General features: G+C 30.5%; 5 protein-coding genes and 1 long non-coding RNA gene across 22 annotated transcripts in view; 4 read left to right on the plus strand and 2 right to left on the minus strand.

Annotated features, from left to right (window-relative positions):
* Positions 1-7,061: 7,061 nt before the first annotated feature.
* LOC137807677 (protein MIS12 homolog) lies at positions 7,062-9,211 on the plus strand. The gene is made up of 7 exons (XM_068608426.2): positions 7,062-7,229; positions 7,310-7,367; positions 7,472-7,591; positions 8,184-8,276; positions 8,361-8,490; positions 8,647-8,784; positions 8,884-9,211. The coding sequence occupies exons 1-7, from the start codon at positions 7,108-7,110 to the stop codon at positions 8,943-8,945; spliced, it is 723 nt and encodes a 240-aa protein (XP_068464527.1). The 5' UTR covers positions 7,062-7,107; the 3' UTR covers positions 8,946-9,211.
* Positions 9,212-10,964: 1,753 nt separating this feature from the next.
* LOC137807678 (tRNA synthetase beta subunit family protein) lies at positions 10,965-19,669 on the minus strand. The gene is made up of 20 exons (XM_068608427.2): positions 19,465-19,669; positions 19,311-19,366; positions 19,089-19,189; positions 18,433-18,562; positions 18,231-18,346; positions 17,725-17,791; positions 17,264-17,305; positions 17,113-17,154; positions 16,927-17,003; positions 15,575-15,701; positions 15,315-15,482; positions 14,528-14,656; positions 14,287-14,418; positions 13,940-14,074; positions 13,152-13,226; positions 12,299-12,406; positions 11,976-12,071; positions 11,786-11,869; positions 11,446-11,531; positions 10,965-11,320 (listed from the first exon to the last, which is right to left on the minus strand). The coding sequence occupies exons 1-19, from the start codon at positions 19,520-19,522 to the stop codon at positions 11,463-11,465; spliced, it is 1,812 nt and encodes a 603-aa protein (XP_068464528.1). The 5' UTR covers positions 19,523-19,669; the 3' UTR covers positions 10,965-11,320; positions 11,446-11,462.
* Positions 19,670-25,852: 6,183 nt separating this feature from the next.
* On the plus strand, positions 25,853-40,301 carry LOC137807679 (Phosphoribulokinase / Uridine kinase family). 12 transcript variants are annotated; one of them, XM_068608428.2, is made up of 12 exons: positions 25,853-26,209; positions 29,006-29,369; positions 31,010-31,124; positions 31,637-31,832; positions 31,943-32,056; positions 32,141-32,314; positions 33,256-33,450; positions 37,723-37,845; positions 37,925-38,037; positions 38,195-38,318; positions 38,622-38,894; positions 39,844-40,301. In XM_068608428.2, the coding sequence occupies exons 2-12, from the start codon at positions 29,036-29,038 to the stop codon at positions 40,060-40,062; spliced, it is 1,980 nt and encodes a 659-aa protein (XP_068464529.1). In that variant the 5' UTR covers positions 25,853-26,209; positions 29,006-29,035; the 3' UTR covers positions 40,063-40,301. The 12 variants fall into 12 exon arrangements, 10 of the variants coding, with proteins under 10 accessions (XP_068464529.1, XP_090155604.1, XP_090155608.1 ...); XM_068608432.2 differs by having other exon boundaries at positions 25,994-26,209; positions 31,054-31,124; XM_090299479.1 differs by having other exon boundaries at positions 26,016-26,209; positions 31,637-31,849.
* Positions 40,302-42,078: 1,777 nt separating this feature from the next.
* Positions 42,079-53,424, plus strand: EMB1873 (porphyromonas-type peptidyl-arginine deiminase family protein). 3 transcript variants are annotated; one of them, XM_068608434.2, is made up of 11 exons: positions 42,079-42,439; positions 46,641-46,752; positions 46,845-46,958; positions 47,044-47,133; positions 47,213-47,300; positions 47,458-47,513; positions 47,623-47,701; positions 48,653-48,787; positions 49,614-49,846; positions 52,162-52,320; positions 53,116-53,424. In XM_068608434.2, the coding sequence occupies exons 2-11, from the start codon at positions 46,666-46,668 to the stop codon at positions 53,197-53,199; spliced, it is 1,125 nt and encodes a 374-aa protein (XP_068464535.1). In that variant the 5' UTR covers positions 42,079-42,439; positions 46,641-46,665; the 3' UTR covers positions 53,200-53,424. The 3 variants fall into 3 exon arrangements, with proteins under 3 accessions (XP_068464535.1, XP_068464537.1, XP_068464536.1); XM_068608435.2 differs by lacking the exon at positions 42,079-42,439 and adding an exon at positions 46,193-46,368; XM_068608436.2 differs by lacking the exons at positions 52,162-52,320; positions 53,116-53,424 and adding an exon at positions 50,304-50,796.
* Positions 53,425-56,932: 3,508 nt separating this feature from the next.
* Positions 56,933-63,468, plus strand: PK3 (serine/threonine protein kinase 3). 2 transcript variants are annotated; one of them, XM_068608439.2, is made up of 6 exons: positions 56,933-57,475; positions 58,186-58,328; positions 60,231-60,374; positions 60,603-60,788; positions 62,198-62,322; positions 62,937-63,468. In XM_068608439.2, the coding sequence occupies exons 1-6, from the start codon at positions 57,271-57,273 to the stop codon at positions 63,160-63,162; spliced, it is 1,029 nt and encodes a 342-aa protein (XP_068464540.1). In that variant the 5' UTR covers positions 56,933-57,270; the 3' UTR covers positions 63,163-63,468. The 2 variants fall into 2 exon arrangements, with proteins under 2 accessions (XP_068464540.1, XP_068464538.1); XM_068608437.2 differs by having other exon boundaries at positions 57,010-57,475; positions 60,228-60,374.
* A 4,800-nt stretch (positions 63,469-68,268) lies between these two features.
* Positions 68,269-72,089, minus strand: part of LOC137807682 (uncharacterized) — a 14,138-nt gene continuing 10,317 nt past the window's right edge. The window contains exon 4 of one of the 3 annotated variants that reach the window (XR_016519110.1): positions 68,269-68,403. This is a non-coding gene — a long non-coding RNA (uncharacterized LOC137807682). Of the gene's footprint in view, positions 68,404-70,548; positions 71,121-72,089 lie in introns of those variants that run through there. The other 2 variants (XR_011080573.2, XR_016519109.1) reach the window with 2 other exon arrangements.

Consider the following 72,089-nt stretch of genomic DNA (forward strand, 5'->3'; position numbering starts at 1 on the left):
TATATATACATTTTAAATAAATATATAAATTAAAATTAATGTGAATATTAAATTTAACCAATTAAAATAAGATGTATAACAAAAAAATGCACTCAAATAGTCTAATAAAATTATCATCATCAGCACTGATAAAACATTAAATTACAAATATGATAAAATTAATAGCAAGATTTATTTTTCATTTTCAAATGTTAGTAAGATAATATTAATAAAATATTAAATTGGCAACTTAGATAAAAATAGATTCCATGATCATTTAATCATGTCCATGGTTAATAAACTAAAATTGTTTAAAAATTAAATGTTTAAATGTAATAAATATCCATTTATTATAATCAGACTGAGTCAATCATATAAATAAAATAAAAAAAAGTTAGTGACATATATTCAAATCCAATAGGTTATACCTGTAAATATAATAAAATATCTATCTATCGAATTCGAAGTCTGAAAAAATAATATTTATAAAATATTAAATTATTAAAAAAAGTAATCTGGTAAATAAAATTAAATATATAGGAAGATTTAATTAGAATATCCATAATTGATGATATTAGTGCATAAGATGGATAAATAAGATAAAATAGAATCATAATCTTGTTAAAAGTGAAAGAAATAGATTTATAATCTTGTTAAAAGTCAAAGAAATAGATTTATAAAAAGATTAAATTGGTTAAAAAGATTCTATTGATATAAAAAATATATATATATAAGTCTTTTAAAATATAAGATAGACTCTTCTATATAATACCCATACTTTATCATTCAATCCTTTAATCACATGCAAGGGTTCAAATTTGAATCTCAGTATCACATAAACATTACTACTTCAAAAATGGTGAAGAAAACACACTGCAACAAGAGACAACGCGATGAAAGTAATGAGTCTGGTTCTTTGATTCCAATGGAATCACTTTCAATAGACAACAAGAGGCAACACACCTACACTACGTCTTCTTTGATTCCAATAAAATCAATTCCCCAAGACTTTTTGCTCAATGTGGTTGCAAGGGTAAGCTCTAAGTCTTACATTGATCATTATAACATGAAATTATGTTGTAGAGATTTTTTTAATGCTTCAAAAGAAAACTAAACAAGTTTCTTTGGAAAAGTTCCCATTAATTCCATGGTCACATAAAGAAGCTTTTGATTCTTTTATGCAAAGTTGTAAGGAAGGTGGAAATATTGAAGCTTTGTACAGGGTAGGATTGCAAGAATTGAAGAGTTTTGTTGGAGATATAGAGAAGGACATGAAAGGCTTGAAGATGGCTGCAGAAAAGGGTCACTTGGAAGCAAAATATACATATGCTTTGATTTTGTTATGCTCCCACGATGATGACTTAAGAAAAGAAGGAGTTCAGTATTTGCAATTTTTGAGGAATGCGAAGTGTGTTGTAAATTGCAGAAACAAGGTAATAACATTATTGGAAGGACTATGGAGAAAACCTTATGGAACACTAGTGCGCAATCCAGCCTCTTTATGTTGCAAGAAGCCATGCAAAAGTTGGAGTCTAAAGAAAGGGACTTGGCAATTGGTAGATAATGAAGATGATGATGATAGTATTCAAAATTCATGTGAAAATTGTAGGTGGAACGTTGAGTTAGTTTTTTTTATGATGTCTTATTTTATCCTTCTTAGTTTTACCAATTTTCAAATGATAGGATTTCTTAGATTAGGAGTTTAATTCAAGATAGTTGTTGAGTTTATTTTACATTTTATAAATCCTTCTTCGAAATATAAACTTTGAATGAAAAATGTAAAAATTTAGCTTATGAAGTTAGTGTTGTTAAAGAGAAAAAAAAGAAGAAAAAATGATAAAAAAAATATTTTTCTTATTTTACTTGGAAACCTGATCAGTCTCCTATATTTATCTTTTATTTTTTATTGATTTTTATTTCGATTTATTTTCTCATTCATCCAAAAATAATATACAAGTAAAAGATTATTAGTGACACATTATGTAAAATAGAAGAAGAAAAAAATATTAATCTAATTAAATTTATTATTTTTCTTGAATTAACTAATCAAAATATAAATTTAATTATTTTTTGTGCGAAGGCTATTAATTTTTACCAACTAAAATTTGTAATTTTTATTCGTTAATAATTAATGACAATAAAAAAATATAAAATTGTATATTGTAATATTTACGGTTAATATCAGATTGATTAAATGATGAGTCCTTATTTTCTTGGCAATCACATTTCATATTTATTTATAATAATTATAGAGCAGCTCCTTTAGAAAGAAAAAAAAAACGCTGTTTACCAAATTTTGTAAATAAATTTGAAACACTAACTTTACAGTAATTATTTTCTTTCCTGTTTCTTACAAAAGCACAATATTTGTTTTCAAAATATTCTCTACCTAATTATTTACCATTATATAAAAAAAAATCATTTGAAGATTTGAAATGGGAAAATATGTTATTGATGGTCGATTGACCTTTAAAAAGAGTAACATTGATACTTAATTGAATTTGAATTTTTATTTTCTTGGTGAAAATCTTAAATCGGGAAATAAAGCAAGATTTATAAGGAATGTTTTTTATTCAAATCTCTAAAAAACAATTTCATTAATGCGGTGAAAACTGTTTTTTATTTCTCTGAAAAGAAATAGATGTTGTATTTATTACATTGTGTGATAATGACATAAAGATTTTGATAAAAAATAACAAACTATCTTTAGATTTCCAATAAGATAAAGTATATTTTCATCATACCAGAGTAAATAAAATACTATTAAAATTAAATTGGTAAAGAGTATAAAATACCTAGGAATATTTTATTTATTTTTCCGAGTCAATCAGACAATATTATTGATGAAATTATATTGATAAACAAGATACTGTAGAATGCGAGATATATTAATTACATTCAGATAAAAAAAACCAAAATATATAATTATTATATTTAGAAACAATAAAATATTAATTAGGTAAAGGGAAAAAAATACACACAAAAATCTATTGATCATACTCGCAATCAACAAGAAAATACCGATAAAGATAAAACTTTTAAATAAGTTAAATTATATAACGCAATCTATTATTATTTCCAAAAGCAATAAGATAATATCATTAAAAATTATTTTGATAAATAGATTAAATAGATAGGAAGATCTATTAATCATGTTCAGATAAACTCTGTATTTATCATGGTGTCAATATAAGATAGTATTACTAAAAGATTAAATTATTAATTAATATAAAAATACATAGAAATAATTATTTTTTATTTTAAGAGTCTGTAGAAAAATATTAATATAATTAAATTGGTATTTATAAGAATATATAATGAGAATTATCTCGTTGATCTACTCAATTTTTTATTTGTTTTGTACTTTATAATACTTTAACGTCACAATAAAAAGAATTGAAACGAAAAAAAAAACATTTAAAAAGGAACTATAATATAGTGGAATAAAAAATGAAAAAATAAAAAAAATTACAAAGTGGCAATAAAATAATTCCTTGGGAGATGGAAAAAAATAACCATCCCAATAGTAATTAGGCTAAAAATGTTTAGGGTGATTGATTCTATATAATTCAAACTTTCTTATTATAGCAAAAATTTATTAACACGTATAACGAATAAGTATTTAATATATTTATTTTATATAATAAATAGATATATAATAAAAAGTTATACATATATATATGTGTGTTTATTTAAAAGAAGTATACAATTAAAATTATAAAATGCGGATAAAACATCACTTTTATTTTTACCAGTATAAGATAAAATAGTTAGTGAGATATATTCAAATCCAATAAACTATGATAGGTGAAAATATTTATACCTGTAAATATAAAAATATTAAATTATTAAAAAAAGTAATCTGATAAATATAAAGAAAGATTTACTTAGAATATCCATAACTAATTAGATTAGTGCATAAGATAAATCAGTAAGATAAATCAATAAGATAAAATAGAATCAAAATCTTGTTTAAAGTTAAAAAATAGATTTGAAAAAAAGATTATATTGGTTAAAAAAATTATATTGATATAACAAAAATATAAGTATTCTAAAATATAAGATAAACACTTCTATATAATATCCACACTTTATCATCCAATTTTTTAATTACATGCAAATTTTTATTCGTTAAAAATTAATAATAATAAAAAATTATGAAATTGTATATTGTATATTGATTAAATGGTGAATCTTTATTTTCTTTTCTTGTTAATCACATTTTATTTTATGTTTATTTATAATATTTAGAAGAAGAAGAAAAAGGTTGTTCACCAAATTTTGTAAATAAATTTGAAAGAGTAACTTTACAGTAATCTTTTTCTTTCTTGTTTCTTACAAAAGCACAATATTTGTTTTTTCAAAATATTCTCTACCTAATTATGTATCATTATCTAAAAATAATAATTTGGGTTGATGATAATTTGAGATTTGAAATGGGAAAATATGTTATTGATGGTCGATTGACCTTTTAAAAGAATAACATTAAATGGTCCTTGATTGAATTTGAAATTTTAGTTTCTTGGTGAAAATAAAACAAAACAAGACTTTTAAAGAATGATTTTCAAATCTAAAAAAAAATCATTAAAGCGGTGAAAACTGTTTTTATTTTCTTGAAAAGAAATAAATATTGTATCTATTACATTTTGTGATAATGACTTAAAAGATTTTGATTAAAAATAACAAACTAACTTTAGATTTCCAATTTATATATGTAAATATTCTGAATAAGAATCATTACTAACAAGATTCAAGATTTGCAATTTATTATCATTGAAAAAAAATTAAACTAATTATATTTCTTTAAAACTAGAAAATGAATTAAAAGTTATATAACGAATAGATATATAATAAAAAGTTATACATATATGTGTGTGTGTTTATTTAAAAGAAGTATACAATTAAAATTAAAAAATGCGGATAAAACATCACTTTTATTTTTACCAGTATAAGATAAAATAGTTAGTGATATATATTCAAATCCAATCAACTAATGATAGGTGAAAATAATTATACCTGTAAATGTAATAAAATATCTATCTATCGAATTCTAAGTCTGAAAAAATAATATTTATAAAATAATAAATTATTAAAAAAAGTAATCTGGTAAATAAAATTAAATATAAAGAAATATTTAATTAGAATATCCATAATTAGTGAGATTAGTGCATAAGATAGATAAATAAGATAAAATATAATCATAATCTTGTTCAAAGTCAAAGAAATAGATTTGGAAAAAGATTATATTGGTTAAAAAGATTCTATTGATATAAAAAATATATATAAGCCTTCTAAAATATAAGATAGACACTTCTATATAATACCCACACTTTATCATTCAATCCTTTAATCATATTAAAATTTGTATTTTGAAGGTTCAAATTTGGATCTCAGTATCACAGAAATATTACTAGTTCAAAAATGGTGAAGAAAACACACTGCAACAAGAGACAAAGCGAAGAAAGTAATGAGTTTGCTTCTTCGATTCCAATGGAATCACTTCCAAGAGACAATAAGAGGCAACGCATCAACACTACATCTTCTTTGATCCCAATAAAATCAATTCCCCAAGACTTGTTGCTCAATGTGGTTGCAAGGGTAAGCTCTCAGTCTTACATTGATCATTATAACATGAAAGTATGTTGTAGAGATTTTTTTATTGCTTCAAAAGAAAACTACATGTGGCAACAAGTTTCTTTGGAAAAGTTCCCATTAATTCCATGGTCACATAAAGAAGCTTTTGATTCTTTTATGCAAAGTTGTAAGGAAAGTGGAAATATTGAAGCTTTGTATAGAGTGGGATTGCAAGAATTGAAGAGTTTTGGTGGAGATATAGAGAAGGGCATGAAAGGCTTGAAGATGGCTGCAGAAAAGGGTCACTTGGAAGCAAAATATACATATGCTTTGATTTTATTATGCTCCCACGATGATGATTTAAGAAAAGAAGGAGTTCAGTATTTGCAATTTTTGAGGAATGCGAAGTGTGCTGTAAATTGCAGAAACAAGGTAATAACATTATTGGAAGGACTATGGAGAAGACCTTATGGAACACTAGTGCGCAATCCAACTCCTTTATGTTGCAAGAAGCCATGCAAAGGTTGGAGTCTAAAGAAAGGGAGTTGGAAATTGGTAGACAATGAAGATGGTGATGATAGTATTCAAAACTCATGTGAAAATTGTAGGTGGGACGTTGAGTTAGATTTTTTTTATGATGTCTTGTTTTATCCTTCTTAGTTTTATCAATATTCAAATGATAGAATTTCTCCAATTAGGAGTTTAGTTCAAGATAGTTGTTTGAGTTTATGTTACATTCTATAAATCCTTCTTTAGAATATAAACTTTGAATGAAAATTGTAAAAATTTAGCTTATGAAGTTGGTGTTGTTAAATCATTATGTTTTTTTTTTTTTAAAAAAAAAAAAAGTGACAAGAAGATGATTTTCTTATTTTACTTGTAATTCTGATCAGTCTCCTATATTTATCTTTATTTTTTATGGATTTTCATTTTATTTTATTTTTTCATTCATCCAAAAATAATATACAAGTAAAAGATGATTAGTGGCACATTATGTAAAATAAAAGAAGAAAACTTTTTAATCTAATTAAATTTATTATTTTTCTTGAATTAACTAATCAATATATAAATTTAATTATTTTTTGTGGGAAGGCTACCAATATTTACCAACTAAAATTTGTAATGTTTATTCGTTAATAATTAATGACAATAAAAAATTATAAAATTGTATATTGTAGTATTTACTGTTAATTGATTAGACGGAGAATCTTTATTTTCTTTTCTTGTATTTCATTAATGCGGTGAAAACTGTTTTTTTTTTCTGAAAAGAAATAGATATTGTATTTATTACATTGTGCGATAATGACCAAAAGATTTTGATAACAAATAACAAACTATCTTTAGATTTCCAATTTACATATGTAAATATTCTGAATAAGAATCATTACTAACAAGATTCAAGATTTGCAATTTATTATCAATGAAAAAATATTAAACTAATTATATTTCTTTAAAAATAAAAAATGAATTTGGAATAAAAGTGGACTTATAAACATCACATTTGGCAAGAATTGGGAGTTTTGTTTTGAAAGGCAAATCGGGAATTTGGCGGGAATGGAAGAGAGTGAGAGTGAGGCGGTGTTCGATGCTCTTAATCTGAACCCACAACTCTTCTGTAACGAAGTTCTCAACAACGTCGACGATGTGCTCGATGAAGCTTTCTGTTTCTTCTACCAGTAACACCCTCTTTCCTTTCTTCAATTGCTTTTTTCAAACTTGGTTCTGGAAATTACGAGGATATGAACTTCAATTGCAGGGACGCATCCACAAAGTTGAACATCGAAGGCACCCAGAGGTCCCAAGATCTGAAAAAGGTCTCTCTATGTCTCTCTTATTGCGTTCGATACAAAAATTAGGGCAATTGATCTTAATTATGAATGAATTTTAATAGTTTGATGTTACTGGGGTGTTGTGAAAGGGTGTTGATTGCATTCGTCAGAGGGTTCAATCTGTTTTGGACAAACAGCTTGGTGCTTGGGAGAATTACGTCCTCCGTCACTGTTTTTCTCTTCCCCGAGGTTTTCGTTTGCCAAACACTGTATGTTTTTTTTTTCTGCTGCAGTTGCTTCCGTTATCTGTTACTGTTTTTACGCATTATTTATTAATTCAACTTCAGTTGTAATTGAATTTTTGTTTCTGCATGTTGGCCTTTTTAGCATTTGTCAGTTTTGGGTGCAAGAACTGTGTATTGGGTTAATTCTTGTTGAATATAGAGAGCTAGGACACCGGACCTCTTTGATTCTGTTGTATAGTATTTCGTTTTTAAGGTTATCTAGGATCGTATATGTCTTTTTTGACACTGATGAATGAAATATTCGCCATAGAAAATGCTGAGAAGTGTACATATGATGCGTTGAGTATGGTGGATGTCTCCTTTGAACTGCATACCAGAAAACCAGACATCTAAATCCTATACATAGAAAATATATCACAATTCATAAGAAGCTTTATTTGCATTATTGCATGCTGTTTTGACGTCTAGTTTTTTTTTTTTTTTTTTTCTCTCTCTTTCCGAGTATATATGCAATTTAAAATGACAAATATATGTGCTGGTTGAGAAATATTGCTTCCTTAGTTTGGATTTTCATTCTTGGCTGATTGTCTTACCATGGATGAATGCGTCCTTCCAGGATGAATCAACTGAGAGTGGCCCTGATCCAGGTGCTCCTTTTGATCCAGATATAGATGCTCAGTTAGATTCATTGAGAGAAAAACTAACTGAGGTAATACGAATGTTGATTGCTAAATTCTTTCTTTTTCAGAATTGATTCTTGTCTCATTTATCTTGGTAATGATTATGATGTCAGGTGGCGCAGGATTCTGAAATGCTGAATCAAGAAATTCAACTATTAGAAATAAAGTCTAGTATCAATGCTGGATATATCAATGAAGCAGTACAATTATATGAGCAAAACTCTATGCATGAGTTGTTTGAGGGTAATTAAAGAGCTCCTCTTCTTTTTGTTTATATCTTGGCCATCTGCATTTACAATTCTTTCAGGGTATTTTCTGGTTGAATTATTGTCAAATATGTTGATATCATATTAAGTGTATGAGTTGACAGATCTTTATATAAACCATTGATTGCTATAGAGATTGTGGCCACCGCCTCAGAACTTGAAATGAAGATGGGAAAGCTAAACTCCAGCATGATTGAAGAGACTGATCAAATGAAAACAAAAAGGATCTATAGCACAGAAATGGATCTGTCTGCTGTACGTTCTGCTAAAGGTAAGCAAAATTTCATTCATTGTAGTGCAACTTACATCAAAACTTTTGCCAGTTAAACTCATTAATTCTGATTCTTAATTGATGATTCCTGTTTTGCAGGCCTCTCAAATGAGAAGTTAGACAACATTGAAGAATTTGTTAGTATCATGAAGAGTACGTGAACTTGTCATTTTCATCAATCTAGTTGGACTGGCCTTTGTCTGTTTTACTTTACCCATTATAGAATTACTCCTGTATTTTTGTGTGTTTATTCGGCGGAATCTGTAAACGTATATTGGTCCAGTTCAACTACTAGTTGATTGCTTTGTTGATAAAGCTACTCAACAAGTGAATGGCATTAGTTGAAGTTGTTTGTAAGGGTGTGCAAAAATATTCAAATTTCAAAATTCAATCCATAATTATTTAAATGCATATTAATTTTAATTCATTTAAATGGATTTATCTCAAATCCAAATCCATATTTTTGGATTTTAAATCAAATCCATTTAATTAGATATAGATTGGATACATTTTTGGATTATCCAAATTGCATTTTGGGTTGGATTTTGACTTGACCCGATCCAGGTTGAGTCAAGACAATCCGGGTCCAGATTGAGCAAAGTTGGCTCAAGTCGAATCGGGTTGGTATGGGCCAAAGCCCAAGTCAAATTGGCACCCAAACCAGGTTGAGTTGGCACCAAGCCCATGTCCAGCAGAGTTGGTTTGAGTCCATGTCGAGACGAGTCAGTCCAAATCCATTTGGAGTCGAGTCGACTCGGGCCATGTCCAACTGAGTCGCCTGTTGATGTCAAGTCGAGTGGATGTTGGTCAATTTTGGGCCCAGTTGGTATGGGTCGTTATCGGCTTGAGTTGATGTGAAGTTGAGTCGGTCTAAGCCCATGTCAAGCCAAGTTTGTTCGGTTCGATATCGAACTAAGTATTCTCGAGTCGATGTTGAGTCAAGCGGGCCAAGGACGATATTGTACTGAGAGGGCCCGAGCCCATGTTGAGTCGGTCCAAGCCATGTTGAGACGAGTGGGCCCGGGTCGATGTTGGGACAAGCGGGCTTGGATCGATGTCGAGACGAATGGGCCCGAGTTGATGTCGGGACAAACGGGTCCGAGCCGATGTAGAGACGAACGAGCCCATACTAATGTAGGGACGAATGGGTCCGAGCCGATGTAGAGACAAACAAGCCCATACTAATGTAGGGACAAACGCGTCTGAGCTGATGTTAGGACGAATGTGCCTGGGCCGATGTCTAGGTCGATATTGAGCATAATCGACCTTAGCCCATGTCGAATCGGGCCAATGTCGAGTCGAGTCGGTCTGAGCCCATGTCGAGCCGTGTCAATTTGGGTCGATGTGGTGCTGAGTTGGCCCAGGCCGATTTCAAGCAGAGTGGTCAATTTCAAGCCGAGTTAGTTTGGGTCGTTATTGGGCCGAATTGGCTTGGGTAGATGTCGAGTTGAGTTGGCCTGGATCAATGTCGAGCGAAGTCGGCTCAGGTCCATGTTGAGCAAATTCGGCTCAGGTCCATGTCGAGCAAATACGATTTTGGTCAATGTCAAACTGAGTTGGTATGCGTCCAAGTGAGTCGGCTTAGGCTCAATTTGAATCAAGTTAATATATGAATTTAATATAATTGATAAAGTAGATTTAATTTAATTGACAAAGTGGATATAATATAGATTGAATTCACTTTAAACGGATTTAAATAAATTTGATAAGTTAAAATGGATATGAAATGCAATAAATTAGATTTTGAAAAATCCAATTCATAGTTGTTTGTACGAGGTCTTCATTAAAAAAGGTTAATATTTTAATATAAACCTCAAAATGAGTGATGATTGCTTATATATATATATTAAAAAGTGAAATTTGGTTAAAGTTAATTATTGTTTTTCGGTAAAGTGGTTTTTAATACCTTTTTCATCATCATGAAGTTATTCATAATGATGATTGAAATGATGTTTCCACATGAAACTTGTATTTTACCATTTGTTCCTTATAATAATAGAAAAACTCTAATTTTCAAATATTATTTTAAGCTATAATTTTTTATTGGTTTTCATTTATCTAACTATTTATTGTTAATAAAGAGTATTTATAACATTGAAAAATGATAACTATTTTAATCTTTTAGGGACACTAAATTTGGGCACGTCAAAATAGATAAGATCATACATAATTCAATAGTCTAAAAACAAAGAAAAACAGTCCCAGCCCAAGCAGCAGCTTTTGTATTGACAAAATTTTCGAAGGAATCAATATCCTTGCAGACTTGATTTTAAGACAATAATAAACCGTTTTAAAAAATAACTAATTGTGGTAGAGATTATACCTATTAACAAATTGGTAGCTTTAAATATTCTAAACATGTCATAACGAGAAAGTTGGCAAAAAAAGATACATCTATAATGAACAAAACACTCTAAGTTACATTCCGCTTCCCAGCAAGCAAGCGTAGTTCTAAATTCCAAACATTTATGGAGCAGATCAACATCGTGATTCCCAGTTTGATGAATATCTATATATTCAAAAGAGTGAATGGGACCTGCATAAAAACCAATATCAGCCAAGCCAAAATTACCAGAGAAAGGAGATGGTGTAGCAGTTCTGGTAAGAGGGGTGAATAATACAAACTGACAACAGGAAATAGTTTGGGATGGATACACTTACTTGATGCAAGTAATCTTTCATAGGAAACTTTCGACATTAAGTTCAACAAAGGAGCAGGGATCAGGAATGTCGAAGTTGTTTAGTACCTGAAAGTAGATAACAACCAGAATTAATAGTTGTATTATATATGTTCCAAAAACATTGTCTGGTGAACAGCTACATTTATTGCCAGTAAGACGCAATCAATCGACAAAAAAATTACGTAATCCCCTCTTCTGTAATCGTTTACGCATCCAAAAAGTACCCCCCATAATTATCAAAATAAAATAATAGGAATTGCCAGATTGTATACTAACAATTGGACATAATAAAACAAGATAATTTTAGCGATCGCAAGTACCTCGGGATGAACAATGCCAAAAGTGCCAGCATGCTTTCCCTTGTAAATGATTCTAGCTTGTCTACCAGCAAGAAACTCGGGTTCCTTCAATGGGCAAATGAGTAATACATATATTATCATAAGCAGAATAAATATCGCAAAAAAGGACAAAATAAAAAAAAGCAACTCCTATGCAGTGTTATGCACTTACATCTGACTGCTCAATGTAATAGCCCGACTTATCACCAGGTGGAACAAAGGAAACACCGTTCTTTTCCATTACTCTGTCGACCAAGCCGTGAATTATCTGCATATCATTGGAAAAATATTGAAATACAATCACCCAATTTATTTTTACCATGTCTAGAAATAATAGATTGTAACTAAAGAGTAGTGATTTATTTTAGATATCATTTTTTATTGAAAATATAGCCAATTTAAATTCAAAGCTCTGATCAATCAAGTAATAATAGGGGTAAATACTGCACATGTAATAACTTGTAAGAGCAAACAACCAAATAAAGCGCCATATACCTCAAATCCGGCATTAGCACCACAGTACAGAGCAGCAAGTTGGCGAATATTTTTTGCACCAACATCTCTATTATCATCCAAAAGTGATATATCACCCACTTCAAAAATCTGAACAAAAAATTAAGATAGAAACGTATACATCAGAGGAAGAGATAAACAGTTTAGAAAGTTTGAATCCTCGGAAGACGCTAGGCATTGAAATATTTTTGAATGACAATTACGAAAAGTTGCACAAGCAGATTAATTATTAACTCAACAATCTTGCGCCTAAAAGTCTTTAACAAAAGGGAATGCATGTTATAACATGATGGCAGGGTAGGTACGAACAACAATTTTACAGTTTTTGGAGGAGGAAATCATAGTCAAATGACTTAATAACGGCCCTATTACTCAATAATGCCAAAGGAAGACAGAGTAGGAAAAGGCTCATAAATTCAAGGGATGAGACTGTTTATTGGTTACACAGTAATTCTGCAGCTTCACATTCACACAAAGGCTTTAGAAGGCACCGAACATGTTTCCCGACACAGCAAACCATCTTTGTTCCAACTTCCAATTGTTTTTTACCTTTACTTTTCCTTTCATTTACAATTGTTTTCCGATTATTTAGATGCCATTTATTGTTGTTTTCTTTGAATTAATATCACAAATATAATACATTAATTTCTCTAAATACATTTACATTAACAGGGAATGCTCAATGTTATCAATGATTGGGACAATTTACAATACACAATAAAATGTAAGATTGAAAGTATAATACGTTTATGATAAAAAAAAAAGCAAAATGTGGTTCTTGTAAAGATTTATGATAAAAACATCAATCACCAAAAGGAAGAACTGAAAATAATACCTTGATTGGCTTTGGATGATCCTTGTTGTGAGCAACAGTTTTCAAAATGCCAGGCATAAGACTAGTTCGCACAGCCTGAATACAGGTAAGAGTTAAAAATTACACTACATGACTTCACGCAAAAATTAAAAACAAAAAAAATAAAGAGGTAAATATCAATACTGATGTTTCCAATTCAATATAGGGTATACAAAAAAGGAAAATAAAACAGTGATGTACTGAGAAAAGATAATCAAAGATAATCAGTAAGCTTTGCAAATTGATTTCTAAATGCCCAGCAGGATGCATCTGCACTGCTATCCTCTAGTATGCTTTTATTTTTCTAATTTCATTTTTTTTTAAAATTAGCATGATTAGTGTATCTATATATAGTTTCCTCTTCCGATTAAAAAAAAATAAGCATGTATATAAACAACAGTAACAACATAAAATAAAGAATGAATCAATAATATAACCACATAAGTAAAGGCAAAATTAGCATGATTAGTGTATCTATCTATAGTTTCCTCTTCCGATTAAAAAAATAAGCATGTACAAACAAAAGTAACAAGATCATAAAATAAAGAATGAATCAATAATATAACCACATAAGTAAAGGCTATAAGATCTCAGAACTGTTTGCTGACAGGAAACAATTAAAAACCACTAAAAAGAACTATACAAAACAATTAAAGAAAGAAACAACGTGAAGAGGGTCGTTTTAAGAGATCCTATTTTTTCATTGCAATTAAATAAATTGTTATATAAACCTTAGCATTGCCATAGAAAAGGAAGATAAATGTGTAAACCTCAAAGTCTGAAGATCTGGGGTTTCCAATGATAACTGCTTTAGATTTATCATCTTTGCGGTTAAGCATGGCAAAGTTTTCCTTTTTAGAACAAAGTATGAATGTCAAGACCTCTGTAAACCCAATCAATGCAACCTGAAAAGAAGTTAGGAATAGTAGATTCAGAAAATTAGGGACCTTAAATAAACTGTAACCTTCATAAATATGTTAGGCTATAGTAATTAATTCTACTGCATCAGCTTAATCAAAGATAACAAAATGATCTATACATTTTATTGAAATTTACGCATGAAACATTAACCTTATCCAGTCACAAAAATAATATGTTCTACTATTTTGTTTTATACCTCTTTTCGAATAAGATCACTAATCTCGTTCAGTGGAAGTAGAGTCAGGGAAGCAGCCAACCTCTTTGAGCCCTTATTATCAGCTACAGCCTTATCCTTAATAGTATTGAATCCATAAGCAATTGCCACATCCTATAGATAGAAAAAACCAAAAAAAAGGCATGAGTTGTCAGTAAAACATATACAGACACATTAAATCCAATATACATTCAGGAATGACAAAGCCTGTCATTATCAATACCTCCATAACATCACAAGGGTGAAGAACGTCACTTCTCGTAGGAGGTACAGATACTATAAAGTTAGACTGCTTTTTAGCAGATGTAGACTGCTTAGCATGCAATTGCATCCGATTTAAGAACTTAGTGACCTGAAGGAAGATGGGAAGATTATGAATCAGTGATTACAAGTTCAACAATATTTGTTTCACTTGATATTGTTAGTATGTGAGAGCAGTGAATCTTGCACTAGAGACAAGTATCAGCAACATAGAGACTAACAAGATAAAAATTAAGGAAATTTAACATGAACATACGAACAACTGAAAACTATTATGTAAAAAATGTTTTCATAAACATGTACAGAAAGTAAATCCTTGAGATATATTAATATGGGCAAATTTCTAATTACAAAAATTAAAAGACGAGAAAAAAAACAGGGCCAACAAGCTGTCTAGCTTGAGTTTTTATTTTATTTTAATGTGACATGAAACAGAAAAAGGATTAAGCTATCATTAGAACATAAAAATAAAATATGGAAACAAAATTACCTATAAAAGAAATTTATGACGTCAAAACCCATTGGAAGCTTCACCTTTAATTATACCTTATTTTTAACAAATTATTTAATTACTCATCTTCAATTTTCAAAGCACAAATTTACCAAATTTCACACCAAGATCAAGAATTAACCCAAATTGACCAAGATCAGCAACTAGAAGCATCCCAAGTAATTCTACATCATATAGTAAATATGTTAATAGCAAGTGCAGGAACATGTCACTCAATATGAAGCAACATTATAATTACCTCTTCTGCCTCCAGTGATACCCCAATCAATCCAGTAATGTAAGATAGAGAAACTTCCATATTGTAGACAGATAAATCAGGGTATATGTTGGACTTGCCATCAGAAGAAATCACTTCAACTGGTTCAATGACAAATTTGTTTGCACAATATTCTGAGAAGGCTGTTACCTAAGAAAATATGAAATAGTCTATCATCATCTAAAACAATTGTATTGCTTACAAAAACAAATAGAAAAACATAACAAAACTCACTACTCTACCATTGTATTTAAAACAATCTTCGCCTTTGTCAGATCAGTAGCAGTACATTCAATAAATACATTCTTTGTATCCAGAGTGATGGCTGAGTGAGCACCATTAATAATTGGGGGTAAAGATAACACAGTTCTGTCAAAACATTCCAGCATATTAATATAGTTAAGTCAACAACTGCAATTAAGTAGAATATTAGAGAAAATTGAAGATCAAGAGACAGTAGTTAGTAGTTCAGAAAATGCATAAACACAGAAATTTCACAAGGATTAATAATTAAAAGAATTCCAGCAAGTTAACCTGATCAAATTTTAATGGGAAACTAGGAATGCATCTCATTGAAGAAAGCATGAACGTTTTCAGTTTATGCATCCATATAATGATAAATATGCATCTATGTGTTTACATTGCACACAATATATGCATATTTTATGCTCAAAAACCTCAGTTAAATTTTTATAAACTATAATTTAAACCAATAAGATATTTAAATATAACTTTGAGACAGATGTCAAGTCACTCAAATAAAAATTTAGTTTTTTTCTCCTATCATGCCATAATTTTTATAGTTATCCTTAACATTCTCTAACTGAACTTTTTCCCACACATTTTTAACTTTTAGCCGAATTTATCCACAGATTGAGGGTGAGCATTGGCAGTAGGCAAAACAGTATAGTTACTGCTTACCACCCCAAGAAAAAGATATTTGGGGGTAACTACATACATCTACACTCTCCAAACTGTTTACATGGTGAGAGCCTCAGTGGTTTGCCATTCCCATCAAAATGTGATGTGAAACCAGAAATATAATATGTATATATGATTTTATTTATTTTAATTATAATTGTTAAGTTTAAATTTTAATAACTACCCAAAATACTCTGAGCAAGATATACTACCTATAGAGTTCTACAAAACTCTGCATAATGCAATGCAAATGAGAGATAAAAGATTTCAATTTTTTAAATGCTCAGTTAGTTCCTATAGTGGTCAAACGTTATCCATTGGTCCCTATCTTTAAAAATTATCTATTTTAGTCTCAACAAAAATACCATTTTAATCCCTTTTAGTCCCGCATATGCATGCCACTTTTAATCTCCTTTAGTTCCTACCGTCTAGAGACATAGAGACTAAAAAATATATGTTTAAGAACTAAATTGGATAATTTTGAGGTGTAGGGACTAAAAGGTAAAGTATGTTGAAGTATAGGGAGCAAATCAGTAATTTTACAGATATTTAAATACCAGGATAAATGAAACTAGCATCTTGGATGGCTCTTTTTCGTAGCCTAACACAGATGAGAGACAAGATTTCAGACCTTTGAAAATTTAAATATAAGGATACTATGAAAATTTAATACCTCTTACTGTCATATAATACAGGGAAAACAGGGGAATCCTCAATTATATGCAAGAATTTCTTCAGTTTCAAATCTGACTGTCAAACAAACCAACATGTATTTAGACATGTAATAACTTGTAAGCCTTCTTCTACTAGGTTCCTAATAAATGTTTATATAAACAAGGAAAATAACACAAAAACTCACTTTGTAGAACTCCATTAACTCATCAGCCCTGAAGCTCCTTTCCTATCATGCCAAGGCAAAAGGGAAAATAAGACAAAAGATAAGATTGGCAATTCACATAAAAAATTTGAAGTCCAGCATATGATGTTATCTGTAGTATAAAAATTGTTACCTGCTTTAGTGGTGTAAAAGTTATACTCGAAGGTGGCAAAGCCTGGAAATTACATGAGTAAAGTCACCGTTACTGATGATGTGCATACTTAGATATAATATAATTAAATTACACAAGAAAATGGTCATTAACTATTAACATTTCTCTTGTTAATCGGTTTTAGGAAAATTCCGATACAGTTTTTGATCATAAACAGCAGTAAAACACATCAAGATTCAGTGTGCTTCCTTTGATACCAATAAGTTCTGAGTCAGCACAATAATATGTCAGTGACGTAATCAATCAAAGTGGCCAGGCAGCAACTTCCTCTTTTAGTAGTGAGAACTAGGCTGTAAGATTCCCGCTTCTATAAACATAGTACCCAGATGTCTATCTCAATCCTAATTTTGTTAGTTATCTATCTATCCAAAGTTCACATTATTATAATTTACATGATCTACGATTTGATAAAAGAAATTAACCTCGTATGTGAAAGGACCCTCCAATTTGTCCAGATCATGGGTTCCTATGGCAACAAGTGTTCTTCGCCTGAAAAAATAGAAAAGAATGAAATTACTTGACGGAAAATTCATTCAGAAAATTTTAGTTTTCCGTGACATGAGATGACCAAAAGCAACATAAAGATAAGCTACAAGAGAAAAAATAATCATAATTAAGAAAGAACAACGTAGTGTGGAAATAAAAGTAAAGCAGTATCTACCAGCACAAGGGGATTTTTTCCTCTTTTTCTATGAAAATAGCAAAGTAAAAGATTCAAAATAAAATTTACAATATCATTAACTAAAATCCCCTGATAACATGACTTTTCTTTATATCCTAAAATCTATGGAAGCAGTTAATCACAAACTTGGCAACAAGAAACACATTACTTGGACTGCATTCAAATTTGAAAGCCTGTTCTAGTTAGAATTCAGAGACAAGTAGTATTCAGCTCAAAATGAATAAAGAAGAAATCAAAACACATTACCGACATATGTTTTGGTGAAGCTTGTCTTGGAGATCGATAAAGCTGTTGTATCTTGCCTTATCAAAAGTTACACCTCTTAATACAGCACATACAACAAATGGACGAACCACAGAAGTCTTCGATGATTCAAGAGAAAAGAAACATGTCAATTTTCAACTTAGGAAAGACCAAACTAACAAAAGAACAAGCATGACATGACTACCTCTGGCTTCACATGCATTTTCAGCATTGCATTCTTACTAATGTCAGACAATCTATAAGTGGGGATCTCCTGGATCTCACAGAAAACTCGGAGAGCTTGAGCAAGCCCTTCAAGGCACAGGAGGTCATATCTACGCAACAAGAAAGGAAATTATAACTATTTTTGCACGGGGGAAATATATCTGACAGAACAGACTATGAAAGGTGACAACCTGTAATACCATGCTTAGAATAGTTATACGCTTATGAACAAGCATATTATAAATTCAGTGATTTGAGAATTGCAATGAGACAATGGTGAGCCACATCACTCATTCTCACTTGTGTAACTTTCTTTATAAAACATACAATCCCGTTAGCATTAATTCCTACTGAAAAATCAACATGCTTTAATTTCCTCGTCAATCTCCCAGTAAAGTATAAAAATCCGATTTCACAATGCAATAGAGTGTGAATCCCGAATACAAGAAGATTACCAAGAAAATTCGATAAATTTATTAAATTACCAACACTGAACGCACAGTAAATAAAACCATACGAGTCACAGAACCGACAAAGTAAAACAAATGGATTGAAAACATAAAGTGTTAACAGAATTAAACAATTTCTTGAATCCCATGTGCAGCAAAAAAAAAAGCGAAGACATCACAATGGTACCTATTGGCGGGAACTTCGATCTTGTAAATAACTTCTTCGTCCTCATCAGCTTCTTCTTCATCCAGATGCTTCTCTTTCCTTACAATTGCCTTCTCCGTCGTCTGATATAATCACACTGAATTCATCAGATGATGCTGATAACAATTACTATTATTACTAATTTAAAAATGTAGTGATTGAAGCTCCGTGTTTAGACGATAACAATGACGGTGAAGGGCTTACGACGTCGTCGAGCTCGATCCCGAAACTGAAGCACAAGTCTTCGAATTCCTCTTGCGCTGAAAAAAAAACAACAACAACAAAATGGTCGATTGAGTAAGGTCGAAGTGAAAATTGGTAAAAATGTTAAGATAGCGATTGAGAAATGGAAGCTCACTGTAAGTTCTTCCTACAGCCGCAAAAAGGCGATCCCGCCCCACGCTGACGGTAGGCATGGCGCCGTTTTGATATCGGAGTGAGTGAGTGCAACCACGACGGAGAAAGAGATGTTCGGAATCCCAAAACCTTTTCTTAGGTATTTATATGGGCCGTTGCTTCTTTTCTGGTCCATTACACAGGGCCTATGAAGGATGGGTATGCTTAACTTTGGGCTTCTTTTGTTCACAGCAATTTGTTGAGTTCACACCCATTTTTTTAATGATAAAAATACTTTCAAGAAAATATATTTTTCAAAGTCTTCTCGCGGGTTTTTTCTCAAAGTAGTGCAATTTGATATCAAATTTTCGCACTCAGCAGATTATTTTTTTATTTTTTTATTTTTTAATTTGGAAAATCGTATATAGAAACTACAAATAAATTGTTATTAACATTTTTAAAATTTTAAAAAATTATATCTTGTAAATACGAGTTATGTTAAAGTCATCTGTGCGCATATTTTTTTAAAGAAATCATATGTGAGAAAATTAATTTTAATTAATTGATAATTATCCTGAAATCATATGTGTGAACAATGATTTTCGCAAAAATATTGTATAACTAAATTCATACTAACTTCAGTTATATCAAATTGTACTATACTCGTATTTGTCATGTATAATGATATTTTCTTTAAAAGAAACTTGTTTTTCTAAATGATGAAATAATTTTAAAAAATATTTAATTGTGTTATTTTTATTGAAAATAATGTTTGAAAAATATCACGTAAACCAATACAAGGGTAAACTACTAAAATGAATAATAAAAACCCACAAATTATGAATTATACAACTTAACACCAAAATACATCACATGCATACACATCACATATGGATCCACATATCGAGGATATCAATGGATATCTAATAATACCTCTAATAAGCATTATCCATAAGGAGATTTAATATCTGACCTATTTTAGCACCTTAAGTATGCACATCTCAAATGTATGATTACGCTGGATTTAGAATATATCTTTACACAAACTCTGACATGTGTTCTTATTTATTCTTCCAAACTTTAACGAGTGATTTGACGGTACAATAAACTTCCATTTAACTTATCACTACTTTAGGTCTTAGTGAATGTTTTAGTTTACATGGCTTATAGGCTAACAAAATATTTGTTACAAAATTGATTTTTACTTAATGCCCAAAATCAAACATGATTTATATATCATCCCATATTCGTGACCACAAAATAATACATCATACACAATTATGTTATGCACATTTTCATTCCACACACACTTAAATTTAAATATATCTATATGTTTCTCAAAATATATTCATATCTTAAGTTTTGAGACTTTTAATTTCAAAACTAAAGATGACCTCACATACATTTTAAGACTCATTAAGAATTGGAAACTCATATTTAAACAAACAAAAAACGAGAGACTTTAGTTTGACATGCAAAAAGAGATTTAAAACTTAACATGATCGTGAGGAATGATAGGTGCACACATAAATGACATTACTGAGATTTTACATGCTACTTAAAAAGATCATATGTATGGTGTTTTCAAGTTATAAATGCAATTAGAGAACATTCAACGCAAATACAACGCAAACACAACGTTACCGGAATTGACGTTCCTCAAATTTCACATGTTGTTGGAGAACATAAAATATAACCACGTCATATGTTGTTTAATTACCCGTTGTAGATCCTTACACTTACATGCAATCCTAGAACTTCAAAGACAATATAAAACCCAATAACTTCAAATTTAGCATGCAAAGAAAAATCACGCTACACAAATTTTCACAAGGAAAAAATGTATAAAGCACTAACTAAGATTTGTCTAAATTAGTTTTTCTTACAAAAAATTGATGTTCTCAATAATTATTAGATCAAGTGATAAAAATGTTTAACATGAATCTCTAAGGATAATTTTATTGAGTTTAGATTGATGAATGAGAGGATTGGGTCTTAAAATAACTTCAAATCAATTTTACCAATATATTATAACATCTCTATATGATTGTTGATAAAATTATTTATTTAAAATTTAAGTATACACCAATACTAAATTATTTTTGTTGATAAATATTACAACGTATTTTATATTTTCAAAAATACACTAATATTTTTTTTTTTTAAATAACACAGAAGATGAAGTGTACGACCAGTGATAATAATAAAATTTAAAATATTGATAACTTTTTTTGTTTTACATAATAATATTCAAGTTATTTAAAATATTTTATAAGTTTTAAATATTGTTCTTCTCGGTAAGATTGTTCTTCTTACTAAGATTTCAACATTTATAACGAGTTTTTAGTAGGATAAAATACTTGAGACGTTGATTTTTTTATAGAAAATATCCTTATTTTAACGAGACATGGAATATGAATTAAATGAATATTCACTTATAAACGGGACACTGAAGTAAGAGTGAGATCAATAAAACAAGAAGTATAATAAAGAATATTAAAGTTAATATTTGAGTATTCGTTGTTTTCGCTTCCTGAGAATAATCTCAAATGGTGGTGCTGTTTTGGAAGGCAACGAAAAAGGTGTCTCTCTTAAGATTTTGGACTCATTGCATAATAAATTGCTTATATTATTTGAGAAGTAACTTGTTTTTCATGCTATTTCAGAACATAATTTTTGTTTTGTCGAAGACATTTCTACTTTTTATTTTCTTATGTTTCATTATTTAATTTATTTAGAATAGTACATAGGTCCTTTCTATTTTTAATATATTTATTATTTATGTTTTTGTTGTTTAATTTAGTTCCAATGATACATTAGTCTATCTCCAAATATTTATATAAAATTATCATTTTAGTTCTTATTTCATTCGATTAATTTTGTATTATGTTAGGTAATGACAATTTTATTCTATCTTCCACGTACTAAAAAAAATCTGTCTATCACGGGCTTTTTGTCTTTCAATTTTTTTTATATAATTACCTTTTTTAATTATTCTCTTATAAATGAGAATGTTTTAATTAAAAATAAAGGTCATTATATGAATATTTGTGATACACTGGACCTTTTAGGTAGACTTGAAAGGTAGTTTATTTCTATAATTTTTCATTTTTAATAGGGATATTAAGAGGAAAGTATTAATTTATTAATGATTAAATTTTCATTTTTTTCTTTTAAAATTAACTTGTTAACTTTTTTATTAAATATATTTACTGTAATGAGATTAAAAAAAAAACTAACACTATGCAAAATGATTATTTTATGACAGTTTTTTAATAATTGTTAATCACCTGTCATAATAAATAATAATTATGAGAAAAATTATTATGTGAGTTTTAAAATAACCGATATAATTAATAATTATTATGATGAGTCATATTTTAATCATCATAGTAAATTTTATGTTAAATTAAAATAAAAAATCTTTATTAACATCGGTTCCATTATAGATTATGCTAATAACTTTTTTCTTTCTTTCAATTTACAAATCAGGATATTTTGTAAGTTCTGCAAGTTTTTATTCTATTCCCAAATTTCACTTTAATTAATATTTTTTCCTACAACTTGTCCCTGCTTTAAAATGTATTATACTCTTGATTTTAGTATTAATTAATTAATTAATTAATTTTACTGTTGATGGTCCGTTACCCAAATTTCCAAAGTTACATTTATTTAAAATATTAAAATACATAAATTTTAATTAATATAGTAACATTCTTTTACATAAATATCATTATAAAACTGAAAAAATATACAACTGTCAAATCCATTTTTATGTATTTTATTTGTCCCTCCTTTCTATTGCACAGGGAATCTTCAACTGTGGCTGAAGAAAAAAAGTGACATAAGGAATTAGTTGTAGGTATAATAATTATAAGTCTTTTGTCCACCATAATTTGATTACGAAAACGGCTGAGTCTTATCGAATTTGTGTACTACTTTATTGTATTGAATATTGGGAATGAGTTTGTCTATTAATTATATTATATAATAAAAAATAAATTATAAATAATAATAATAATAAAATTATAAAATAGTAATGATAATCAAAATAAATTTATAATGTGAGAACCTGTAGCTGTAAACAAATTTCTTAAGATCTTAAATATTTTCTTGATTGATGTTAGAAGTAGTGAAATATTTTGTATCAACTTCAACCTATTAATTTTTAAGTATTTATTATAAATGATGATTTTATAACTAGTTAATAATTTTGTATGAATTTTAATATGTTAATTTTTAATCAAATATATCATTATTTATATGCTAGATCATTAAAATTTTATTTTAAAAATATTTGCTTGAGAATTGTGATTATTGTGTAAGGTACATGCATATAAGAAAATGAATATATAAAAAAAAATATTTTTAAAAAATCACCTTCTATTATGGTTATTGTTAAATTTGTCATAAAATATATATTATATTTTATAATTGATTTATGTTTAATCATCCTAGAAAATAACGTATTTTATAACGTTAAAATATTATCTATTATAAAAAAATAACACATTTTATCATGATTAAAATAATATATATCATAAAAAGTAATATTTTTTATGACGGATATAATTTTAACCGTCATAAAATGTGTTATTTTCTATAATGGTTAAAGATAAATTTGTAATAGAAAGTAAATTTTCTATGATTTTTTTGGTATGATATTGAAAACACAGACTTTTTATAAAAAAATGTTTTTTTTTTATTAATGTAAGTTGAGTTGAAATTCAATATTTTTTGATAGTTTGGGTATACCTCAAAGTTTATAGAGGTACACCATTTATCAATAAAATTTCCACATTAACAATAAGAAAAATTAATATTAAAAAAAATGAAAAAAAAACAAGATTTATAGTTTGTATAAAAAAAATTAATTGATTGCCTTTTACAAATAATTATTGATGTTAATATTAAATAAGTAGAGAAATGCTGAAATTAAATTGATTAATTGAGTTAATGTTAAATTATATTTGGGTTAGAGGTTATAATTTCCTTCTGGGTGTTTCTTTCTGCAACTCCAACAAATTACTTTTTGCACCTCCAACAAATTTCTTCATGCACGTTATTTGGAAAATATTGTTTTAACCACTTTAAAAATGATTACCAGAATAATTTTTCTATAATGTTCTGAAATAATTATGGATTTATCATTTTTTAAGTCAAAAAATATGTTTTAAAAATGACATTCTGAAATAATTTTTTGTTTTTTGGATTTCCTATTTCAAAAACAACTTTTACTTACAAAACACTCCTTATTCCAAAATCATCAAAAACTATTAAAAATAATTTGGATATTTCGAAAAATATAGAGATGCAGAAAAATAAATTTAGGGGTGGACGAAGAAACACCATTTCCTTTCTCATAGCTTAGAAAAAGATGTTCCTTTTTATTTGGACAGTTTCTTCCTGTACCCCCACAAGTTATAAGACAAAATTGTTTCTACTATTTTTTAAAAAACCATAAAATGCACTTAAACATAAACAAATACTTTCTTCTTCGTTTGCCTCTCAACAATGTTGTTCATCCTCTTTCTCAGCAACGTTGTTCCATTCCTCTCTCAACTGATTCCATTGCCTCTCCACAGACTCCATTCCTCTCTCAGCGACACTGTTCCATCTCGCGTTTCTGTTGGTGGTTTAGGGTGGTGTCTCAGAAACTTGGTGGGAGAATGGTGGTTTCTCTTGAAGGTAAGTAAATTTATTTTTTTGGATCTACAGTTCCATTTTTTCTTCGGATTTCTCTTCCATAGTTCATACGTATTATTTTGGACATTAGAGACCGATAGTTTTATGGAATAAGGAATTCGTATTTATTTTCTGAAATTTTTTTGAATTGGTGCTTTTAGTAAAATTTTGAATCCACCAATCCGTAATTCAATATATGCATTATGGATTCAGAAGTTAATAATTCAAAAAAAGTATTATGGATCCACCAATTAGTAACAAAAGATAGACTTTCGGATTCAGGAATCCAGAAATCAACAATTTATGCAAAATTTGCGTTCGAAACATCCCTTCATTTGAAAAACAAAATGATTCAGTTTCGGATTGATGAATCCATAGCACACTCTTAGATCTTGATTTTCGGTAACCACAAAAATGCCATAACCATCAATGCTCCTAAAAAAACTTAATTCTTACCTCTAGAAGCTAAACAAAACTTCGATAACGCAACCCACTCCTCCACCTTGTTTCGCACAACTAAAATGACTCTCCACCAACCCCTGAGATAAATGAAGAGGATGAACAGTGACATATAAACTCAACCACAGTGCCTTTTTCAAATAAAAGGTCAAGGTCAGTTTTGGGATTTATTACATTGTGATGGTGAAGGAAGAAAAACATAGGGGTGAAGGAAGAAGAAGCCTTTTATTTGTTATTTTCTCCTTCAACGGGCCGAGTGTGGCTTTGAGCCCATGCATCCTCTCCTTTATCACTGGGCTAGAGGCCCACATATCCAGCAACTGTAAAATATTTGGAGAAATCGTAAGGCTGAGGAGGGTGAGCGAGTTTTGAGCCGTTAGATCACATTGAGTGGAAAAAAATATCTGACTCTTCTTCTTCCTCGTCAGTCAGAAGGAAGAGAGAGTCCACTGCGTCAAAATTCTTCGTCGTCTCTTTGCATATTTTCTCCTCCCAAAACCACTATTTCTCTTCGCATCTCAAATTTTCCTTCTCTACTTTCTTTTTTCATCTGCTAGTTACCGTGGCCCTGTCCGAAGCCTGAGAAGAGGAACGTGTTACATTTCAATTCCTGAAAATTCAAGGTACGGAAGAAGTCATTAACGCCTCGTTAATTTTGATGAAGTTGTGCTGGTAATAACATGCTGGATTGTTCTATTTTCGTTCTAATTGTTCGACTTGTTTGATTCTCTCCTCTCTGATTTTGTGAGTTTAGCTGCTTCGTTACTCTTTCTTGTTTATAGTTTGTGATAATCAAATTAAATTAGAATTAGTGGAAGAATTGGACCGAAAAGTTTATGACGAGGGAAATAAACACTGCAACCGTGAGTGTTGAATTTGTTGGAGCAGATATTATTCTAAGTTGAATTGTGTGAAACGTGTTGAATTTGTTGGAGCAGATATTACTCTAAGTTGAATTGTGTGAAACGTGTTGAATTAATGATACGTAAACATCTTGTGTGATGCTGGGGAATAACGTACAAGATTTGAGCAACGCGTAGAACCGTAAAATGGGGCTGCAGATTCGGAAGAGTATGGAATGCTCTGAAACGAAAGTGTTGAGCTGTTTCAATTTAGACCACTTATGCTGTTTGGAAGGAAAAAAAAGTGCCTTCTCCATCACCTGGGCAATGCGTACTAATTGTTTTTTTTTAACATAGGATTTAAATTTAACTAATATTAAAAAGAAATGGTAATTTCACAAGCACAAGTAAAATATATCTAGTATACAATATAGAATATTTATCATTATATTATTAAAATAGTTGTAAAAAAGGATATATTTTTTTTATGCGTTTCAAACTATACTTTTTCTATTAAAATAAACTATACTTACACCGAGTAATTTAGGGAATCTTTCAAATCTTGTCAAACCCAAAGGAACTTGACATATTTAAATCACTCTTCCTATAGAAGTTAACACATAATAATAATAATAATAATAATAATAATAATGTATTTTTAAATATATTTATAATCGTAACAAAATATTTATATGTTATTATATATATACACTAAACTGTAATTATTCAGTAATCAATTATATATATGTTATCTTTTTAGATTTTTTAATCTAAGCACAAAAATTTATAAATATATATGGATCTTATAAGGAATAACGATTCAATTTCAATACTCGTATTTTATAATTTTTATAATATTGTACAACTAGATATCTCCTTGTTCTTTCATCAAAAGGTTACTTAAAGAAACAACTCTGTCTTCAAAAAAACTTTATTCTTTCCACCTCGGAAGGAAGATTTGGTAAGAACAAATAATAATAATGATGGAATCATGTTTAAGATGATTAATTGATTTCTTAAACTGTTCCGTACATTTGTTTAATTAAGTCATAAGTATTGCTAGTAATAGCAAATATATAAAAGAATTGTGATAAAAAGGAGATTAGTAGTAAAGATAAGGATGATAATAATAGTAGAAAGAAGTGTCCGGTCAACTAAAACATGACTAGGATTATTATCCTTAAAAAAATGAGAGGGAGAGATATGTATGGAAGAAAGAAGGAAAAAGAAGAAACAGATTTAGAAGTCTAATGGGCCAGACACGTTGACTACCTTCAAGAAAAGTAGAACCCAAAGGGTGTAAAAAACTTGCCTTGGGACAAGAAACTGGTCTTTGGGCAAGACAAGAAACTGAAGGATTTTTAATAATTAAAGGTGCTGTTAACTGGGTTATTTTTTTCTCTTGAGATAAATTAATTGGGGGTATTAAAACCCTAATTTTTAACATTTTGGGTGATAAAAGCCCAGACTTGTGGGATTAAATATAACTTTACTTCTCATTTTATTTTAATCAAACAATTAATTTACCCTTATCCTTAACTGTTATATATATTCACTAGCGACTGCCCAGTCATCACTTTCATTAAAAAAATACTTTTTTAAAAGAAAACAAAAAGTTTCGACTATATCGTTGTTGGTATGGTATGCGCGAAGGACAGGCACTGTGGCTGTTGTTAGCATCCGCTGGTACAGTTAAAATATATTTTTAATTTTATGACATCAGAAGGATTTTACTGGTAAGTTAATTAGTTTTGAATATTGCAAGTTATTTTATTTCTCTGAAATTTCCTTCTCGTAAATTACATTCTATTACATGATTTTATTGGCATCAAACAAATGCCAGAAGGTTGTGAAAAAAATGCAAAAAGAAAGTCCTTTCATTCTTATTTAAAAGTCTTCAAAAAAAAGGAAGCTGGAAACTTGAATCTAAAAAGGTAACTGTTGAAATAATTTTTCTACATATGATAAACAACTTTAGTTGGCACTTGAATCCATAGTGTTAAAAAAACACTTTATGTTAACAAAGTTTGTAAATTCCTTCACTTTTCAAGAGGTTTGATTTCGCTGTTTCACTTTATCTACCGGTAGCTTCTTTTACAGGTGTTTGTCCTTAAATTTGTTCACCGTTTCGCTTCATCGTATTTATTTCAAATTTTAAGGTCCTATATAATACACTTTTTGGTTGAATATTTGAAGTCAATTCCTGTAATGTTTTTCAGTTTTTTTTTTTAAATCCATAACAAAAAAATTGTTCAATTTTTTTTATGATTTTTCAACCTTCTTAGACACTAAAGTTTGGGCCAAGAAAAAAGTTTAGGATCTTCTATCAGTATTCTTTTCTCATGCATTTTGTAGTTGTGTTGGTGGAAATATGCATTTCTCCCCCTGTTTGTTTGTAACGGGTAAAAACGTGTTATCAGAATGACAAATTGTTTTTGTTTTATGTGTTTTTGAAATGTCAAATTCCATCTCTTGATTCCATTTGCAATTTATGCAGTTCTTCTGAGTTATTATTTGTCCCTGTTTGACTTGTATTTTTCCGTGCAACTTTCATTGCCATTTTCGTTTTTTTTGCAGCATATGTCTTAAACATCTTTGGTTTCTGCAATGGCACAAGATACTGTTTTTGGTGCTGACTCACCTCGACGACGTCTATTGCGAGATCAGGTTCAAGTGGTTAAAAGAAAGGATTCTGATCGCTATGAAATTGTTCCTATCCAAGATTCCTTGTCATTTGAGAAAGGATTTTTCATATTCATTCGTGCGTGCCAATTGCTGGCTCAAAAGAATGATGGAATCATATTAGTAGGAGTTGCAGGTCCATCTGGAGCAGGGAAAACTGTTTTCACTGAGAAGATCCTCAATTTTATCCCAAGCATTGCTGTCATAACAATGGACAATTATAATGATTCTAGTAGAATTATTGATGGAAACTTTGATGGTAAGTTTTCCCTTCATTTGTTTACTTTTAAGTTAATGACTGTGTATATCTATATATCTTGTTTCACTTACGATTTTGCAGAGTTTTCTTATTTTACCAGAGTGTTACTCCCTTTTACTCGTGAGTATGACTGATAACTTTTATTAGCAAAGTTACTTCTGCTGCTGCACAATTGCCATGCAGTTAAGAAGAACACATAAAATAACATAAGAAATAGAGGGAAAAATTAGGGTTCAGAGTAGAAAACGAAGTGATATGTGCTTATTTCTCTTTATGTTCATTGTATGACTATTATGTGTATTAACTTGTACTTTCAGATTCATTAGATGTATTGTATTTTTTTAAAGCAAAGTTGGATTATCTATGCTTTTTTTTCATCTTCTCCAAGTCCACAAATGGTTTTATGCACATTTTGTTCTTTTTGCCAAGGCCAATCTCAAGCCAGGTTTTGTTCGGTGAGAACTAATAATAGCAAATTTTAAATATACAGCTTAGTATTCAGGTTCTCTATGGACGGTGATAGAAATTGTGTCAAGATTCTTTTTTTGCGGGTTAGGGGGCAACGGGATTGAATTGATGAAATTTTGCTGAGAAGATGTGGTGACAGTCCCTTGCTACTTTCTTCGCACACAGTAGATTGCACAACCTCCGTTCTATTACATGTTCAATGTATATTTGAGCTAGAAATTAACTAGCTATATGAACAAAGAAACAGCAACACAATAAAACATCGTTAGACACGCTATATATTTAGCAAATTTTTAAGTTGAACCAAATAATGAAGTGGATTATTGCTGAAAGCACGAACAAATCACCTCTACTGTCTATGGCTATCTCTATTATATTGCCTGGCTAATCATCCTAAAATCATTTTACCCCAGTTACAGTGTTCTTTGAAACACATTCAACACCTTAAAATCACATTCATGATGTCAAAAGCGCAAAAGCTAGTGCTAGTAGCATTCACTTTGATGTGAAAAATCATTCATGATCAATCTCTAAACTCATACTAAGACAAAAACAACTTTTTAATCTTGAAATTTATTGACAGCTGTGCACTCCAAATACATTGTCATAATTTTCATGAATGTGTTTTTAGGTGTTGAATGTTAGAATAAATATTAGAATACATTACACTAACAACCCTTGAGGTTTACTCAAATTACCTGGACACTACAGTTCTTTTAAAATTCTACACAAACCTCCTCATTGTTTTAAAAGACATTACATTGCCCCCCTTTCACATTAAACACTTATCCTTTTACGTTCTAAAAACATTACACATGTCTCTCCTTGTTACATTTACTGTCTCTCCCTGTTACATTACACATGTACCCTTTTAAGAGAAGTCATTGTAATGATAAAAAGGCAGATAGCGTAAGTGTAATTTGAGAAAACTTCATGGAATTTTACTCTAAATATTACTTAATTACTCATTCTTTTGCATCGTTACCCACAAACACACACATAGACAGACTTATCATCTAATATTGGCAATATGAACAAGTTTAGCATCTAATCTAATTTGTTATTTTAATTTCCAAGCAAGTTTTACTTGTTAATCATATCAGTCAATATTCAAGAAATAGGAAGGAATGTTATGCAACACTACATTCTAATGTCATTGTTATTTGAAACAGACCCTCGGTTGACGGATTATGATACCTTGCTTGAAAATATACAGGGTCTTAAAGCAGGGAAGCCTGTTCAAGTTCCAGTATATGATTTCAAGTCTAGTTCTCGCATAGGTTACAGGTTGTGTACTCTTTTAATTTTATCATTTTAGTAATGTGCAATAGCCTATTTTCTAGTTGTGCTATCTAGGTTTAGAACTATCAAAAAGGTATGTAAAACTATTTGTGTATTGGCGTGTAACTTGTTCTTTAATAGAGGCGATTGGGGAGGTGGGGGGTGACTTTGGTAAGTATGTTTAAGAGATACAGTACTATGAAAGATATACTAAAAATATAGTTTTTTTTTATAAAGAGTGTTTTTTCAGTATAAACGAGATCACTTAAAACTAAACATGTTGTAGTATCTCATGTGTAAATGCACACCTATGTCCACCTTTAGAAATCCACAGACACGCAAAGCACATATAAGCACATGAATGTCTATTGTGTACATAAAAGAGCAAGAGGTACAGGACAAAATATGTAAATGTGGAGACACATGAGCCCTAGAATTAACATCATAACATTCCAACCCAAGATGTTGTTACATTTATGTTTATTTTGTTGTTTACTTTTCTACTATTTTCCTTACAGGACTGTTGAAGTCCCAAGCTCTCGTATTGTAATCATAGAAGGCATCTACGCCTTAAGTGAAAGGTTAAGGCCTTTGCTTGATCTTCGTGTTTCTGTCACCGGTGGAGTTCATTTTGACCTTGTTAAGCGTGTATTACGGGACATTCACCGTGCTGGTCAAGAGCCTGAAGAAATAATTCATCAAATCTCTGAAACGGTTTTCACTGATCCCATGTTAGACTTTTTAGGAGTGTTGAAAACTTGCATAATGTAAGACCAAGTGGCACATGCTATAATTCTTACCTATTATTTTGTTTCCATTTGTAGGTATATCCTATGTATAAAGCTTATATTGAGCCAGATCTCCAAACAGCACATATAAAAGTCATTAACAAGTTTAATCCATTCTCTGGATTTCAGAATCCGACATACATATTGAAGGTGACCCCTGTCCTATGCCATCATAGTAAGGTTCTTTATATTTTTAAGTGTATTCTTGGTGATACATTCTGTTGGTTGTTTTAGTCAGCCAGAACTGTGACAGTTGAGCAAATCAAGGAAACTATTGCTGCCCAGCATACTGAAACCAAAGAGGAAACGTATGACATATTTCTTCTACCGCCTGGTGAAGACCCTGAAGCCTGTCAATCATATTTGAGAATGAGAAACCGTGATGGAAAGTACAATCTCATGTTTGAGGTTAAGTGATGGAAAACTATTCAGTTGTTATAGTTATATTAATTTTTAAGAGAATGTCTAGCAAACAAGGCATAATTTCGAGGGGGGAGTAAGAACTTATACAAAACTTAATTGAACTTGTGAAAGATGCTTATATTCCTTCAGGGAAAAGATGATCAAAATACATTCTGAGCTGAATTTAGTAAATTTCATATTGAAAGCTCATGAATAAGTTCTTGTTAAATATTTACCTATGTTTTTTAACCAAATGTGTACTTTGGACATTTATTTTATGCCAATGTTTCACTAATAATATTGTTTACTTAGTTACAAGTTTTTTAAAACCTATTATAATGGAAAGAAGCCTATTTAGCCTCTTGTATAGTTATAGACTATAACCACTTCATGGTATTGTGACACTTAATGAAATGAGATCTGAAGAAGAAAAAGAAAACCTTAGATAAATTTTCAAAAGCTGAAACTTTCAAACTTTTTTTGGTGTACATACCTTCCACAGATTCCTTGCAAATTGAGTTCTTGAAATTAAAGAAACATATACTCCCACTTATTTTTCTTCCTTTACTGTCTTCAGTATGTTGTTTGTCTCAAACCTGTTCTTTGATTGATGCCTTTCCAGTGTTTTGTGGAGTAATTTTCTTTTCTTTGTCTCGTTTTTGTTTTAGCTATGGTTTTTTGTGACACTATGCATATGCGTATGTGCTTCTAAAAAACAATGGATAAAAGGAGTATGATGTTTGCTTCAAGAAGTTTGACAATTATTTGAAAAACTTGTGGTTCACTATGGATGATAGTATTGACATTGAGGTTTTCAAACTCAGGGCTTTGAAGATCTTATCTTTCAACACCCTCCTTCCCTTTGAGCTTGAGAATTGTTGACAATTTTGCACTTATAAGCAAAATTACTGAAAAACCTCTATAATGGTAATGCATTCTTGTTTCAGGAATGGGTGACTGATAGTCCATTCATAATATCTCCTAGAATTACTTTCGAGGTCAGTGTGCGCCTTCTTGGAGGGCTGATGGCCTTAGGATACACAATTGCATCTATCCTGAAAAGAAGCAGCCATATCTTTCATGATGATAAAGTGACCATAAAAACTGATTGGTTAGAACAACTTAATCGCACATATGTTCAGGTATGCCAACATATTGTTTGTATCGTTCCTTACATACTTTTTATGCTTGTTGATTATTATGTGATAAGTAGTTTTAACTTTTGATCTTTCCTTACTCTTGTAAAAGGTAAGGGAAGAGATTAAAAATAGAGAAGCAATTGTTATTGTTATTCAAATTCTTAATGTAAACGGTATGAGAGGATTTATTATGTAAAACTCTACTACCCTACAAATAAATACTATAATGAAGAATAACTCATTCTATCCCTACAATGTCTCAATAGTCACAATAAATAACTAATAGTATCTCCTTGTAATCCAACACTCTTCCTCAAGTCGGTGAATGAATATCTGTAATTCATAGGTTGCATATAAGATCTTGGAACCGCTTTGTGGAATGTTCCTTCGTAAACAAACTTCGTAGCTAAAATTCTCATGGGGTGTAGGAAATAATAATAAGACTATTATCCAATTTGTCTTTGATGAGTGCTAGTCTATTCTTATGTGTTTGGTTCTATCATGTTGGATTGGATTGTGAACAATACTAATAGTCAATTAATTATCACAAAAGAGTCATAGATTCTTCTCATTTCACTTTAAGATCATTCAAAATAATTTTCAACCACTACAGTTCATGCACCCTTGTGTCAGAGCTCGAAATTTTGCCTTCGCATTGGACCTTGCTACCAAATTTTGCTTTTTATTTCTCCAAGATTGAAGAATTTGATTCACAACCTATAAATATCACTCCTTTGGATCGTGCATGAATTGACTAACCACACTCACAACATAAGTTATGTTTGGTTTGGTGTGGGCTATAAGTAAATGAGTTTTCCTACAAGCAATATTATGAAACTCGAGGATTTGTAAGAAGATCGGAAGGAAGATAAAGGATGGTAACTTGAGAATATATGAAAAACCAATTTATAGACCTATGCATGCTTAAAAATTAATATACGTAAGAGACATAACTCATAAAAAATAGTAAATATTGAGATCGAATACATAACACAAATGGAAATAAAAGGTTCACATGTCATAATTACTCACAATAACCAATAAATTTGTAATTGCTTAATACAAACAAATCATCCAAGGAGATAATTTATATTAAAATCAAAAAGAGCTTTTTGTTTTTTAACTTTTTATAATTGGGTCACAACAACTATCTTTGTCAGAGAAACTATCTTCATCACTCCTAAATTTAATTTGCCTATAAGTCTTTGATATTGGCCTTTATCTATCTACGACAAAACTATCTTCATCACTTCTAATTTTATGGTTCTTTTCTATAGGTTTAGTGGTTCTTCTATCAATTTCACTTGTTTCTCTGAGAATATCTAAAATATACTTCCTTTTGAAATAAAGATACCCTTTCTTGAGTAGGAAACTTTTATCTCAAAGAAGTACTTCATTTTTCCTAGTTTCTGTTTTGGGGAATGTTTGATGAACAAGATAAGGTTACATTGACTCTACTAGTACCAAGGAAATCATAGTTCAAGTAAGTCTCCCAAACCAAACACAGGGCGATTGCTTGAGTCTATGTAGGGCTCTCTTCAACCTGTACACCTTATTCCTTTTTTCAATAGATCCATAGCCTAGCGGGCTCCATGTAGACTTCTTCTAGTTGCCCATGCAAAAAAAAACATTTTTTACATCCAAACTATTATAGCTCCATCCAAAATGTATTGCCAATGAGAGAATGATCTTGATTGTATTTATCTTTGTCATGGGAGCAAATGTCTCCTCATAATCAATGTCATGGGAGCAAATGTTTCTGTTTTGGGGAATGTTTGATGAACAAGATAAGGTTACATTGACTCTACTAGTACCAAGGAAATTATAGTTCAAGTAAGTCTCCCAAACCAAACACAGGGCGATTGCTTGAGTCTATGTAGGGCTCTCTTCAACCTGTATACCTTATTCCTTTTTTCAATAGATCCATAGCCTAGCGGGCTTCATGTAGACTTCTTCTAGTTGCCCATGCAAAAAAACATTTTTTACATCCAAACTATTATAGCTCCATCCAAAATGTATTGCCAATGAGAGAATGATCTTGATTGTATTTATCTTTGTCATGGGAGCAAATGTCTCCTCATAATCAATGTTATAGGTCTAAGTATATCCTTTTGCAACTAATCACGCTTTGTACTAATCTAGTGTCATCAGACTAATAATTCATTGTATAGATCCACTTTCATTTTGCAACCTTTTTATCTTGTGGCCAATCAACAATCTTCGAAGTTTGATTATTTTCTAAGACACTCATCTCTTCATTTATGACCTGAACCTAATTTTTATCTTTGAATGCCTCTTGAACTGATATGGGATTCTAATTCTATCAATGATAGAGAGAAAACTTTGTGTTGTACAAAAAGGTGTTTAGTGGACATAAATTGAGAAATAGGATATTTAGTACAAAACCCACTTCCTTTTCTCAAGGCAATATGTAGGTATTTAAGGTTAGGCTCACAGTTATTACTCAAGAAACACAGCCTAGAACTTGTGTTATGTTTGTGCTTGAGTATATTTTTGAAAATAGTCATATAGTCATATTTTTGAGCAATAACAAATTGATGAAGATGACGTGCTTTGATTAGACGTTCAACACGTTTATACCAAGGGAGAGAGTTTTTCTCATCTAGTTTTCTAGGAATTGAATGTGAGAAGGTTACTAAGGAGAAGTAGCCATTAGCACATGCATTGAAGAAGATTTGTTCATCTAGGGATCGCAGACTGTTGATATCATCAGAGTTGCAAAGAATGCAGAAAGAAACTAAAATAGAACTTTTGTATTTGGATGAATGAAAAAACGAATCACTTACATTTGAGCAGTTACAGAATTTTTTTTAAACATGCTAACAAACTGGTGACAGCTGTCAATAGACAGCTACTCAATAACTAACTCCAATAGATGAGTGACACTTGTTTGTAGACACCTGGTACATTTACTAACTCTTAACTAACTAAAAACAATTATTTTACTATAGAGAGTAATATACTCCTCTATGACCTATTTTGTTAGTAAAATTTGGGCTTGTTAGAATGAATCAATGATCTTTTAAGAGTAGAGTAGACAATGCTATTAGAATTGGACCAGTCTCTAATTGAACTGCATGAACCAATTTATACTAAGTACTAAATTCTTATATAATAAAGCTAATGTATTTAGTGGTTGTTCTTCGCCTAAATGTCCTGGCTTCCTAGAAACTATCCTTACAACACCATAGATTTTTAAAATTCCTCATTTCTCTACAAAGCCCTTGAACATCATGACGTCTTGTGGCTGCAGAGAGCAAGCCATTTCGTGGGGTGTGCAAAGCAGTAAATGAATGCAAGTACAAAAATCTAGTATTTAAAGAAGAACTGGATCAATGGTTCATCAGGGTTGAGTCCGATTTTGAAGCAGTTCAATGACGCCAACATCGGTTGAATGCATAAGCGATCTTATACATGAACCAGACTAGTTATCACTCTGGACCGAACTGGTCCAAGTCTGCTAACAATTAGAAAAGGTAGATTTTTGGCTGCAAATCAGTTAATATACTTACAAATGTAACTCTATCAAACAGTCCATCCTAATCATAGCAGGACAGAAAACTGTCTTTCCTAGGGAAATTAGTTGTAGAATTTTTCAAATAAATTGCCATACTGTCAGGTGACAGGATCAGACTAACACACCAAAATTGTTCCCATTTAAGTGTAATATTTATTACCTAATAATAGTTTACTGATATTTCTGATTCTTTTTTTTTGCTTTCAATGGTAAACCTTGTCAAAAGGTACCACTTCAGCAGTCCAGTTCAATCGATTAGAGACCATAATAATTCCATTTACCATTTTTCCCCTCACCTATTTCTTATGTAATGCAAATGCACAAAATGTTTTAGAGTCAGTATCATTTCAATATAAAATGTTATCTTTGCAATAAGATTAATCATAACAAATGTATCTATCAAAATGAGCGTCTTGTTTGTTTACCGTTGGCAATGTTATTGTGTGTTTTATTATAAATATCCTTCATGTATCCTTATTATTTTATTTTCTAGTGTTTGTTTTGCTCCCATGTGTCCTTGGTAGATGATATTAGAGTGGTTCTGGACTAGGTTTAAATATAACATTAACACAGTAACATATCCAGTCCTTGGGCACTTATTTAAACCTAAGCACTTGAATGTTTTTGGCTAGGCCTGGGTGGTGCATGGAGCTCGGGGACATGCCCATACCTATTGCATGTTTATGTTTGTTTCTTTTGTTGTCAGTCACTAAATACTTATTTATGCTGTTTTCAAGGTGCAAGGGAAAGACAGGAACTATTGCAAGTTTGTAGCTGGGAAACTGGGGTTGGATGGTTCCTATGTTCCTCGCACTTATATTGAACAAATTCAGCTAGAAAAGCTTGTGAACGATGTGATGGTATTATGAGCCATCATTTAACCTTTTACCTGTGGTTTAAATGTTTATACTCTAAATCACTAATCTGATCAAACTACAGGCATTGCCAGACGATCTTAAGTCAAAACTCAGCTTAGATGATGACTTAGTTTCAAGCCCCAAAGAAGCCCTTTCCAGAGCTTCTGCAGATAGGAGAATGAAGTATCTTAATCGGTAATTATTAACTTCCATTACCTATGTGTCCTCTGTTAAAAAGAACAATGGTATTGCTTCTACTTGTTTTTAATATTTGGAATAAGAATTTCTGAATCTGGTTAAAAGTTTGTTAAAGTAAGGTTTTTTGTCATGTTCTTCTCATTTTGTTCTGTAGTGGTATTTCACACTCATATTCGACTCAAAGGGACAGGATTCTACCTAAGCTGACTAAACTTGCTATAAATAACAGAAGATTCGATGGAAGAGCTCTTGAATCACCTGCATCAATTGCTAACCATGTAATATATATATTTTCCTTAAGAAATCATTTAATTGCAATCATTTTGGCCTCTTCATTTATCAATGTATCATCTGTTGTGTCCATAGACACAAATTTTGAAAGATAATGATATACAATTGCACTGCATATTGGCAAGAAACTTCAGAGAAGATGTATATTAAAATTTTATGGAAATTATATCACAGAGTGTTTTGGCATAAAGGTGTTACAAGTAATAAATGTTTGCGTTTGTGCCTAAGAAGTTTAGTTTTCTACCCATCTAAACGATTCATCTACTGATATTTCCTTTTGAGTTGTCCAGGGAGTCATCACTCAACTTTCTGATCAAATTTCCACATTAAATGAAAGAATGGATGAATTCACCTCCCGTATTGAAGAATTGAATTCAAAGTTTACTAGCAAAACAGTTTCAGCCAGTCAACAAAACTTGGCTTCACAGGCTGAGGCCAGTAATGGCCCAGGCCCCACTTCCTTGTTTGCAACTGGATTAGGCAATGGTTCATTGACTGCATCATTGCTGCCTAATTCTTCATCATCTCCTCAATTGGCGAAAGAGTCTCCCCTGATGGACGAGGTTGGTCCCCTGATTTTTAATTCACCGTGACAGTAATAGTATATTGGTTTAGGGAAGAAAGAGAAAGGAAAGGGAAAGAGTAGAAAATGAGATTATCTTGTAGATTTTTTTGGTAGGAAAGAACATGGAAGGGAAGAAAAAAGTTAAATAATAAAATGAAACAAATGGCCCTAATAATAATGGTTGAGAACCTAAAGAAACGAAAAATTAGTCTTTAATTACAAAAGTTTCTTTTTCTCCAATTAGAAGGATAGACCATATAGATGGGTCAATTCTTTTCCCTCCTTTCTTTTTTAAGTGCTAATAAACAATGGAAGGAAAGAAAATTTTGGTTTTTTCCTTCTCTCTCTCTTTTCATTCCTTCCAATTTCATACCTTCCAATTTCATACCTTCCAAACACACCATGATAGTGCTATCGGCTACACATATGCGTACTGTGAATGTCTAGTGTAAAGATGCATACTATGTCTTTCCTGATATAGAACATGATATGAAGGAACTTCGTACGGATGGAAAAAGATAAAGATAAGTTTGTATAAGGTTTTGTTGAGATGTAGTCTCGCCCATGCTTAGGAATAAATTTAGATACTTTTAAATGAAAAAGACCACAATTTATAGTCTTAAAATCCAAAAGTCAACAAATATTATTTAAAGTAAATAAGAATAACTCAATGAAAATTAATAATGCCACTACCCATTTTGCATATTCTGTTGAAACACCATAAATGGCTCCTTATAAAATTATGTAAAATGTGGAGTAATTGTTTGTAGACTACAGTTGGATATATTTTGTTTAGATTTTAAGTGACCTTGTCAAACATTTTCATTCAGTACCTCCCATCTCCCTTCATTTCAGACAACATCGAGGACAATTTTCTACTTTGAAATTCTGCATGGAGCAATAAAACATATTGGCTATTTTATTTTAATTATTATTTTTTAAAATAGGTGTTAGTTATTGCACGGGGACAACGTCAAATCATGCATCAAGTAGACACTCTGAGCAATCTTTTGCATGAATACTTTGGAGAAAGGTCACGCCTTGGAAGACCAAATCAGACTGGTAGAATGCGTGAACCTGAATCTGTTGCCATCCCTATGGTTCTCACTCTGGTCACTGGTGTCGTTGGTGTGTTGTTGTTCAAGGGTGTGACATCCCAAAAGTAGGGTATAGTAATGTATATGTATTTTTTTTGTCTCTTGTTGATTATCCTTACTATTTATAAGAGAAACCTCTTAAATATAATTAAAGCTTAAGGGGTTTCTGAAAACAATTACATCTGCGAGGGGCTGCTTCACATGAAGTATTAGTACTAGTAGTTTTTCGCATAGTCGTGTTAACATTACTCAGTGTAGAAGCTTCTCTATATATTTTTCTGGTTAAATAATTCCTCCATTTAATGGAATACTGAACCTGCATATTTCTTCTTTTTTTTGTTAGTTTTTCCCGTTTGACATTTCAGTTTTATGCCTTCCCTGAGACTACGATAGATCTTAACTGCTTGACTGTTTCAGCGCTGACTTTACTCGGCGTTTGCCAGAAGGAAGAAAGTGTTCATCTATCCAAGATTGTCTAAGTGCGACATGGTTAGAATTTCGATCACTCCAAATCTAAAACAAGTATGATGCATGTAATTAAGTAATATGTAACTGTTATGTAATTGAATTATAAAATTTCAATTGAAAATTATAATTAATATTTACACGACATTCTTTTGGTTGATTCTAATCAAAATCATAATTATTTCTTAATTGTTAAAAATATAAAAGTACAAGTGTTCTCAATTTCATATTAAGTGGTGGTGTGGTTTCTTTGCGCTGTTTATTACTCGATTTCTCTTAATTTCAGCTAGATAAAATGTGTTGTTTGTCTTATTTCTCTTAATTTCATTTTCAATTTGTGAAAAATAAAACGTGCACAGAAAGTGAAAGAGAACGACGGATGTATCACAAATTAAAGATAACGATAGAATGGGATGGAAATGCACTTTAATGTTCATGCTCACATGAACACTTTGTACATGAAATGAAAATTGTGGTGTGACGTGTTTGTTTTTGTTTATTTTGTACAATTTGTGACGATAAAAGTATCTTTTTTGTCCAACTATAAGGCAGTTTTTTTTACATTCTTACATTTTTCTTCCTGCACCCCACCCTCACAATGTCACGCAAATTAATTTTTAAAAATCCTAAAATGCACTTGAACTGTACTTATTTTTTGTATTCTGGATTATAGAATTTGGAAAAAATTTAGATTGACATTTCCGGTAAAATTTTGGATTTACCATTCCGTAATTCAAAATATGCATTTCACATTCAAAATTTCATCATTCAAAAAAAAGCATTCTAGATCCACCAATTCATAATAGAAGTATGCATTCCAGATTTATAAATCCATAATTAAAAAAAAAACATTCCAAATTCACCAATCCGTCAGAATTAGGCTTTCGGATTCAACAATCCAGAAAGCAATAATATGTGCAAAATTTACTTCTGGACACCCCCTCATCCGAAAAAATAAATTATTCAGTTCCAGATTGATGAATTCGTAACACACTCCCAGAAAATGTTGTCAAACTCATAACTCGGAGGCGGATCAGAAAGAGTCCAAAAACTTGTAACTCGAGGATCGTAACTCGATTTAAAAGAGTTACTATTCGAGTTATTACTAGACATAAGATAATTAAAAATAGATTCATAATTTATGAAATATTCGAACTATTATTGATATTGGATAGTTACACGGTAAGGGGTTGGCAGAGATAAAAAAATATACTGTGAATTACAATAACTATAATGTTTTAAATGGACCAAGAATAGGTCCAACAAAACCTAATTTTAGGTAAGCTACAACATATTTAAATTTTATTTGAATAATTAGAGGTTGGCAGTTTCTTCCACCATCCCTACATTTTTCTTCCTGCACCCCCACATTGTTATGTAAAGACCAAACTGTCCCTATCATTTTTTAAAACCCTAAAATGTACTTGAACTGTATTTATTTTTTTGCATTCTAAATTATGAAATCCAGAAAAAATTTGGATTGACACTTGCAGTAAAATTTTAGATCCACCAATCCTTAATTCAAAATATGCATTTTATATTCAAAAATCCATCATTCAAAAAAAACATTCTGGATCCACCAATCCGTAACATAAATATGCATTTTAGAATTAAAAATCTATAATTAAAAGCATAACAGAATTTTGCTTCCGGATTGAAATATGTAGGGGTGCAAGAAGAATAGAGGTTTAGGGTTTTATTGGGCCAAAGGCTCAAACTTATTAGGTTTTTTCAAAATTAGGTTTAGGGTCTTCATCTTTTTCATGCGCTGTCCCTTCTTAATTTTCCGCAGCCGTGTGCAGTGGCAGAGGTAGCGCGAAGGCGGAGGCAGCGCGAGCAGCGTGTGCGGTGGTGCGCAGTGTCAGAGGCAGCGAATTACGCAAGCGACGGCGGCGAAACGCAGCTCTAGCGGAGGCGATACGTAGAGAGGCGGCGTAACGGCGAGCACAAGCGGCGAAAAAACGGCGCGACAGAGGCACAGGTTAGGGTTTCTGAGTTTTAAATTAGGGTTTTATTGGGTTTAGGGTTTCTTTTTGTTTTTGGGCCGCGTCATGAATTGCGGAGGCCCATGGATCGTCCGATCCAGCCCTTCGATCGCCGGATCGCTCCGATCCGGTGAGACTCCGATCCCACCTCCGATCCAGCTCGTTTTTGCCTAAAAAGATATCAAGATCTTGATTTAAATCATAATTAATGGTGGTTACGAGTATAATCCATTATGCTTAAAAAAAATAGATAATGGATTGTGTGATTTTTTTTTTTAAGCATAATATATGTTGAGACCAATACTTGTTCCAATATTGTCGTCACTGTAACTGATTACCATGATCCATGATATTGATTAATTGTAGAAACTGTACAGATGTAATATTTCGTTTGTTATTTAAATTAGATATAGTTGATATGGAAGTGAATCCAAATATTATTTTATAAGTTTATTTTATTTTTATAAGTTTATTTTATTTTTATAAGTTTATTTTATAGATTAAATTAAACTTAAATTTCATTTTTTAATATTTAAAATTTAAATTTAAATACATTTTAAAATCATTATAAGTAATCACGATAAATAAAAAATATATGTAAATGACTGTTAATAAAGTGTTGAATAAAATCACCTTTAGTTGTAAAATTTCCATCGTTAAATTCTTTTAGGAATATATTTAAAATTTTAAAGAGCCACAAAACACATCTTATTCTTAAAAGTATATTTTAAAGAGAAATAAAAACTATACAATAACAAAAAGTAAATGTAAATGACATAAGTTCTTAATTAAAAAATAATCATATAATTTTTCTGTTTTTTCTTTTATAAAATTGAAGAGAGAGTATAATTATATCAACATAAATCTTAAATTCTAAATTTTAAACTTTAAATCATAAACCTAATGATGAGTAAATCTCGTTACGTACAAGCCCTTTATACCTTCGATTGTAGGTTTTACAGAAGATGTGCGGGTGACGTTACGGTGTTCTATATTCGTGCATATCCACCTCTCAAACTGTGTTTTCTTTTTCGGAAACACGACAACAAAACGAGGTTATTAGGCATGGGTATTTTCCACGGATTTTCAAACGTGGATGATGCAATCCCAGCTTGCATCCATGTTTTTCTTTCATTTTGTTGATTTTGAACGGATTAATGGAGATAATTTGTGAATTCAATGGATGAAGATTTAAGTTTAGAGATAATGAATTCGGTGCATGGAAATAGAAGCTTAGAAAGAGTGAAGTCAATTTTTAAGAGTTTCTAAGCTAGACGACACTCACAAAGGTGGTGTTAACGAGAGAAGAAAATAAATGAGGCTGAGTTTTGATATTATTTTCTTATCAAATTCAAACTAATTTATAAGAGTATTAATACTTTTGATGTTAATAATTTATAATTAATTTTTCATTCATTAACAATTTCTAACTCTAGTCTAGATGGAATAGAGTTGCATTAAACCTTCTAACTATGTCTTAAAAAAATGGAATAGAGTTGCATTAAACCTTCTAACTATGTCTTAAAAAAAATTGAATTGTAATCGTAATTAGACTTTCTAATCTTATTTTCATTTTACTCTAGATACAAAATAAATGTACGCTATTTTTTTTTCATTTTAATCTCGCGCTGTATATCTGTATTTTTTTATTTTGTTTTGTTTATATATATTTATATTTAATATTAAAATTTGAATATATAATATTATTATTCGTATACTTATATTAACAATATAAATTTATAGTACATTATGAATAAAAAATATTATTATCAACATTATTATGTAAAATTATTGTACCTTGGTGTGAATTGATCATTTCTTGTACATTATGTTACCTTTAATATATAATAATAAATATTGTAATTAGAATATTCACATATACTTATTTTTATGTGTTTCACTTAAATAACACAAACAATACCTAATTTTGAGATAACAAAATATCTTTATAAATAACATTTTTGGTAAAATTTCCATCTTCTCCTTCAAGGTGTCATTTTTTAATAAGAATTTTTGTTGAAGCTTGAGAAACACCTCTTATAATGTAACCTATAATTGACTATGATTAAAAATGTATAGTGGAAGGTAAATTTCAACATTAAGTATAATTTGGCTATGTGATTTATTTATAGTAATGACAAGATTTAATTTTACATAAAATTGTTTTCTAATAAACACAATTGGGAGACATACACTTTTTGTTGTTTTATGATTAATTCTCGAATATGTTAAATTTATTATATTTTATTATGTCATAAATATTTAATTCTTGAATAATTTTATGAAAATAAAAAAAATAAAAATATTCATCATTACAATTTTGTTTTCATTTTTACGTTTTTATTCTAAATTTAAACAATTTCACTTTACTATTTTTTTACATGTTTCTTTTATTTATCCTTTTTGCGGATCCAACAATTAATCTATCTATAATTTTGAACAAATGAAGATTTAAAAGAAAATAAAAAAACTAAAAAAATACCCATTTTAAAAGAATAATTAATAATTTTAAATTTTATAAAGTGAAAATCTTATTTAGAAACACAAAGTATTCCTGGATTTCATAAAAATACCCATTGATACCTAGCTAAAAATAATCTTACTTATGTATCTATGAAAGTATAATTGAAAAATAAATATACATTTATGTATATGCTAAAATTACTTGTTTATACTTGTTTTGTTGAGTAATAAGAGGTGCTACCATCACTTTATCACTTTCGTCAACATCAAAAACACTGGGAATTGGTTTTGTTAGTAATCTTTGTAGGGAGATAAGGAAGAACAATTCTTCCTTCTCCATGACTATTTGGGTAAAGTGAATAAGAGAATGTGCACACCTAAATTGAGAAAATTACATGTTTAATGACGTTGCGGAGTGAGATTCTTGGATGACGTAAGTGATTTTTTTGAACCAAAGAAAAAAGAAAGAAAAATGAGGTTTGAAGGAAAATGTTTGGTTGAATAAGTGAAAAGAAGAGTGATCATAAATATATTACTCTTTCAAAACTATCCGTTTGGTAACTGCTTATTACAAAAGACACAAAATAATAGATTTTAAAAATAAAGAAGAAAAACAGTTTCCAATCAATTATAAAAATAATTGATTATTTAATAAATGCTAAAAAATATATGAAATGACTGTTAAAATTGAGAAGTAAATATTTAGTTTTAAATTTAAAAATAATTTTATTGTTTCGTTGGTTGGTGTCAATTAAAACTATTCACCACACTTATAAATTGGTTCACTTAAAGACACTTGTTTTTCAACAAAGAAAAACATGATTTACTGTGCTGCAAAAAAGTTGAAAAAAAAAACTTTTAAAAAACATGAAAATGAAAAAAATGTTGTCAGTATGCGAAAAAAAGTTGTATAGATGTATATTATTTTATTAATTAATTTTAATTTACTTTTTATTCTTTTATTTTAAACTCAAATTATTTTTATTTTTATTTAATATATAATTATAATTTAAATATAAAAAATATAATCAAAATTATAAAAAATAATAATTATTAAATAACATAATTAATCATATTTTATATATAATAAATTATAAATATAAATAATAATTTTTTTAATAATAAAAAATAAATTTATATAATAATTATATTAATTAAAAAAGGTAAAAATAAAAATAATAATGTTATTTAATATAAAAATAAAATTTTATCAAATATTTATTAGGTTTAGGGTATTGATTTACAAAACTAAAAAAATATAAAGAATAGCAAAAACTTAAATCTTTATAAAAGAAAAATATTCAAAATTCCTTCTTCTTCTTCTTTCGACCAGCCATGATTCTGGTTAAAGTTCCAATTTCACGTTTCAAAACCCCATTGTCGCGGTTAGGGTTGGACTTCGCACGGAGGGTTGCGGTTAGGGTTTATCTCGCGAATGATCTTCGTCTCTGTTTTGATTAGGGTAACTATTTATTCCAACCCTTCAAGTCATTTCATCATTTCATCATTTCGTTAGCAGTCTTACCCTGTAAACAACATTCTTATGTATGAGAACAGTCATTAAAAAATATAGCATCTTACGCCAAGCATTTAGAATCCATTAACTGTAATTATGAATACAAGGTCAATCGCTAGCCATTACCCAACCAAACTTGAGTCCGTCATGATCTAGTAAACAGGCTTGAACATTTGTGCTTCACTGTCTAAGTTTTTTGTTGCTCTGAATTATCACAGAACGAACAGAAGCTAGAATTTCGTGATGCAGCTCCAAGGAACACCATCTGCTCTTGGATTCCACATGCCTGCAGAGTGGGAAACCCACACTCAGTGTTGGATGGGTTGGCCTGTGAGCGCACTGCATCCAAACCCTATTATTATTTTAATTCCATTATTACTATTATCATTTGTTTTTTACTACAAGCTTGATGATTGTAACAGGAACGCCCCGATAACTGGCGAGAGGGCGCTGCACCCGCCCAACGTGTGTTTGCGAGGGTGGCATCTGCCATCTCGAAATTTGAGTCTGTTACTGTTTGTGCCAGTTCTGCGCAGGTAAGTTAATGGTGTTAAATGTTGGTTTTGATTAATGGACATTGTTGTTGTTGTTTTCTTTGATGTTGCTTGAATTGTTTAATAGTGGGAGAATGCACGAAGTCAGTTGCCTGAACATATCAGGGTGGTTGAGATGAGTATGAACGATTCTTGGTTTCGTGATTCTGGACCCACTGTGAGTTTCTCTTATTGTAGAAATCAACCTTGTCTGCGTGGATGTATAAGCATGTTGTGTGGTTTGTTTTGTTTGTTAGTTTGTTGTGAGAAGAAGCACCACGACACAATCTGGTGGTGCAGTTGACAGAATTGCAGGGATTGACTGGCAATTTAATAGTTGGGGGGGTAAGCACTAGGACTCTTGATATTCAGATATTTTTATTCTGAAGGGTTTGTTAGGATGGCTGATTCGAAGAATGGTTAGAGGATATAAATATGATTTTATTGTTATGTGTTGATTGTTGGTTCTTTCTTCACTAATGGAGTTTTATGAACTGTTTAGGTTTAGAAGATGGATGCTATAGTGATTGGAGTCTTGATTTGCTTGTGGCTAAGAAGGTTTGGAATGCTCCATTTTTCACTTATTTATATATATATATATATATATTTTTTTTTTCTGGCCATGTGAACTTCTTTACTGATTTTGTTTTCACTGTATGTTTGCTAGATTTTGGGAATTGAGAAGATTCCTAGATTTTCGCATTCAATGGTGCTTGAAGGTGGAAGCATCCATGTGGATGGAGAAGGTAAGAGTTATATAATGATTATTTTCCATGTTGAAGGTACATTTTTTCCATATAGATGTCTGAGCAAGTAAATCTATAATGGTGAAGTAGAAGTACTTGTTTTTATTAATTTCCTCAATGGACAACCTGCTGTTGCTGTTACTTTTTAGTCAATTATTGCAGAAAGTAATAATAGTTAGATGGAGAAAATTCTATATGATATGGTCAATGGAGGTCTTGTGAAATGATTAAACGAGGTGATCCTATTTATTTGACATTATATGTTCTTGTCCTATGTTTTGATAAATTTATTTTGATAATGTACCTAACCAGTGATTTATGTTTTGAGCCTTCCCTTGATTATCACTTATATTTGTTGTGTATTTGTACTCCTATTATGCTTTTTAGTATCTCTTTGGTGTTTCTTCCTGAATAGCTACTAAAACATTGGTTGGTTTTTGTTTTCATCTAAAGTTATAAGTCTATGTAGCTTATGAAATTCCTTGGATGTTGTTGGTGTTGGTTTCTATTGAGAACTGGAGTGACTCCTGTAATCTGCATAAAAAGACTTGCATTAAAGACCAGTGCAAATTACCAAGGTGGAAATCCAATTTTGATTGGAGAACAGAACCTCAGCAGCACCCGAAGAACTGCATACAAGTTTTGTATAAAAAGTAGAATTTGACTGGATACTATATGCCTGTTATCTGGCACATAATCATCTCTAAATAAATGCAGTTTTACTGCTGATTTACTCAAGAACGAGGATAACCGGAAGCTGTCAAGACAACATTTTGTTATTCTTGTTGTATTCATGAATGTGGTTTTGTTAATTTCATGTCTTTCATTTGAATTTTGTCAATCAGATCGTATATACTTAGATTTACTGCTCTATACCTGGATGCCTCAATGAATTGGTTGTAAATTGTTCTATTTTTTTCAGTTTACTTCAGCATTTTTTCCTTCCTTCAGGAACTTGTCTTACAACAGAAGAGTGCCTCTTGAACAAGAACAGGAACCCTCACTTGAGTAAGGACCAAATAGAGGATGAACTTAAGGCATATCTTGGAGTCAGGAAGGTTATATGGTTGCCTCGTGGATTATATGGTATGTAAACTTCATATCGCTACTGTAGATTACAAATCTTTCTATAATATAAGGTAGTTAATTCCCCTGCACCGTCAATCATGTGTTGTTTTGTTTCACAAGGTTTGATACAGAATTGCAGATTTGTTTGTCCCTCAACAAGAATAATTTGGTTCCGTATATGGTAAAACCTTGACTTTGTGTAAAACTAATAGAACAATGGATCTATACATGGTTCTACTTAGAATCCACAATAGCTAGATACTTCTATGATAAAGGAAATATAGCTGTTCTCTTGTGGTGAAATGCGCTTTGTGGCAGGAAATTATCTTCTCTGGATTTGACTAGCTTTCACCATTACATAAAAGGCTCCAGACTTTCACTATTGCTCAATTAGTGTATATTAATTATATCACCTAAGTATTTTTCTTTATTACAAAATGAGTCTTAAATTAAGGTAAAATTGACAAATTTCTTTCCGTCTTTTTTTCAGTGAAAGCTAATACAAAATATTGGGAGGACCCACCTGGGCATTAGTAATGAGAAATTTGGAGTTTTTTGCCTTAATCATGACAGTTAATTTTCTATAGAAAGGCAACAGCAATCTGGTAGATATTTTATTTTGTTACAGTGTTCTTATAACTGTCCTTGGGGATCCCTGTGTTGCTAACTTCATTAATTGTTTTTTTTTTTGCACTTGAACTCCTTTTGAGGTTGCAAATATTAAGAGCACATGTCTGTCCCTCCGTAGAGATGACTTTGAAGTATTAGAGTACATATCTTAGGTTCAAAGTGGTTTGTAGATGTTATGTATTCCTCAAATTATAATATATTGTTTTTTATGCAGGGGATGATGATACAAATGGTCACATTGATAACATGTGCTGTTTTGTGAGGCCCGGTGTGGTTATTCTGTCTTGGGTTGATGATGAAACTGATCCTCAGTATGAAAGATCTATAGAAGCTTACTCTTTGCTTTCAAGTGAAACAGATGCTAATGGTAGAAAATTTGAAATCATTAAAATCCATGTTCCCGGTCCACTCTATATGACAGAGAGCGAGTCTGCTGGGATTTCCCAGGTAAACATTTTTTTCCTTTTCATTTAGTTTTTCTGTTCTTGGTTGAAAATAATAATAATAAGAAACGAAATACCTTTTTATCATTATTATTTCATTTCATTAAAAATTTAAGGAATAATTATCATATTCACCCCCATCATCATCGAAGTATATCTTTAAATTTTACAATGCATAGTTTGTTGCTGTATGTTCATCAGTTATAGAATTTTATGATGTCATTTTGCAGCTCATTCCTTTTTTGTTTGTCTCTATGGTTTGCATTTTAATCATGTTGTTGCCCCTACTTTTTTCATATTAATTGTTAAACTATAGGAAAAAAGATACATTGAGCTTAAACCATATGTTTCTAAGACAACAAAATGCTTTATTAATTAGGGAAAAAATAATCAATACAATAAATTTGACTTAGTTGTACAATACCCTTCTTATCGTAGCCTATGGTAACAATGTCGTCCAGGTATACAATGAGACAAACACACCCTTGGGAAGAATGACGACAAAACAGAATAATCAGGTTCACTTCGTATCATTTCAAACTGATGGATGATAGTCTTAAAAAGCCAAAACCATGCACGAGGTAATTGCTAAAGGCCATGTAGACTTTGAACCTTCACCTTCATAGACTACATACCATATCAAATGACTCTTCCTTAGTGACAAAACTAGGAAGTTGCTCCGTATAGACTTCTTCATCAAGACCACCATGTAGAAATGCATTTTTTTAGCTCAAGCTGCAACATAGTACAATGGTGAATAGTTGTAATGGAAAAGAGAAGTTGAATAAATTTCATTTGGGCAACAAGATAGAAATTGTTAGTATAATCTTGGCCATAGATTTTTGTGCATCCTTTGACAACCAGTTGAGCTTTACAGCGATAAACGTTACCATCAAGTCCTGTTTGATGTGGTGTTTGATGACATTTTTTTTTCTTGAAATCCAAAAAGAAAAATATTAAAATAACCTAAGGAGAGGGAAAAGAATATCAAATCACCAAACAAACTTTGACGAAGTTGCCACAACTGGGGTGGAAGTGCATGGAAGAGGTGACCTGGGCGAAGGTTGGTCGGCCACCAAGTGTCGATGCACACACCAATTTGAGTTGTGTTGGAGCAGGAGAGAAGTCGCATGTTACGGTGGTTTGCATTGGCGTTCGACTGGTTGGATAGATCAATGTCACAAGATCCCAACCCTGTGTTTGCCGGAGAAAATGGTTGTAATTGGAAACTTTGCTTCAAAACTTGTCGGAGGAGATGTCGAAGCATTGAACTGAACTTAGGAGAAAGGTTCGCTAAAAAGATCCTTAAGAGACATCGGGTTTATTGGGCCAACATGGTTTTGAAAGACTCTAAATATCATGTTAAAGTACTGGAAGGAGAGAGACATTGAGCTGGAATCGTGTGTTTTTTTGACAACATAGATGTTTTATTTTATATTTGAGAAAAAATGAATCAATACAAGAAATAGAGGAAATTTGATATTCTCTAATAATAAAGATATGATATGAGAATAAATAAAAGCTTTCTTATAATACATATATAATCTAGAGATTCTTTATTATATTGTATTTGCTCTTTGTTTTTATAATTATAATAGTAATAAGTTTAAAGGCTGGTTAAAAATGCTGTGAAACATTTTTCATTGGATTTGGGACCACATGGAAAACTATATAAGTAAGCCTGTGATTACTTTTTAATCAACTTGAGCACTTGTTAGGATTTGTACGATGAGTCAATGAACATCTGTTTTGGTTGACTTGTATGATTGTATCTCTTGAATATTTGGTACAGTAACAACCTTATCACCTTTCTAACGTAAATCCCTAATTTGTGTATTAGGTCAACATGAATTCATTTGCATTAAGAAATGAATGATCAATTTTATTTTTAATGGATGAAATATCAGGAAGAGTAAAATACTAGAAACTGCTCTACTGCCTACACTATCAGGTGATTTATGATGCTGGGTACAACAATCTTAAGCAATTAGCAATTTCAGTTTCACTTTATTATAATAATTATACTTTCAAATAAGCAAAATGAGGTGCCATAAACTAGACAAATATTTCAAGCAACTTTTAGTAACAGTGGTTTGTAATTGTCGGTTGTATGCTTAATTGTGATATTCTAATAATGGCTATGGCGCTATGCTGCAACTTATCATGTGAAGATGAAGATACTGAGCTCAACGCAATATTGATACCAGATAATATGGTTAAAGATTGTAGTATTGCAATTGTTAGTGAGTGATGAATTGTGAACTAGATAGATTCAACTTCCATTTAATGCTTGTTATGTTATAATTTTATATTTTCTAGGACGGTGAGGCTAAGCCAAGACCTCCTGGTACTAGACTTGCTGCTTCCTATGTAAACTTCTACACTGCAAATAAAGGTATCATTGCACCACAATTTGGAGATAAAAAGTGGGATGACGAAGCTATCCGAGTCCTATCTAATACCTTCCCTCATCATGAAGTAAGTAAAACTGTTTGTTAACATGATCTTTTTTCGGTTAAAGAATCTGTTAGAGCACGTATAGTTGCAATAATTACTGCTGTTAGTGTAAATCAAGCAATATTTATGAATGGTTTATAGGAATTTAGGGTATATTTTATCCTGAACATCTTGAAGAATATCCATTAAAGATGAATAACAGACAACAGTCAAAATTAGAAGTGGGAACAACGTTCTGTGAGGGTTTCGAGATAGAAAAGATTCTAAATGATAAGATATAAGTTTTTTTAGCTCCCACTGCAACCCTTTGTTTAGAAATAGTGCTATCTCTTAAACTATAGGAAAGAGGAAAGAGATAGATTGAGCTGAAATTGTGTTTTTGAAACCACATGTATCCTTTCTTTAGATCGAGAAAACAGAATCAAAATAAATAGAGCTGAAATTGTGTTTTTTAGATAGTATATATAGATGCTTATTTATATTGGAAAAAAATTGATATCCTCCAATGATTAAAATATGATACAAAAATTAATAATTGCGGTTCTTAGAGTTACATATATAATTTAGATATGTTTATTATATAGGATTTTGTTTTTGTTTTTATAATTATAACACTAATTAAAAAATATGGATTTTTGCATTGACTACCATCATGAATTATTTAACAAATTTGAGTTGTGTATATAGCCATCGTTTGGCCGAGCTAGTAGTAACAGCAGCATAATATTAACTTTTATATTATACTCTTGTATTTATAAATTATATTTGCATGTTCTGATTACTGAATCACATTTTAAAATATTTGTTGGTTATTAGGTTGTGGGAGTTGAAGGTTGCAGGGAGATTGTTTTGGGCGGTGGAAATATACACTGTGTTACTCAGCAACAACCGGCACCTTAATTGGGGGCAATCTCAGTATTCCATGATAGGTGTTGTTGTTGTGTCAGTGATTTTAGGTTTTCAGAACGATTGTTTACTCCAAATAATCTCCAAATCCAATAGCTGCACCCTGGAAGGAAATGTATGCTATTTAGATGGAAACCCGTGGAAAATAAATCCTTATTTTTATTTTAAATAGGGATATCGTGGTTACTCTTTACAATAAAATTCATGCTCGTTTGCTTTGCTTGGCTTTCCAGAGTTTTACTTTTCATACACACGTGTGTATGTATATTTTATCTTACCGTCTTCACCTTGTTTCTTTCTTCTGCAGGGAAATTGAATGCACGTTTTTCAGTTCTTCATCCAACATTTATTTACGTATAATATAACACTAATATAGTTATCATAATGAATTTTATCTGACAGAACTGTTCATTTTCTTTTTGAAGAATATGAATTTAATCAGTACAACTTTACACCATATCAATAAACTGCTCTTCATGTTAATTTTCAATTTGGAAGAGTATTCATCTTATATGAAGAACTGCATGATAAGAAAAAATTGTTTTACTTAAGTTTATCAAACTAAGGATCTTGTCAATTGTCCCTGCATATTTCATTCTTAGTTGATCTGAACCTTGTAGGAAAGTTTTAAATCTCATACCTATGCTTAAAGTATTGACTTTATGAACTTTTTTCTTCTGCAACCTATCATTTTTTCTGAAAATTATATAACTGTTATATATCTTTTAAAAAGTATACTCGTAATCCAAATTTATAAAATCTGCTTATATCAGTCACTTAGATATTATAAATTGGTCATATAATCTATGTCAAGAATATGTTTAAGGGTGATATGATATGACAAACTTAATAAATTTGCAAATTTTGCTTGAATAAACTCTAATACTATTAAAAAGTTAACTTTAACTCAAAAATATGAAGTGAATTTTTGCTGTTTGTTCATGAATCTCCGATTTCTAAGCAGATTCATTTAACTTTTGTTACGTATATAGTTTTTCGAACTTGCTGTGTTATGGTATACAGTGGAAGCCTGCAAAGGGTGAAATAGATGAAGGGGAACAAAGAAACTAAAGTCTGATGATGATGAAGTGACTCTTTCTTCCTACACCTCCATACCTTCTTGTGCCACCCCATACTAAATATGAAAATACCATTTTATCCTTTTTTTTCACCCCCTTGGATTTGAAATAATAAGCCTATGGATTATGTAATCCGGATAAATTCTGGATTACATAATCCGGCAGTCAATTTCATATTTAGAAAAGACTTACAGATTATGTAATCCGGACCGGATTATGTAATCCGGACCGGATTATGTAATCCGGAAGCTAATAACACATTTGAAAAAAAGATTTCCGGATTACATAATCCGGAAGCTAAACTTAGACTTCCGGATTATGTAATCCGGAAGCTAATCACAAAAGACTTCTGGATTACATAATCCGGAAGCTAATTCTGAATCTAGAAAAAGACTTCCGGATTATGTAATCCAGAATATTGAAAAGGGTATTTTTGGAATAAGAAAAATTTATGGGGTAACACAAGAAGGTATGGAGGTGCAGGAAGAAGCAACCTGATGAAGTTGTATTGAAGTTACTGAGTTTACAACTTCACTTTTTCTAAAGAAACAGAAATTTCTTCCTGCACCCCTACATTTTTCTTCCTGCACCTCACAATGTTGTGCAAAGACAAAATGTCTTTATATAAAACTTTACATTTATTCTTTTGCATTTTGGATTATGAAATCCAGATTCACCAATCCATAATATAAATTAGGCTTCTGGATTCAATAATTTGGAAATCAACAATTTATGTAAACTTTGTTTCTAGAACACCCCTTCATTTGAAAAACAACATGATTTCAAATAAAAGGTGAAGATTTCAAATAAAAGGTGAAGATTAGTTTTGAAATTTAAAAAATTGTGTAGATACGGAAAGAAAAATTTAGGGTACCGGAAGAAACTGCCTTCTTCCCGCTCAATTCACATAGGCTGCAATCATATTTCTAATTTTTATTCAAAGAGCAAGTGAGGATCTTTATATAATATGCTATTTTTAGTATTATTATATTTTTTTATTAACTGTAATTTTTTTTACTAATATAAGTATGAACATTAATATTTAAATGTGAAATTTATTGTATATAATATTAAATTAGGATTTATTGAATAAAATCTCTATGATTATATTTATGTTTGATTTTAGCAAATTATTTATAAGTTTTTAGTGATTATAGTATTTGTCTTTCTTTATTAAAATTTATATAATAGAGGAAAATTTAAATAAGAGTAAAAACCATGTTGGTATTTTATTTGCATACAATATTCAAATTTATTGAATTTAAGTTTTTTAGATAAATTATTTCGATTTCAATTAGATATAAATTATTATCAAATGATATCAATTAAGTCAATAAAAAAGTTATTGTCGAAAAATAATTAGTACAAACTTCATTTAATAAAATTTGGTTATTATTTACTAAAAATAGCAACGGTTAAATAAATAGTTCTCTGAAAATTAATTTTATCAATGATGATTGAAAAATAATTTTAACTTCTCATTGATATTGTTGAAAAATAACCTTAAATGATATTAATTGAAAATTATTTCAATCCTTATCAACTCAAGAAATGATGTTTGATAACATTAATAGAAAAACACTATTCATGTTCACAAATACAACATTAACTAATGTTAATTATAATTTTTTATAATGGTAAAAAAACCAATTATAATCATAATTAACTTTAATTTTAAATAAATTACAATATATAAAATTGACGATTATCCATTCTTATTAAATTAACAACATTTCTCACCTTTTATCGAGTCAACGCTATTTTAACTAAAGTTGATCCAACAATATTTTAGCAAAGTTTGAGTAAAAAAATTATTTTCAACTAATCTTTTGACCAATTACTTTCATAAAAAATTTAAAATTTCTATCAAAATAACATATTTTATTATAAATTATTTTAAATTTTTATACAAATAAATTCCTATCTAAATATTCTTCATTTTGTCATAGTAAAAAGTTTTTATTAGGATTTAATTAAATATATCGTTGCATATATTATAAATATTATATTAGTAAGTATATTATAAATAGTATTTTTAGAGAGAGAGAGAGAGAGAGAGAGAGATTAAAAGTTTTATTTCTGGTCATAGTAAGATTGTAGGAGCTATGTAGTAAGAATTAAAATATTTTTAAGTGCTTTAATACAATTTATAATACAAGATAAAAAAAATATAATATAATTAATATTTAATTATTATATTGGATAATTTTTTTTGACTGAGATAAGTAATAGTGATACGTGTTTTTTAACCAAGTGGATAAAGGTTTGAATTTATTATATATTTTTAAACATATATTACATACTTTATTAATTACATATTTATCTTATTTAAAATATCATTTAAAAAATAAAATGCTAATGAAATTAAACCATATGATTAAATGATATATTTATTACATATATTTTATTTATTGCGCATGGAAAATAGTTAGAAAAATTAGACCTAGGACCAAAAATAGTGAAAACATTAAAACAAAATTGAAAATTAAACTCTCTTTCTCTATATAAAGAGAAATCAAGTTAAACTTTAAGATATTTGTTTATAATTAAAATTCTCAACTCTTACTATTTTTAATCCAATAATTTTGATAAATCTTTAGGATATGAGCATTTAGTGATATTAATTAAGAATGAATTAAGATTATTAAGGTGTAGAAAATGAAGTAAAAATGTAATTAGAAGAAAAATGAATGGATGAAAAGAGAAGGGAAGGAGTGCCTGAAATAAAGGAGACAGGCGTTGGGCTGAGAATGGAGCGATCCAAGGATGGTAAGAAAATCTGAAACCCGGAATAATTTATAGGAGGGGAGAGTTGACGCTTGCAAATTACGAATCTCATTGCTCTCAACTCAACTAACGTGAAATCAGGTATTCGAAAATCAAATTTTGGACACCTGATTTCAGTTCTTTTCTTAATAATTATTTCTGTTCTACACAAACACAACGCAAACCAAACACACAACACACCCACACAGAGGGAAACCAAATGGGGTGCTCATTCTCCGGTTTAAACGCGCTCTACGACTCCGTTAACAACGGAGGCGATGCCTGGATCAATGAGAATCGTTTCCGCATCGTGCGCCAGCTCGGAGAAGGTGGCTTCGCCTACGTCTACCTCGTCAAGGAGCTTATCAACGACTCTGCCGCCAGTGGCCTTGCCAACAAGCTCAAAGACTCTTCTCATGTCTCCGGTTCGCTTCATTCCTTAACGTCTTTCGTCTTTCGTATTTTTTTCTTCCTGAATTTAGCCTTTTCGTATCCTGATCTGTGTGATCTGTGTTTTTTTTTTGGAATTCTTACATGCGTTTTTCTTGATCAGTGATGCCATTTCCTCGGCCAAACGATGTACTCGTTAATTCGTGGAGATTTAATTTCGGATCTGTTTGAGTTAGTTTCTGATTCGAGTTTGTTGTTTAGGATTGTTTATCGAATCCTGGCGTTGGATGCCGTGGCTCTTTCGTGGATATTGTTATGCAATTCTGTTGATGTGTAGAGTTTGCTTAGTCTTGTTTTGTTGATATTGAGAATGTAATTTTAGTTTATGAATCGAGCTTGTTGTTTTTTAATACTTGTTGAATCCAGGGGTTGGAGCCTATGACTTATTCGTAGAGATTTTTTAACGCAATTTTGTTTTTGAAGCGACTGTGAATGTGATTTTGTTCTTTAGATAAGATGTGTTGGACGTCCTATTTCTCGTTGTGGTGGTAACTGATTAGGCGTTTAATTTAATTGCTCCTTTCAACAATTTGAAAATAGGAGATTCTGGGTTATTATTCAATGACGGTGGTGAGTTCAATTTCGATTATCAGTGGCGAAGAAAATGGAGCGTTATTGTACAAACTAAAATAATTCGGTGGTCTTTTTAAAGTAAAATATAAACTATACCATCTCTTTTCTGCAGAGGATGGGACTTATGCTATGAAAAAGGTCCTCATTCAGAACAATGAACAGCTGGAGTTGGTCAGGGAGGAGATCCGTGTTTCATCACTGTTCAGTCATCCCAATTTGCTCCCACTTCTTGATCATGCAATCATTTCTGTCAAGGTAAGTAGTTTTTGTAGCCAACACTTATTCCTCTCTTTGTTACATCACAGATCAGATTTTTTTTTCCGGCAAAAGAAGTTTGTTAACTAAGAGTGTTACTGGTTCAGCTAGGACACATGCCGTTTCTGTCAGGATTTTCACTAAAAAAATTGTTCCTGGACTCAACTGTGTAATTTGTCGTATTGTATCTTATCTCAAAATTGCCATGCTTGCATACACTTGGAGGTTTCTAAATCTTATTTTGAAAACTTAGAACTTGTTTTAGACGGTTTCTGAAAATTGAACAAAAAAAAATTTCAACAACAGTTTTTCTATCTGTCTTGCACACCACCCTCCGGCTTCTACCACCGATCTCTCGCACAACCACCACTCTTCTTCCTCTAATTGTTCCCGCCATCTTGTCCAACCACTTCGTTATGAAGGCCACCATTCCAACTGGCACACCTTCATCTGATCTCTCTACTTCCCCTGCTGTTGCTCCCTCCCCTCTGCCCCCACCGCTACGATCAAGGGACGTGATGCCAAGGCTGTGAAGTCCAGGCACCACCTTCTGAAAAACCTGGATCCCAGGGGTCCTGCCTTCTTTTAACATTGTTCATCCTGCTCCATGGTCTCAGACCACATACACGTACTCTTGGCCCCTGAAACCCACATGACAACCCTCCCAAACAGCCTCTGGAATGGTGACTGAGTCAAGCTCGAGTGCATGAACCATGATGATGATGGGTGTGTGCATCAGTGTAGGGTTGTGATTTGAAGTTGGAAAAGAGAAGCGCATGATCTTCAAGGGTGCAAAGAAGCACAGAAACATAACATCCTCAAGAAACTTCAATTTTTTTTCTGTTTTTTTTTTCTTGTTTTTAAAAGCATGTTTTCAGAACTTAAAATAAAAACGACTGGCATTAGACAGGTTTTTTGTTTTTCTGTTTTTAAAGCCAGAAAATTGTTTTTACTAGTTGTTTTGAAACCTGGCCTTTGTTTCTTAAATGAAGTTCCTGAATTCTAGGCTCTAGTACATTTGCTTCTAGGATTTTGTAATGTTGAGGGGAATAGTACTTTACTATCTTAAATTTTATGTTTATGATATCAGTTGTTTGTTTGTGGTTGAACATTTGAGCTTTATTAAAACATAGAAATTTGTAGCCAATAGAAGATGAGTACACATTAATTTCTGATATTCTCTTTGAATGCTAAATGTTATATCCATTGTATCTTGATTGGACTGAACACCCTTCTGGCCAAAATGGTTTTTCTTTCTCTGTTTTACTTGTATTTGTTGGCTACAATGATCTCATAATTTTCTTGGCGAGATTCAATGATAATATGTTATTGAGATACGTGGTATGTTATTGAGATACGTGGCTGTGAAGAGATTATAATGAGGCACCATTACAACTTATATGGTAGGTACATGGTGAATTTTTTCGGGTCATGGCCAAGTTTGTCCCAGTTTATTATCTACAATTTTTAATTTGATAAAGTCTGTAAGAGTAGTCACTGTGAATCTATTTGAATAGGAACTGGAACGATAAAGTCTTACATACATGCTGTCAATTTTAAAGTTTCTGTTGATATGCTAGGTTCCTGATGTGTCCAGTAATGGTACAATACAATGGTACTGTTTTACCCGACTTGTATCCAATGTTACCACACAAAATCTAGGTTTTCTTAACATGATTGTGAATTGTGGATGTTGTGTGATGTGGCATTGATTATGTAGTTCCTTAAGGGTTCCAACATGTTAAAATTTATAAATCAGTTGTAGTGGGAATAAAACTATTCTCAGTGAACGAATGTGTAGCTTTACTCATTTCCCTGGGAAGGATTTAGCTTAATACTATTCCTTAGCTGTCATTTCTTGGGCTTCTATATTTACACTGAAGATGTACTTTATTCTAGCAGCCTACCCAAGAAACGTCTTGGAACCATGAAGCATACTTGCTATTTCCAGTTCATATGGATGGAACATTGCTAGACAATGCCAAAGTAATGAAAACCAAGAAGGAATTCTATTCCACTGCAGATGTTCTTCAAATATTTCGTCAGGTATGAACCATCACTGTTGAAGCTCACGATTTTTAGCATTTGATCTCCTTTTTTACTAATATTATAGCGTATCTTGAATTCATATATACTTACACATAACTTATTTTCGTATTAAGCTAGCAATTCTTGTGACATGGCGCTATCTGTTGTAAAAATTATATTGTAGAAGAAGAAACCAGAATTTGTTTTGTTCTGAAACTCACTCTTTTAAACCTGTGAAATAAACAGCTTTGTGCAGGACTCAAGCACATGCACAGCTTTGATCCTCCTTATGCACATAATGATGTCAAACCTGGTAATGTTCTCATAACACACAGAAAAGGACAACCACCTCTTGCCATACTGATGGATTTTGGCAGTGCTCGTCCTGCTAGGAAGAAAATTACCAACAGATCAGAGGCACTCCAGTTACAGGTGCTTCTTTCTTTCTTCCCCTGTTTATTATAAATTGTTTCATAGATAATTCAAAGAGGAAAAAGTTAAGCTGTAAATGAAGTTTTTCATTTCATTTAACCCACAAAAAACAGAATACTGAGGGTACATTTATTAAGCGTCCCTTAGGGTACAGTTGCACAAAGCTAATAACAGAATGACAAACTGTTACAGCTGGAACAACAAATATTCTCGAATGAAAAAGTAATAGTTTCCATATATCATGTGTTATACTCTAATAACCCCCCAAAACTGAGGTTTGTCAGATAAACCCTTGAGTTTGTCTTCAAGAAAGTCAAATCTGGCTGTTGAGAGGGGGTTGTGGAGCACATCTGCCCATTGATCCAAGGCTGGAATGTTATAGATCAAAAGCTGCTTGTATAGAACATGCTCTCAGATAAAGAAGACATCACTTTCAATATGTTTAGGACGACTGTGAAAGACAGGATTGTGGGCAATAACTACTGCACTCTGTACTGTGATATTCAGCTTATGTGTTTGATCTGGTTGTAACCTGCTGTTTTCTTGACCATCAAGAAATCAAGTTATGGCCGTAGAAAGATAGCAGAACCAGAGAGGTGATTCTTCTCTCATCAATATCAGAAGCCCAATCGGCATCAACTAGGAAAATACTTTTTTAGCTTAGTTTTCTGCATCAGTCACTTTCCACTCTATACTTTCCCTTCAAACGAATGGACCCTATGAGTTTTCCCATGAATTGAAAGACTTTTTTAACTGCAAAGCTTATTTCAGGTCTTCTAAGATTAGCATACTGCAACGCACCAACTACAAATCTGTAAAGATTTGGATCTTGAAATAAATCACCACTCATTTTAGACAACTTGCATGTTGAGGTCATAGGGGACGAAATAGAATCAGTATCAGCCCTATTAGTCCTGTGTAAGCGATCTCTAAGTGCCTGCTTTGAGTCATAAGAAGGGATTTGTCAAGTAGGTGCTTGATCTAAATACCCAAAATATAGTCCAAATGACCCAGCTGTTTCATAGAAAATTGGAGCTCAGATGTTTAGTAATCTGCTGAATGAGTTGGGGATGAGTCAGCTGTTTCATTTTAATGTCTTGGCAGTCCCACTTCTTGCAATCCTGATAATTTCTTTAGCACATTTTAAAATTTTTGCTACATTTGAAGTTTGTGAATTGTACTACCTAATATGATAGGTGCATATACATGTTGCTGTACATTAACTGGTTCTACGTTTCATTTAAAAAAAATCAATTGCTGAGCTTATGATTCCATTTTGGCAATATTAAATTCCTTTAGCAGTTTTTATGTTTTGAAATAGTTTTACAAATTTGAAGGATCATAGTTTCATACCGGTCACCTGGCTAGGATTTTTGTAACCTGCTAATTGCTCTTATCTTTCTATGTAGGAGTGGGCATCTGAACACTGCTCTGCACCTTTCAGAGCTCCTGAGCTGTGGGATTGTCCAAGCCAATCTGATATAGATGAGAGGACTGACATTTGGTCACTAGGATGCACATTATATGCAATAATGTGAGTACTAATCCTTCTTTTACGTGATTGTGATAACTTTTATGGTTAGAACTTTTGCTAATCGTGCCTTTATGCAGCATAAGGTAACTCTTTTCGGGTTTTCTTTAAATTCTTTTTCCCCTCAAATTCATGTTTCATATGTGCAATGCATCATTTAATTGGAACCCTTGATGTGCATACAGATACTACAAATTAACGTATATTGATTAGAATTTTTTAAATAGCGTGAGGAAGGTTGTGTATTTTATGTGGTTTTCTTAGTTATTCTATTACCATCCCCGACCAATATAATATTTAATGGAATTGCAATATGTAGTTTTACAGTGAAAAAACAACATATGCTGGATTCATATTTCTTTGTTGCTCGAGTATAACCGGTATAAAGTAAGAGAAAAGAAGGGAGAGTGGGAAAATAAGTTATTTTATTTGCTATGCCCTGGCCAATTCTTGTCGTAATATATGTGTAACTAAGAGCATTATGCTCGAAAGTCAACGAACTACATCCCTAAGCTCTATATCATGACGATTTTTATCTGTAAATGCCTTAGTTTTTTCCTCGTGGCAAATTAGTTGTTGTTTAATTGTTTATTGTATCTCATGGTTGAAATTATCAGGTATGGGGTATCTCCATTTGAATATGCACTTGGAGAGTCTGGTGGAAGCCTGCAATTGGCTATTGTAAATTGTCAGATCAAATGGCCAGCTGGGCCTAAGCCTCCATATCCAGAAGCTTTTCACCAGTTTGTGTCATGGATGCTTCAGCCCCAAGCTGCCATGAGGCCCAGGATAGATGATATCATTATCCATGTGGACAAGTTGATTGCAAAGTTCTCGCAATGAGTTATGATAGAGAAGGGCTAAGTGGAGCATGAGATTATATATTACAGTGATTTAAAGATTTCGTGTGCGTTTACTGTCCGGTTATATGTTAAATGGATAGAAAAAGCAACGGCAGTTCCTCGCCTGACGGAGTTAACCTTATATGTATCTTCGTTTTTGGTGGTAGTCTAGGTAGTCTCTCCGGCGTTGCCAAACTCTTGTTTCCGTAATTTCTACATAATTTTGTTTTCTGTAATTTACCAAATGTCCAATCTACCTCTGTCTTCACAACTTATCAATAAATATTATGTATCATTTATTTATTCACTTTCTTTCTTCTATATTTTTCATATTCAAAATATATATTACATGTTCTGTTCTTTAGCATAGTATTTTTTTTATTGGATAAGGCTTTTTCGAAATTCAAAATCTTCTTTTCATATAAATTATATTTGTAAAAAATTATCTTAATATAAAATCATTCCATATCTTATTTATACAAATCAAATTTGATGAAATATATATTTCTTAAAATATATTTAATTATGAATTATTTTATTTGTTTAATTTTAATAAAATTTAATATGAACAATTATTAATAATATAAAATTATAATTTAATAGCTGAATTGATAATATGGACTAGTTTTACATCACCTTTCTTTCTCAAATATAAAGTTCATTCCGAAAATGAAAAGTAGGTGGACAAAAAATTAGTGGGTAAAAGAAGTTAAGTCTCTGGTGATTTATTCGATAATTTTACAAAATTAGAACATCTCAGAATTGACTGAAAAGATTTTAAATTGGCATTTTTGTTTGATCTAATTTAAAAAATAAATGATATAAATTTAAATATTTAAAGATAAATCAAAGTTTAATTTAAATATAACGATAATATATAATCCTTTTACAGATATTAAGTAAAAGAATTAAGTTTTTGTAGCTTTATAGTAACTAATTTATAAATAACATTTACGAGGACTTGTAGTTCATTCACTATGTAAAAAACCTCTTGGAAAGTCTTACTCTCTTTCAAATAAGCTTCAATATTTGCACTCTTAAATTTAGTATTTTATGGAAACTTAGATGCTGAGATGATGCCTACTACCCAAGGATGTGATTGTAGTGATTCTTCGTTTGGCTAAACGAGAATCCATCTGCAGCTCAAGAGAGTAAAAACAATTATTTTTATAACTATTTCTTTTTATATTTACCAACTTTATTCAAGATTACGTGATTAATCATCATCATCTTCAGTAACATCTTTTTCATCCCATCACGTTTGAGATGATATTGTGTTGAGACCCAGGATTCATTGATAGATCATGCAACCAACAACACTATTTTCTCTCTCAGACTTAATTTCACTACAAATCAAATAGGATAGGAACGTAGTTTTTAAAAAAATAACATCATTTTTATGTAATAAAACAACGTCTTTCTCATTTTCTTACGTGATATATGTGGATATATATATATATTAAGATATAAGATTCACAAATAATAAAATTTATTAAATAATAATAGGTTGATGTCAAAATATATAATTATCCTTACCACAAAACCAGAATTTTCAAAGCTTATTTGTATCCAATCCAATGTTCAAATCAACGTCTCTTGGATTCATGGTGAGGCAAACACCAAGTCGTCATCATCCAAATTACAAATACAATGAAAAGTATCCATATTTAATCCCTACACCAATTTATTTTACTTTCTTAACCTTTATTACCCCCTAAAGTCGTGCCAGAATTTAGCCAAACCAAAATTAAATAAAATATATCAAGATTCTATTCCATGCATTTAAATAATAATCCAAACATGGTCTTTGAAGAATCTAATAATAATGTTCCAAGTTCGAACTCATTTGAATTTAAATACCTGTTCTCCATAACCACCTATAGGAAAAATCCACCAATTACTAGTAGAGCAATAACAAGAAAAGTTAAAGATAGAGCTTAGAAGGTTGGTTGAGTTGTAGAAAAAACAGAGTTCGGATCTGTATTTGTGTGTGCAAATGTGTTTGAGAAAAGGATAGTTACATTGGAAGGATAATAAAATGAATGAGACGATGGTTAACAATGGGACGGGGAGGTTCAACTGGAGCTGGGACTCCTCTGCGTCGTTTGTGTACGGTGGGCTTGCGCCCATTTTTGGATTGATTTGTTTTGCGTTGGTTGTGACGGCGTGTTCAGGGTGTGGAAGAAGGTCGGAGTCTGAAAGGGAGAGGGAGGCTGAGATGAACGTGATGAGGAGATCGGTAACAAGCGACGCACAAATTGATGCAGAGCCCAACATTTTGGTAATCGTTGCTGGAGAACAACACCCAACTCATTTGGCCAAGCCTCTTTCTTCCTCTCACAATCAGTGACTTCTTCTTTTATACACAGTCAAATCAAAATTTCGTCATCTTCTTCTTACATCAATCTACATTTTAGTAAAAAATAAATTTTCTTCAATTTTTAACAGTTATAATCTAAAGCAATTCAAAAACATATAAGACTTCTTCTATAAAATATTTACGTCTCTAAGACTTTCTTCATTTTTCTGTCTGGTTTGATGCCATTTTAGTTTCATTAATTATTATAATAATTGTTTTTAACTTTTTAATATTATTTTCTAGGGTTTTAGTTTTACTTTTCTTCAAGACCACTTAAGTAATATTTTCTATCTAATTTATATTACCGTGTAATTAATGACATAAGATATTTATTGTTTGTGTTACTTATAAATCAATCTCATCACTTGTTATTGGTCTTTTATATTATATATTGTTGTTGAAATAACTATATTAACTCGTTTTTAAAAAAAGTAATTCAACATTAAAAGATATGAAATCATAATTAAGGAATAAAATTCTCCAAGTTGGGAAGTAAGTTTTCCATATTTAGTTTAGTTTCTAATGTGGTAAGAAGTGGAAAATTGAATGAAAATACTGCATTATCTCTTAGTTTAACCAAACAAAATTTGATTATTCTGATGAATTATAGTTGTTGAGTTTATGGAAATTTTCTCTCTATACCACACGTCTTCGTAAAGAGAAAATTTATTGATGAGATAAGAAAAGAAATAAAAAAAGTATCTAATATATGTTTGTTAAACAAAGAGATTTACATTATCTGTTTTTATACTTATATATAGCTATTTATAATGTAATTAGTTGATGTATTAATGTCTTTCTTTTATTTGTTTGTTTTTATTTTAATTTACATGAAAAAGCTTTAAAAAAGGAAATGTTTAAGTCTCATGTGAATTTAAAATAATAATAAAATATAGTGTATAAATGAAAGATATTTTTTATTTTTTTTGAGATTGAATTATTTTTTAGATCACACATTTTATTCTGTTATATAAAGTGGCCATTGAGATGCCTATAATTAACTCAATGAAAATGGGAAAAATCAGCCTAAAAAGGACTATAATTATGGGTATCTAAGCCCCGAAAATATTCCTAAAAAGGTAAAAAGTGTTAAATGTTTTTGCTATGAAATTGTACAGAACTGTTTTTCGAATTGAAATCCAAACAAATTCTAGGCTTAAAGCCGCAGAATCTTTCTAATTCTTAAACAATCATTGAATCATTAATGTCAATAATTAAATTTACTTGTGTTGCAGATTTATCGTTACAATAAAAGTGTATAATATTATATTATTTTTTTTATTGTAATCTTAATCATGAAAACAACATTCTCTGATTTTTTTTACAATGAAATATTTCATGTTTTTTCTGTCTTCAAAATGTTCATGTTTTTTTTTCTCTATATATAATTTTGCTCACTTTAGTTTTATGAACGGGTGGTATATGAAAAGTCTTTATTGTGAATCAATTAAAATTTTACATGAGAAATGGTTTTTAAAATAATTATTGTAAAGATTTATAAAACTATCATATATAAAATTACCATTCCTATGCAAGATGAGTTGTGGCTCTTGGTGAATTGAAAGTTTTCCACATATAACCAAAATTGTTTAATAATTTTTATTTTTCTAAATAATGATAATGTTTGGTTTTAATCAGTAATTGTATCTAACTATTTTATTATGTCTCTAAGAGTGTTGTTTCTAACGACAGAGAAAAACTAACCGATGATCCAACTAAACATGGGTATAAAAGAGTTATAGTTCTTCTTTTACAGGTCTTAGGTCTTGAGTACACTAGCAAGAAAAACAAAGATTGTATATCTAAAAAACATCATGACAGAAAAAGCACGACACAGATAAAAATAGGTAAATTAAACATCGCCTTTTAGAATATTCATTTTATCGCGTTTAAAAAGGTAAAAATATATTTAAATCCAATTAAAAAATATGATTAGATGATAAAATAAAGACATAGACAAAACATAAAGTATATGTATCAAACCTTCCATGATCTAAATTTATAAATAAATTTTGCATGAATTATTACTTACAAATTCAAATTTGTAAGTAAATTCAATATTATATATTATATAAATTATTAGTCACGAATCAATAAGTAAATTTTGTATTATCCACGAATCTATAGATAAGTTTATTATTATTATTATTATTACTTTTACTAACATTTTTAATTATATTATTATTATAATAATTGTTAATAACAATATTAATGATAATAATAATATTGCTTTTACTAAAAAAAAAAGTATCAGTTTTTTTTTATCTGGCGATGATGTATAGTCATAAATGATTGCATTGCATGGAAACAAATAACTAATATTGGTGATAGATATTTGTATGAATGGGTTTAGGGTCTGTTATAGTTGTTGTTGTTGAGAACCTTAAGATGCAGACTCAAATGTCCTAACGCTTCTTCTTCCACTACCTTTCAAAACCATAGATTCGATATGTTCACTTTATGAGATTTAGCAAGTGCTTCGTAGCATGCCACCTAAGCATCCACCTAGGATTTATTCTTTCGTGTCTCACGCACACTCATCAACGTTAAGGCGCATTTATCCACGTGCCTATCTCCTCACTCCAGAAGCTCTAAACCAATTCACCATAACGTTAAAAGCTTCGAATCACTATATATACCTCACCACCCTCTCCCTTTTCATCATCAATCAATTATCCTTTCTATTTTAAACCATCCTTTTCCTTTTCCTTCTACTTTTCTTTTCTTTTTTTCACTACCAAGTCAACATGGGGTCTCTGCTTCACATCATTCTGCATCACCAAGGTATTGTTTGCTATGATCAAGAATTGTCTGCTTACCAACTCATGAATCTTTTCGAAGGTGATGATGATGATAACGATGACGGTACCTATGATTATGCCCCTGCAGCTTAAAAGATAATAGATGTTAGCGACAGTTCATGCTCCTGTCACAAGTTTTTCTGCGAATGTTGGTTTAGAACTAAGTAGAGGAAGAAGAAACAGTTGTCATAGTTTTTAGAGCAATATAATAACCTCATTTATCTTCTTAGAGTAAGTGAGTCATTTCGGTTAGAATTGCAGGTTAATTCTACCATGATTGTTGTTCTGTAATACTTATTTATTGTTTATATGGTAACATAATTTAATGCAACGGTATTACAGATTTAAATTTTAAATTAGGCTAAATACGTTTTTCCATCTTATTATTTATTTTATGTAAAATTAATTTTTGTTTTAGTCCAAATTATATAGCACCTAAGTACTGGTACTAAGTAAAGAAGAGATTATTAACAGTTTTTTTTAGAGATAAATGAATTTTTAGTGTAAAAATGTTATAATACTCTAATATAATATATATTAGATATTATTTTAATAATCTTTTATTATAAATATAGAAAATTTAAAATTTAAACTAAAAACAAAATCAATTTTATATTATAATATAATGATAAAAATATATATTTAACTCTAATAATATTAATAGTATGAGTGTTATTAACAGTAATAATATTAAATAATAAAATAATTATAATGAAAATAATTAAAAATAAAATATGCAAGACTATTTATGAAATTTTTTTAAATAAATCCTTTTTTTTTCTCATTGGATTTAAATGAGACAAAAGACAAACTTGGATTTTTCTTCTTCTAGTTTTATATAAAGTTTTAAAAAAAGTATTCATAGATAATACTTAGTGTTCATTCAACAAACTAAGAAAGAGAGACTACTATTGTACTCGTTGAAAGATGAAACTCTCTCCCTAAAAAGCAAATTATATGATTTGATAATCAAATACTCATTCATCTTTGTATCTTAGCCAAGAAATATTGTGTGACAAAGAATACTTAATTAAGTCAAGAGTGATATCAAGCTGAAACAATACTTAAAAAATTAGCCATTAGTGACTATGAGACAAAAAAATATTAATTAACTCAAGAGTAACTTGTGGAAACAATACTCGAGACATTAGTCAATAGTTTGGCTATGAACCCAAAGAATACTAATTAAGCTAAAAGTGACTTGTAAAAAAAAATACATAAAAAATTAATGAATAGTGACTACGATTCTAAAAAATACTCAAAGTATACTTTACAACATTAATCCACTTACTATGAAATCAATTTTCTCGACATGGTATTAACCAGTTTATTAAGTCTTAGAGTTGCATCTGTTATGTTTCATCAAACACCACATGTTCTAAAAGTACACCACATGTTCTAGTTATCATGAAAAGCACACATTCTAAACTAATCACCCAAGTTAAGCTTTAAACTTGCTTCTAAATTGATTCATCGAACAAAACTCTCACAAACTAATAGCTCATTCAAACCAAAGCTATCATTTCAACACATTCACATTCAGACCATGCTTACAAAATTAATAAAATAAAATAAATTTATACATAATCTAATTTTTTTTTCTTGTGTTTTTCTATCTTAAAAGAATAAAAAAAAAATCTCAATTCAAATTCAAACTCATTCTCATCTGCTACAACTATAATAATCAACATCTTCAAATTAAGGAAAATAGTTCCAAACAATAGTTACTATTTAAATGTTTAATTAAATAATGTCTAGGATATAGATAGAAAGCTTTTAAAAGAAAGTTAATATCAATTTTTCTTTTTCTTAGTTGTTCCTCTTTATATATATATATTTAACTTTTATTTTATTTTTTCTGATTCTATCCTTTATTGGTACTTTATTTTACATTTTCTCTATTTTGTTGTGTGTTCGTATATATTTTGAACCCCTGTTTTGATCTCGATAGAAAAATAGAAAAAAAATATCTCATACTTTTTTTTTCCTTCCTTTTTCTCTTTTGTTTCTCTTTTATAATATGGTTTCAGAATTTTGATCAGAGTTCTGATTGCTAGAATTACAAATTATTCGTAGATCTTTGTTCACCTTGTCATTTTAGTTCATCTTATAATCTTTCATCTCTCATTGACAATGACTCAACAAGATACATTGCGACAAATTCAATGTTTCACGAACATAAGAAACACATAAAAATAGATTATCACATTGTTAAGAAAGAAGTGAAGAAAAGTCTCATCCATTTGCTTTTCATTTCCACCATAAAACAACTTACAATCTTAAGTCCTCAATCATTCAAGAATATTTATTTCAAACTGGATCGGATCAATATTTGTTTCCCAACATGCAAAGATATATCAAACGATATCAATATTTATTTTACATTATCTATATTTAGTTAAAATGTTTATATATTCTAACTCTGCTTTGATCTCAATAAAACAACAGAAAAATATTTATTCTCATATTTATTGTCTTCCTTTTGTCTCTTTTGCTCATCTTTTTTATTTTTTATAATAATACCCAAACTATTTTCCACCTCAGTTTCCAAATAATCAATGCTTAATCCATCGATATACTACTATACATTCAAAAGATAACTTTGCTTGATCCAAATCAAAGTTCCTGAATCCATAGCATTTTCTGAACATTCATCATTAGGATTTTTGGGTTTTACGAGATCACATGGGACCAACATTCAAAAATGAACAATTGTAAGATTCAAAACTAGTTTGTTTGAACAGAACCTCCAAAGCCATGGATTATTTGGAACTTCATTACTGTCGCAAACAAAAAAAACTGCATCAAAGCATTAGCGTAAAACTCCATTTAGCATCATATTGACGAATAAAATTCAAGCATTAGTTTGAAACTAATAAACCTTCTGAAACTAGTATGACACTTGTCCAGAAATACAAGTTCAATGAGTGAAAGAAATAAATAAAAAATGTAAAAAAAAAAACTGTAATAACCATAGATGGAAATCTCTGACATGGTTATCCTTATGGGTACCAAATTCAGAAAATTTCCGATTAAAATCATATGCGTACAGCATATGTGCAAACTGACTCAACCATGAAACCATCTATAAATTTCTAAAATAGACTAATTAACTTTTTTAGGAAGTATACAAACGTATCCATCCAATTTGTGTTTTACCTCAACAGATATATGCTGATGTGCATGAGAAAGACGATTAATGATTTCTGAACAACATCCTTCACAGTGACTTCTTCCGAAAATAAAAACATTGTTTACATAGTAAACCTATTTAATGGAATGGTGGTATCATTTAAACAAAAAAAAATTGATTAAAAGAAAAAAAGTACTCAAATCAAAACCAGGTTTTTGGGCTCTAAAAAGATAGCATGGATTTCTTTAAATTTTTTAAAGATAAAAGCCAAAGGTTTTTCAAGATATTTTTGTCATCGCACCTACATAACAATTAATTAATAAAATCAAAAGACAAATGTTTTAAGTGGAAGTCAATGGCTAATGTAATGTCACTACTTTCGCTAGATGCTTAAAGAATACATCTGTTTTCCTTCCCCATAATGAAAATTACAGGAAAAGCATTCCTTTTCAAATTCCACCATAATAAAATACTGTAACATAAGCACAAGCTGTAGGATGAATAGTTATATTATTTATGTAAAACAATAATGAACAAGACATCACGATTAACCAAACTACAAATAAATAAATAAATGTTTAAAAATTAAAATGATGAGAACAATAATAAATGCTTCAAAAGCATAGAAGTAAAAA

This window comes from Phaseolus vulgaris, chromosome 3, assembly GCF_051622355.1.
Source record: "Phaseolus vulgaris cultivar YP4 chromosome 3, ASM5162235v1, whole genome shotgun sequence".
Lineage (NCBI taxonomy): Eukaryota > Viridiplantae > Streptophyta > Magnoliopsida > Fabales > Fabaceae > Phaseolus > Phaseolus vulgaris.

Bases quoted from the DNA above. Each gene is read 5' to 3' on its own strand.
- PK3 (XM_068608437.2), top strand. From the start codon at position 57,271: ATGGGGTGCTCATTCTCCGGTTTAAACGCGCTCTACGACTCCGTTAAC. The intron at 60,375-60,602 runs GTATGAACCATC...TGAAATAAACAG, and splicing joins TTCTTCAAATATTTCGTCAG to CTTTGTGCAGGACTCAAGCA. The intron at 62,323-62,936 runs GTGAGTACTAAT...TGAAATTATCAG, and splicing joins TGCACATTATATGCAATAAT to GTATGGGGTATCTCCATTTG.
- LOC137807677 (XM_068608426.2), top strand. From the start codon at position 7,108: ATGGAAGAGAGTGAGAGTGAGGCGGTGTTCGATGCTCTTAATCTGAAC. The intron at 7,592-8,183 runs GTATGTTTTTTT...GCGTCCTTCCAG, and splicing joins GTTTTCGTTTGCCAAACACT to GATGAATCAACTGAGAGTGG. The intron at 8,491-8,646 runs GTAATTAAAGAG...TGATTGCTATAG, and splicing joins TATGCATGAGTTGTTTGAGG to AGATTGTGGCCACCGCCTCA.
- LOC137807678 (XM_068608427.2), bottom strand. From the start codon at position 19,522: ATGCCTACCGTCAGCGTGGGGCGGGATCGCCTTTTTGCGGCTGTAGGA. The intron at 17,306-17,724 runs GTTAATTTCTTT...TGTAATTTCCAG, and splicing joins AGGGTCCTTTCACATACGAG to GCTTTGCCACCTTCGAGTAT. The intron at 13,227-13,939 runs GTTTACACATTT...ACCTGTATTCAG, and splicing joins CCAGATCTTCAGACTTTGAG to GCTGTGCGAACTAGTCTTAT.
- LOC137807679 (XM_068608428.2), top strand. From the start codon at position 29,036: ATGGCACAAGATACTGTTTTTGGTGCTGACTCACCTCGACGACGTCTA. The intron at 29,370-31,009 runs GTAAGTTTTCCC...TATTTGAAACAG, and splicing joins TATTGATGGAAACTTTGATG to ACCCTCGGTTGACGGATTAT. The intron at 38,895-39,843 runs GTTGGTCCCCTG...TTTTTAAAATAG, and splicing joins AGTCTCCCCTGATGGACGAG to GTGTTAGTTATTGCACGGGG.
- EMB1873 (XM_068608434.2), top strand. From the start codon at position 46,666: ATGCAGCTCCAAGGAACACCATCTGCTCTTGGATTCCACATGCCTGCA. The intron at 47,134-47,212 runs GTGAGTTTCTCT...TTTGTTTGTTAG, and splicing joins TTCGTGATTCTGGACCCACT to TTTGTTGTGAGAAGAAGCAC. The intron at 48,788-49,613 runs GTATGTAAACTT...TTTTTTATGCAG, and splicing joins GTTGCCTCGTGGATTATATG to GGGATGATGATACAAATGGT.